Here is a 72,089-nt window from a genome sequence, read left to right as displayed (position 1 = left end):
CAGGAAGTTCTTGAGCATCACCTTCCTGCCAGTATTCCAAGGCCCTTGCAGTCGCTGCCCAGTAATAGTGCTGGAAGCAGGGTAATCCTAACCCCCCCATCTCTCTTGGATTATGTAAATGAGTTTTTGATATTCTATGGGCTTTAAAGCCCCAGACAAAAGGCAAAATTATTGAGTCCAGTGATTTAAAAAAGGCCTTTGTTAAAAAAAATAGACAGACCCTGAAAAAGATGTAAAAATTTAGGCAAGGACACCATCTTAATAGCATTTATGTGGCCCACTCTCAATGATGGGCCGCATAAATGTTCTCCATTTATCAACATCTTTCCTAAGATTATCCACTTTTTCTAAAAAGTTCAATTTGAAAATTTGTTTGGGGTTTTTAGGCAGAATATTTCAGTTTGTCAGTCATCTTAAATAAATGTTTATCTAAGAATTCAGAAGTAAGTCTTGCACCTAATGACATAAATTCACTCCTCTACCAGTTAATAGTATAACCTGAAATCTCACCAAATGACTGAATAAGGTCTAGGAGAATTGGCACTGACTGCTCAGGTCAACATCATCAGCATACAATGAAATGTGATGGTCAATGTTTCCCAATTGAATTAGTTTGATTAGGGAGTGTTCTCTAATACTAATGGCAAGGGGCTCCATAGCGACCACAAAAAGCAGAGGACTAAGGGGGCAACCCTGACGGGTTCCCCGATGCAGTAGAAAGGGCTCTGACTTGTCCTGGTTTGTGAGGACAGAGGCAGATGGTTGAGCATACATTGTTTTGATCCATGACACAAATTTACTACCAAACCCAAATTCCTCAAGTACAGTCAGAATGTAAGGCCATTCCAATTGGTCAAATGCCTTTTCAGCATCCAGGCAAAGAACAGCTCCCTTAAACTTACTGTCAAATTTATGATACATAATGTTCATTAACCGTCTGATATTAAAAAATGAAAACCTTTTAGGGACAAAGCCCGTTTGGTCCGGATGAACAATAGAAGAGATATGTTTATTTAGCCTATTTGCCAGTACTTTAGCGAATATTTTAATGTCAGAATTCAATAATGAAATAGGACGACATGATGAAAGCTCTGTCTCCTCCCTGCCTTCTTTATGTAGTAATGTTATATTAGCTTCATACATAGTAGGGGAAATTTTCCTAAATTATAATTTTTCCTGCCTTGGACTTAATTTTATGTATTGCCCTGTTGGCCTGCAAGCCCCGCAGCTGACGAGCCAGCAGTTTCTGGGGCTCATCACTCAGCTCAAAGTGCTTCTGCTTAATTTTAAACATCTGATCAAGCACCTGCCTGGACAGAGTAGTATTATATTCATATTTTAGTGCAAGAATGTTTTGTAAAATCGAAGGGTTGGAGGAGGACTTGTAGTTAGATTCTAAGCATGCTAATTCAGTCTCAATTTCTGAGAGGCGTTTCCGTCTTTAGTTTTTCAGGAACTTATCAAAAGAAATAATATGGCCCCTGATCACAACTTTAAAAGTTTCCCATAAAGTAGAATCTGTAACATCTTTTGTATCGTTAGTGTCTGACACTAAGAATTTACAGAATGTCTCCTCTGATAGTAGGGATTGGTGAAAACGCCAGAAATATTGTTGTTTCTTATAGTTAAGATCGAGAGTCAGTGAAACTGTGGTCCGAGATTAAAAGCTTATGATACTAAGAAGATATTACATTAGGTATTAATTTAGAATCAAGTAGAAAATAATCTATTCTTGAATAGGACTTATGCATATTTGAAAAAAAGGAACAGTCCCTCTCCACTGGATGCTGCAGTCTCCAAACATCAACCAGATTTGTTGAGGTCATGAGGGTATTCAAAACCACAGAGGAGGAGGAGGGTGGCTGTCTCATTCGAGCTGATCTATCCAGGTAGGTATGAAGCACGCAGTTAAAATCCCCTCCCAAAATTAAATGTGTATCAGCCAGGTCAGGAACCAAATTAAATATTTTTCTAAAGAAGCCTGGGTCATCAAAATTAGGACCATATACATTAAGAAGCGTGACATGAAAGGAATATAAACAGCCTGTTACCAATATAAATCTGCCATTTGGGTTAGTCACAGTAGAAATGTGTCTAAATGGAACTATTCTATGAATCAGAATTGCCACCCCTCGAGCTTTACCAGAAAAGGTGGATTGAAAAATTTGGTTCGTCCAACTGCATCTCAGTAACCCCTCCCTGCCTGGTCTTATGTGCGTTTCTTGAAGGTATATAATGTCCGCCGATAAGCTCTTTAGATGAGAAAATACTTGAGCCCTTTTTAAGACATGCCCCAAACCCCTGACATTCCAACTGGTCAAAGTTATGCCACCGCCTTGCAATGATGTGTTATGATACACAGAGACTTTTTAACAGAATGGGTTCAGTGCACTCATGTGTTAGCCTGACAGAGTATTGAAAAACGTAAAATATTTTTTAAAATAAAAGATACCAACAAAAAATTACCCCCCATCCCACTTTCCCAAACAAAGCGAGAATAAAAGCCCCACATAACCAGATAGAGGAAGCCGGGCCATACAAATACAGAACCAACTCCCCAAAAAGGCTCCCTCACCCACTCAAATTTTGCAGCAAAAATTTTTGTTTGTGCTACTTTGGCTTTGAAGATATTAAAACAAAAGTTTCTAGAGGTCATCAGAGGTCAATGATCACCTGTTAATGTTGAAACTGGGAATTTCATTTAAATTATAAGTTGCTAACCTATGAACATGAATAATTTAATTTTAACCTGGAAGAAATTCAATTCAAACTAGCTCTTATTTAGAATGAACAGGTAGGTACAACCATAGACATAATATAAGAATAGATGCCTCATGATTGAGGGCGGCCATCTTGGAGCAGTCCACCACTCCACTCAGCGTTATATGTGTAGCAGGCAAAATAATAGATCAGCGCATGTAATCGATCATTACACTCTTTTTTGTTGCTGGAGACCTTATTCAAACATCTATCAAAGCTACATTTATAAACAATTCTATTTTTTACGGGTTTTTTTTTTTATTTTCATTGGTACATAGTTCAGCATATTTAAATATGCGATTCCACTTAATTTTTACTACCTTCCGCATCATTAATCGACTGTAGTTCAAAATCTACTATACCTAGACACTTCAAACCTGGACTAAATTATTCTGCTCTAATAGCAGAATATGTAAAACCATGTTTGGGATTTGTTAAAACTTTGTCTGATTTGTGAAAACGTATTAAAATTTGATTTTCACCAATTTTGGCACCTCTTTCATTACTAAAACTTTTCTAATAAAAAAAATACAACTCATAGACACTTCAAACCTGGATTAGATTATTCTCCTCTTCAAGATGGATATTGAAAACCATGTTTGGGATTTGTGAAACGTTTTTCTGATTTGTGAAAAATCAAGAAAGTTAGATTTTCAAAACATTTTTGGCATCTGGATCACACTAGAAATGATACTGAAAACTACAATCCTGGAGTGGATTATTTGAATTTACCTGGCTTTAGATTTTGACCAGAATGAAACAAAAATTGAAAACAGGCTATTCACTGTTGTTATGAAATGTCCTTGCTTAAAAAATAACAAATGTCAAACTTCAAACTTGGAAAAGTCAATTAAACACATAAAATTACATCAAAAGTTGAGATTATTTAACCAGTTTTTTGCATGCAACGTTACATTTTTGTTCAGAATTGATCCACAGTGAACATAATTTTCATCTGTCCTTCACTTACAGCAAACCCTTATAGTAAACATGCAAGCATGGAGCAAAAATGAGTGCAAGCAGTTACTTTAACCTGGAGGCACCTTCTCACAGATGCTGGCTCAGATAAAGCAGCGAAGTACCACAAACAACTGGGGGATAAAGCATATGCAAAACAAAAAGAGTACTTATGCACTACTATTTTCGTAGCTGGATATAGATTTTAAAAAAGGCAATACCACAATAAAGAAAACATTCAGTTGTTTTAAGTAATCACCCACTTCATGCTCCCCTTACAGAAGGTACTGGAGATGAAACGAATGCAATAACAAATCTATATGAAGATTGAATTACAGGAGAGGAAATTAACTGCTAAAAGTTAATTTAACAGCAAAATGATAAGTTTTAAAGAAGTGCTCATGATCCAAAACAAGTGTTGAAAATCTAACTTTCTTGATTTTTCACAAATCAGAAAAAGGTTTCACAAATCCCAAACATGGTTTTAAATATTCTGCTATTAGAGCAGAATAATCTTGTCCAGGTTTGAAGTGTCTAGGTATAGTAGATTTTAAACTACAGCCGATTAATGATGCGGAAGGTAGTGAAAAATTAAGTGGAATCGCCCTTTAGCTATTGGAAGCTAGAAATCGGAACCAACTTCAGCTTCGTGCACTGTAGCTAATATTAGCTGGTATCTCGCTGGTGGACATAAATACAGTAAAGTAATATTATAGTCACAAAATATATACAATAATATGTCCATCTTACTCGTGAAATGTTGTCTGTGGAGCCTCACATCAATAGTCCATCGATCAGAACAACAATATCCCTCAGTACTGAGGCATCTTCTGTTGTTTTGGTTGAGCAAAGTAGGAAGACGACCTCTCCAAGATGGCCGCCGTATTTCCTGCACCGGAGCAGCCGGTGCAGGATGCGGGTCTCAGGATGCGGGGTCTCAGGAATGCGGGTCTCAGGATGCGGGGTCTCAGGAATGCGGGTCTCAGGATGCGGGGTCCTGAGACCCCGCATCCTCATATGAGGACATTACATTTTTGCTGTTCTGCCCCATGATACTTAATTTGTAAGAATTTTGACCAATTGTCCTCATCTGGGGGCCCTGCCACCTAGTGGTCTCATAATGAAATTACACTCATTTGAAAAAAAACAGCATGGCGGGAATGACAACGAACGTCTTCTATGGCAGCTCCCGACAGAAACATGGACAAGGTAAAAATCCTAATCGAATTTTATGATTGAAACTAGTTTTTTATGCACAACAATGTCTTTAGCTTCACATAGCATGCTTATTTGATATATTTGAGTAATATTAGCAAGCTACAACGTCTGTAAACATGACGTACTTATTTGAGGACATCAGGTCTAGCTTCAGTGCAAAAACGTAAATTTTTTCCAAGAGCATTTGTGTTTAGTTCTAGTCAAAATGTCTAATTTCTAGTCAAAATAAGTCTTATTACACTTAAAATAAGACTCATCCTCCAAAAAGTAACGTGTTTTTAGACAATCACCACTTGTTTCAAGCGAACTTTCACAAAAAAAATAAGTAGAATAATTTGCCAGTGGAGCAAGTTTTTATTTCCTATTTCAAGGAAATAGATTGTGCATTTTTATCATTACAGGGAGAATGTCCTTTTTGACAACTGAACGATTGCTAAAAGCAATCGAAAATGACTCTGAGATTGAAGATTTGTCAGGTGGTGAAGAGGATGAAATCGCTCCATGTGAAGCAACTCTGGAGCAACCTGATAATTCTGATTCTGATTATCAACCTGATTCTGCTGACATAAGTGAAGATACTGACAGCGATGCGAGTGAGCCACAACATAAACAGCATCTTGAGAGTGATGGTGAGACATAACCTAATTCCCATGGTTTTGCTCTGTAGCACTTTATTTCGTTCAAAATGTTGAGTATTTTGCAAATAAAATGTATTGTATTTTTATTATAAGAACCTGACCAGGATGTGCAAGGTAGCAGGCCAGGATGCAGAAGGATTGGGTTTGGGAGCCCTGGTCCTCAAACGCCTGACAAAAACAGTACATCCTGGTACAAAGGTGTACTGCGATAGGTTCTTCACCACCACATCAGCTGCGGAATCCATGCTGGAGAAGCAGGTATATATTTTATATAGTTTCCCAAGTACTGTTCAGTTTGTTATTATTATTTTTTGCTTTTTCGGTTTCACAGCAGCAAATGATAACATTCATCAATCTGTGTCTATTTGTTGGTCAATTGTTGTGTCAGTCTGGTTCAGGGTGCAGGCTTACCCTGTTTTCTGTCAAGATGGCTGCCATAAAAGAAAATTGTCGTTGCTACATCACTTTGAGATGATCTAATTGGTTTTGTTTTTAGGTGTACCTAACTGGTACAGTCATGAAGAACAGGATCCCAAAAGCAATGCAGAAGCTTCCAAGTGACAAGATCATGAAGCAGCAAGGCAGAGGTACCTCCGCATCAGTTGTCAGGGGAGATGGGAAACTGAATGTTGTGAAATAATTTGACAACAAGCCGGTCCTGATGCTCTCTGCTGTCCACGCTAAGGAGCCAGAGGATACCTGCCAGCGGTGGTCCAAGAAGGACAAATGCTACTTAACCATCAGACGACCAAATATTGTACAGGAGTACAATGCAAAGATGGGTGGGGTCGACTTATCAGACAGAATGATGAGCTACTACAGGATGAGCGTGCGAACTAAGAAGTGGACAATTCGCATGCTTATGCACTTTATGGATCTTGCTCTGGCCAACAGCTGGCTGCTGTATCGCAGAGATCATCAAGAACATGGTACCCCAAGAAAGGCTATCTTGACGTTCCTCGCGTTCCGCATGGACGTGGCTCAGGTATTCCTCAACAAGTGTGATGTCACACATGCAGAGGAAGAGAGTGCATGCTGTCCACAACCTGGCCAAAGAGCCCTGGTCACGCCAATCCCCCACATCTCAGCGCGCACAACTTCTGCTGCTCATCTGCCGGAAGTTGCTGATCTCAAGAACCCGATGCGTTGCAGACAACAAGGCTGCGCTGGGAAATCCCGTGTACGCTGTCTGACATGCAATGTGTTCCTTTGCCTGCAAAGTCGGCGCAACTGCTATGAAGCCTTTCACGGAGGCCAGTAGGACTACTTGAATACTTGAATGTTTGTTTGAGTTTACTATGACATGTTCATAATGAAGTTCATAAACTTTGCACTTTTCCATGAAAAAGCTGCACTTTTATTTTCACTTTTGTGTTTGTTGGCAATATAAAATAAACTTTTGTACTTTATTAACCAATGGTGTCTTCATTGTGAAAGTCTGGACAGAAAGCAGCGTAACTGTACATACTGTGAAACACAGATGTAAATAATAACATTGATTGAATGGTCTTATCGTCACACAGATAGACCCAATGTCCTCATCTGAGGACATTAGGTTTTGAGATAACCACTTATTGTAGAAAGCTAAAATTTCATTTTTATGCTAATTGGGTCCTTATGATCCCAAATGGCAAGGAAAAAATGTATATGCAAAAACAGACCCACTGTCCTCATATGAGGGCATTGGTTTTGACATAGTTCAAGAGCACATAGAAAGCTAAAATTTAATTTCAACTAAAATTAGGTCATACTAATCCCAAATTGTAAGGAGACATAAAAAATGCACATCAAACAAAAGCCCGGGTCTCAGGAGGTTATGTCTGTGGGTACAACACCTCCCAAAGCTATCTCGGTGACCTGTATTTTAGCTTCTGATCACTAGAGGGTGCTATTAGACAAACTGTACAATTGAAAAACAAAAAAATAAGAATAAAACCAAACATGTGCTTTGCATCTACTCACCCATTTTGAGCTCAATGTTATGATAAAGAGCAATCATCAACACTTCTTTTTAATACTTCATAACAGTGCATCAAGGTAGGTTTGTCCACTTGGATCTGCAGTATGCAAGGCTCATAAAAGAAATTTATTTTTAAACATTTTCCAAAACTGTCGCTATTTTAGTACAGTATAATACATCTAATCTGTGCAAAAAATAACAACAATAATCTGGCTTCTCCTCCAACTTCTGCTATTGTAGTCTGCAGAAATGCACCCCTCAACAACCAACCGTTCAGAGCCAGGAGATTGTCTCAAGGCAGAAAATGGCAGAAAAACAATGTACTGTTCTAGGAAAACAGTTTATCTGCAGTCATCACTGGCTATGCTGACCTTTACCTTTTCATTAATATCTTTAAAGCCAAAGCAGCACAAATAAAAATTTTTGCTGCACAAACCAGCACAAATGTAGCCGAGTTGATTGACATCAATTTTGTCTGATTTGAAGAAGGTGGGTGGGGGGTTGACCTTGGATGACCTCTAGAAACATTTCTTTATATCTTTAAAATAATGGCGGCACAAACGGAAATTTTTGCTGCACAAACGTAGCACAAACGTTTGACACCAATTTTGTCTGATTTGAAGAAGGTGGGGGGGCCAACTTCACTCAGGTCCCCCGATCTTGTTTTGGCGGCAGAGCAAGTGTAATTTCAACCTCTCGTTAATATTCTAGCGGTCTCAAATCGTTTTGAATAAGTCATTTTTGGAATTTTTTCAACCCCGATTTTGATTTTTGAACAAGGTAAGTAAATTAATGCTCAACTAGCAAATTGGCCTTTATAGGCTCATGTAATTTTTTTTACACGTTTGCTGCATAATCAGCAGACAGTACATCAACAATGTGAATATAGTTCTTCAGACCACCTCCGAAATCACAGCACAGTTGAACAGGTTATACACATTACGTTAGGGCAGGGGTGTCAAACTCCAGTCCTGAAGGGCCGCTGTCCTGCAGTTTTTAGATGTGCCACAGGTACAAAACACCTGAATCAAATGGCTTAATTACCTTCTCAGTTCTCCAGAGCCTTGCTAATTACTTAATTATTCTATTCAGGCGTGGTGCAGCAGAGGCACTTCTAAAAGTTGCAGGACACCGGCCCTCGAGGACTGGAGTTTGACACCCCTGCGTTAGGGTCAGGCTGCATGTCCTTTATTAGCAGGATTCAATTATTGTGGAGAGAAGCTACGTTCGTGAAAAAACATTGCTATCTTAAAACATTTCTTGAAATGAGACACATTTTTTCTTGTTCTAAGTCTTTATTGAAGTTCAAAACAAAATGTACACATTGTACAACAGCTGAGAATCTGAAGAATTAAAAGAAGTAGCCCACACTTAGGTTTGATTTGGAACATGATAGGGTGACGGTGACGTCATCGGCCAAAATTATTACTTTTAATATCTCAGAAACCAAAACTGCACAAACAAAAATTTTAACGGCACAAACCTGCACAAACGGAGCACTAACCATTCAGACTATTTGCTGAATTTTTTGACTTGGGTGGGGTGTCAGCTTCACACAGCTCAAGAGGTTTACTATCAGTCCAGGTCGTAACGTAACATTTAGGAACTATTCCAGGCTTATAATTATTAACATCAGCAGCAGAAATGAGAATAGCTAGTCTAAAGCTACATGAGTGTGCAGTAGCTTATATTTTGACCATAATAAAAAGCTGTTTTAGCAAACTCCCAGTCATAACGTCTTTATAAAACATATAAAAAAAACTTACCTAGACGGAAATAACTTTCTGCACTTGGTGAATCAACAGAATTTGCTTGACAGCTGTTCGGTTACAATTCTCCTGGCGTTCGGAAGGTTGTTTGAAAACTCTGAGCTCAGCAAGTTCACTCAGAGTGGGTCTGTAAAAGACTGATTCAATTCATTGTCGGCAGAACGTTAGAGAAGCCAATCAACCAATGGGTTTAAAAGATAAAAAGATGAATATAATTCAACCAATGGCCTCTTTGGAGCCAACCTCACTGCGTATGACGTTGTGGGAGGTTTACGTCTTACGCAGTGGCTCGGCGCCATCTGTGAAGGTAAAAGCATAAACATGGATACGGCAGGCCGTTTTAATATAAATTCTGTTTTGTCCAACTATAACTAATTATATTCCAGATATCTAAAAGTGCACCTTGACTATACAAAACTACATTTTTATTTAAAACGTCTCGAAATACTTATGATTAGTCACAATTACATTTTAATATCTAAATTAAGAGTTGCATTTAAGCTTTTATGTGCTGCCAGTAAGCTGTCCAAACAGAAGGGTATATGCCACGAGAGGTGGTGACGTATTTCCGTTTGAATTTATGCCACATAGATTGGTTCCGGGTCCTGCTTGCTCCTATTGTTCTTGGCCAAAGCTGCAAGATCTGTACCATGAAAGTATCTGTGAGCTACTGGTACAACAATCAATTTTTGTGGTGAGCCGTTGTGTCCAGTAATTAGCCGGTACCATCCAGTGCTTAGTTTTTTCATTTTCCTGCTGATATCAAGGCGACAGCGGACTGTAGCCACAACTTAGCCACTACAGCTAACACCCGGTTTGTAGCTGGATGCTAATTCAAAGCTTGAGGATGTTGAAGATCCAGAGTCAGTAATGGGAAGACGGAGGTTAAAAGGAATCTGTACGTTCTTCGTTTACTGGAATAATTTGTTGGAGGAAAATAATGCTGGAGGAAATCCACTGCTACGGGAACAGGCTGAGAACAGAGGCAGCGATTCGCACAAGGTAAGTCAATACGTGTGTGTTGATGTTTGGGTTTGTGTTATATGGAGTATGAAATTATTTTTAGGCAACTCCTTAGCTTTTTTTTATGTGAAAATTATATAAAATACATTTAACATGCAGTCGAAGCGATGAGTCCCTCCGATACCGAGCACGGTAATTTAAGAACAACCGAGGGCAGCAACGCTTCAGCCCGATCCAAACCACACAAGTCAGTGTTGAGGAAAAATGACTATTTTTAGTGTTTAACACAGTTTCAACCTTTTAGAACAAATTCTTAATTTTGAACAGGTTTTAATAGAGATCTGCAGGAGAGCCTCGGCTCAGACCTCTGGAGTCTTATCATTAAAGACAGGAGGTCATAAATTAACATATGCAGGAAGGTGGAGGACAGTATCACTTGAATTACTCTGAGAAAGGAAACTTTGGTCGGTTCACGTAACCAGGATGAGAAGTCTTCTAAAACTAACATCTGACATGGTGAAAAAACTGAATATAACATAAAATGTTTTAAATCACTAACATTTAATTTGTAAGACATTTTTCTTAGTTATTAATAACATGTTCTGACTAAAAATTTTATTATCTTGTTTTAGAATTAATTTAGTTAATGATGAATGTATTTGAAATTTTATTGTTTCTGACTATATTAGAATCACATGAAAATGTTTTGTTTAGTATTAGAAAATACTTAGGTTTATGGTGAATGAATGTCTTAATTCTTATTTGTTTCTAATTCATAATTAGAAACAGGAATTGTACTTCATTATTTTCTGTTTATTATCTATTGCTTTTGGTTTGATATCAGGACTAAACTTTGGAGATGCTGAGTTCAGAAGAACAAATTGGGTTTTTGGAGAACTTTTCATTGAATTAAAATACAGTATTAAAGGTTTGTTCCTGGCAGAGCAGAAGAGAAACCAGAATTTCACAGCTACCTGTGAGGTTCCTGCATTTGTTTCTTTTTGCCCAGATGGCTGTAGAGCCGGATAGTGTTAAGAAAATAAATTTAAAATAAGTTAGTTTTAAAATTTATCATGACTTTTTCTAAATTTAAAAGGGCCAGAGATGCCTTCCAGTTGGTCAAGTAGAGATACGCCTTATTTGAATACATTAAAGAGGAAAACACACCTACAGGTATAAAAGTTTGTGCACAAGGGAAATAATTTAGAAAAAGCTGATTTATTTTACTTCTGCACCAGCTCTTTCTCCAAGGACGTCCTTGATATTTCTCTGTCTTCTTGTCTCAGGTAACAATGTTTGTATCCGTTTCTCCAGTTTCCTGTTCTATCTTATACTTTCTTCTGATTGGATTAAATTCTGTAATTCTGTGACGTCAACACGAATTGTTGTGTTTCTGTCCCCACACGTGGCCACGCAAGAGAACCCGGGATCAGAGGAAGAATCAGAGCCAGAGTTTTTTTCCTAAATTTAATCTTACAAATAATTCTTCCTTAACACTACATACCTGAATTAAGAATTGCATATAACTCCCTCTGTCATGCCATTCATATGGCAGCACTTATATGTGTGTATTGGATGTAACCTTTCTGGGTCATTTCTCACTCTCTAAACTGCTGCAGATGTTAATACAACATAATCCTCATCCCTCTCTCTCCTTTAGCTCCTTACTAGAATGAATTCTGGTACTGGTTCTTTGGGTTGTCCAAACCAGTGGTCCCCAACCCCCGGTCCGTGGACCAATTGGCATCAGGCCGCACAAGAAATAATTAAATATTTCCGTTTTATGTATTATTTGAGTCTGCAGGTTCTTTTATTTTGAAAATCTTTTAACCGGATTCTCTCGGATACATGCGCGCCAACATTGAGCCTGCAAGCAGGAAAATGAGTCAGAAACAGATCAGATGTCTTGGGAAAGTTTATTTGCAAAGGAGAAAAGGCCCAGAGAAGAAACAGGAGAATGGATTCATCCCAGACCGGTAGGTGAGTCCCACATTACAAGCCGCTCTGCGTAACATGCGGCGACCGGCTGCTAATGAGGCAATGAAGCTTCAAGTTGCTTCACCACGTAGAGACCAAGCAGGCTGTGGATATAAGCAACACCTCGGGTGTCATCGTCTCCCATCACTCCCAGATGGAACCGTCTCGTTGCAGAGAAACAAGCTCAGGGCTCCGTTAGTCATTATCGTGAGTTAAAGTTTTCACAAAAGTAAAATGTTCGTTTTTGTGGCGCATCTGTATCTTATTTTCAAGGGATATCTAAACGTTACCATAGCGACCAGAGTCAGAGCGTTTGGGCTGTGGTCGAGAGGAGATGAGTAGAGCTTGTGAGTCTTAAGTCTGGTTTAGACGGAAAGATTTAAGAATTGTCGGCCGATTCTCCAAACCTCTGTGACCACAGAGCTGATAAAAGTCCAACAGGTTCGATCGGTTCTGAATGTGACAGGTAGCCAATCAGAAAGCGCGGTGACGTCAGAACAGAGGGGAATCCCAAACAGCTGACATATCGCGCAACTGAGAGTCCGGTGGATATCGGAGATAAGCCTTATCTGACTGTCCCCTCCCCAACCCCCCGAGCCGCAGCAAAATTTTCCAAGTCTTGACCGGTCCACTGTAATAAAAAGGTTGGGGACCACTGGTCCAAACCATTCTTTAACGTCATCCATGTTGTTCAACGGTAAATATAGAAATCAACAAAATAACTAAAATCTTCCCTTACAACTGAATTGTGTGAAAACCACAGCCTGGATTGAAAGTAACCACAAGTTGTCTGACATCAACATTTCTATAAAAATTTAGTCTGTTAATATTCTATTTGGTCCTTCCCTTAAACTTTAACTCAATTTCACAAAAAACTACCTTTAGCACTAAAAGGGACATCTTTTATCATCTTACAAATGTATAAAATTAATCCATTGACAAATTTAAGTATTTTCTTTAATACAAACATATTTGAAAAACTATTTACAAAATTTGAAAAACTATTTACAAAATTTGAAAAACTATTTACAAAATTAAAACTTTAAAAATGTAAACAAGATTTTAAACAAAAGAGTTGAACTTAAAAAAAACATAAATTTTCACAGGTCCAGCTCATATTGTTGTCTTCATCGACTTCTGGCTCTTCATTTCACCCTCTGTTTGGCTGGTAGCATCAACTTTCTCTGAAAGATTTTAGCATAAAAAAACAGTGTCAAAACACATAAAGCATTTCAAACTGAATATAGTACAAAAAATAAATTCATAGTGTCGTGAAACCTGGTTGGAACTGATTGAGATCTTTCCAGGACACAGAAAACAGATCATAGAAGCCCAGAGGCAACAAGTAATCTTGAATCATGATTTAATGTTGATTGAAACTTATATACTCTTTATTGTAATAAAACTTACATAATCTGTATTGTAATAGAAACCCGGAAGAAACAAGTAATTCAGTATCATGATTTGATGTGATGGAAACTTGTGTAATCCTCATTTTAATAATGTAATACTAATCAATGTAATGAAGTATGTGATCTTGATTTAAAGAGTAAAGGTGAGAAATCATAAATGAAGGATCTTATTCAAGTTAGATGAAATGTCTCAATGCTGTGTCACAATAAGAGCGGTTGCGTGAGAGCAAGAAACAGGGAGTGGGAATGTGAAATAAGCAAAAACACCAGATGTTAAAAGAGGAAGTTAGCCAAAGTGGTTGACGTAATGGTGCAATGGGAGATTGTGCAAGCACAGCCAAGATGCAGAAGTAGATAGTTGTGTAAGTCACAGAGGCGCACACGGCTGAAGTACCGAGGGTATAAAAAGTAGAGGCAGGAGAAGAACGGGGTTCTTTGTTCCAGCAGCGATCGAGGCAAGACCACAAGAAGATGCAGGATCAAGATTGGGGCTATACTTTGAAACCATGGGAAGGTGAAGACTTTGCGCTGCTCTAGAAAGGAACAAGTTCCGATAATCCACAACCCCGGTTCTGATTCGACGTCTGCCTAACTCTCAACCCAAGAAACATCTCAACGATGCTGCAGTGGACATGGGGGATAGACAAAGATCACCTATGGATAAAGAACTGAGCTCATGAAGAACATTCACCAGTTCAACTTTGGATTTATTCTGAAAGAGGATTCTGCTATGGCAAGATGGGTCCCTGACCATGGAATTTAAAGTTTTCTGCTGCCAAGATCAACTCAGCATCTGAGAAAGAATGGAACTGCATCCCAAAGCCTCTCTTGAGGTTTAGTGACACAGTATAGAGACTAGAGGGAAGTGTGTTTATAAAATTAATAGTTTGATCTTTTGGTTTTTGATTGAAGTAGCTGTATGTCATTTTCCCCTGCTAAAGCTTGCTAAAATATTAAAGTCTACTTGATGTTGTGGACAGTTAAATTAATTAAGTTATAGGGATAACAATTCTTCTGGTTAACATAAAATCAATGTTCATGATCCTAGTGGAATGGGGGGTTTCAGGCGTTTCTTTAGTTATGATAAATAATGACCTTGGGACTCGTGCCGAGTCTCTAAAATGATCTAGACCACATGTGTCAAACTCAAGGCCCGCGGGCCACATGTGGCCCGCCATGTCATTTTATGTGGCCCCCCCCAGCGTTTTATAGGCCCAGGATTAACTTAAAATAGGTTTTGAGCACAAATTGACTTCAAACTACATCTCCCATAATGCACTCCGATTGTTACCAGCCAACATTACGGTTTCTCGCCACTAGAGAGCCGCAGAGTCACCTCAAGCTGCTTATTGATTTTCCTAGCGAATAAAACTGATACATCGACAAGCAAACATCAAAACGTACAAGAAAAGAAAAATCGATTTACAAGTAAGGCTGTGAATGAAGATGTGTGAGTTGGTGTCAGGGCAGCAGGTCGCGCTAGACTTTTTTTGTTATCCGTTATCTTGACCGACAACATAAAAAAAAATCGGTCATGTACTATTTTTATCCGTGACATTACAATCATATTAATATCGGCTATTTAGTCGCATTTTATGCGGTTTAGCTAATATTCACCGTGAATCCAGATCCCATCACAAATTAAGCAGATAAATGAATCTACATTTTTCTCCGTAGTGACAAAAACCACTGACTGAGGCCCCAATAACTTATAATAAATTAAATTAAGCGACTTCACTTAAAAAGCATCACTTCACCCGCTGGGGTCTGAACCACTTCCTCCTGATTCCCATCTGCAGAAAAATCTGCGCTAATTCATCAGTCAGTTGGATCTGTCTGATCCAAACAGATCAACTGGACTCTGTGAGTGTTTTACCCTGTGCGCGGTCCGGGCGTGCGCTTTTACCAGAATTTATTTATTTATTTATTTTCCTTGGTTTCACTTCTCCGAAACGGACAGATGTTACGTCTGCAGCTCCTCCAGAACGCCGCCCTCCTGGGTAACGTGCACCAATAATGCTCCATTTGTTAAATCTTCTGGATGAGTAACTTCCAGCGGTTTTTAATTCTTTGCAGCGGTGTAGCCGCTTCCGCAATGTTAAAGTCTAATTAACTCTGCGTCGTCATTTATTTCCTCAAGATAAACTGCCGGCTCCTCAAATGGATTAACACAACGTTGCATTCTCGTTAGTTTTCTCTGGTCTGTATGGAGACTTGAATTTAACGCGCCATTTTAACCAAAGGTTTTGACTGAGCTTCCTAACCAGACGCTCCAAAGCATTATTTAACAATATGAGGTGTTGTTTAATCTATTTTTAACATTGTATTTTCATACATTTATGCTAGTGGTGCCCAAGTCTAGTTTTCCAGAGCTACCATCTGCAACTGGCCCATTGATGGTGGCCAATATGCTGAAGTGGCCCTCGGTGAAATTGAGTTTGACACCCCTGATCTAGACTGTAACAAGTGCACGTTATTAATAGAGAAAGAGCTACCGTTAACTGGGGTGGTTTCTGGAGTCGGGCTACCACGGGCTATTTGGTTGTCTGATCCATTAACTGTAAAAGGTCATAATCTCAGGATCTGAAGGTAGTTAGAGTCTAGACGCATCTTTCTCGCTTCCAGCTTAAACAGAATACCCTCTATAAACTCATCTGTGGTGATACTCAGGAGGTAGAGGCTTCATGGACTCGTTAGACAAAGAGCTGGTCAGTAGTCAGTCAGTAGGAGTCTGAGAGGAGGTAGGGGTGTGGCTGACTATTGCGTAATAACAATAGGACAACCCACACCATGAACAATAAAATAACTAAGAAATACTGATACATTGTCTATAAAATGCATTGACTTCCTTTAGTTCATTCATTCTCTCTTACACTTTTGGAATAAGGACGGTCTATATAAAGCAACCAATTAGCAGCAGTCACAGTACACCCTAGAAAAGTCTGTTGCAGTGCATCACAGACAGGACACACAATCATAAACACACCAAAAGAGAATTTTAGGAAGCAAAATTAACCTGAATGCAAGAAAAACCTGGAGCACCTGGAGGACTTCATATTTTTCATCTCAAAACTTGTAGTGTTTGGACTCAAACCTCGCTCCTCAACCTCCTGCTCACGCTTACTTAGGAAAGATTTTCTGCTTGCTTTTGGAACAAAAAAGCACAATCACCTGATAACCTTCCAGTGAATCAAAAACGGTGTACTGGGTGCATGTTTCCTAATAGCACAGGTTAAGCTGTGAATGGGTGAATGTGGCGACTTTGAATTTTAGCAACCTATTGAGTGGTGCAGGTGTAAAAGAGGTTTCACAAATCACAAACATGGTTTTATTTATTCCGTTTGAAGCGGAGAATAATCCAATCCAAGTTTCAAGTCTCTAGGTGTAGTAGTTTTTAAACTAGAGTCGATTAAAGATGCCGACTGTAGTGAAAAATTAAGTGGAATCACCTTTTAGCTATTGGAAGCTAGAATTGGAAAGCAACTTCAGCTTTGTCAAAAAAGAAATAGAAAGGAATAACTAATAGATCCTTATTACACAGGAATTAATATTTATAAAGTCAACATTTCACATGTTAAGGAATCAATATATATCATTATTTTGTGCAACTCAAGCTTCATTTTGATACGTCAGTTTTTTGGGTTTCTTCTAGGGCTGCACAGTGGTGCAGTTGGTAGAGCTGTTGCCTTGCAGCAAGAATGTTCTGAGTTTGATTTCTGGCCCCGGTCTTTCCTCCCACAGTCCAAAAACATGACTGTCAGGTTAATTGGTCTGTCTAAATTGCCCCTAGCTGTGAGTGTGTGTGTGCATGGTTGTGTCTCTGTGTTGCCCTGCGACAGACTGGTGACCTGTCCAGGGTGACCCCGCCTCTCGCCCGGAACGTTGGCTGGAGAGGCACCAGCACCTCCTGACCCCACTGAGGGACAAAAGAAATAAAAACTACAATCAAAATGATATATTATAAATATACCTACCTTTGGTGTAAAAAGCGGAACAACCTTCCAAAATCTCAATCTTTGAATTTGCAGTCATCAACTTTTTGGAAACATCATCAAGTTGTGCTTGGAGAAAATTGTCTCTCTTCTCCGTTGCTCTCAGCTGCCTTGCCTTCTTTTCCAGTGTTTCCAGACTCAGCTGGAAAGCCTCATGTATATGATGGAAGCAGTCAGATCGCTACAATGATACTGTAAGAAAAAGAAAATCACTCAAACATATTTTACAATTAACGCTAATACTTAAGTGAACAGCACCATAAATAAATCCTATTAAACAACTGATATGGAAAATATTCCACCTCTCTAAATGCTTCGTATCACACATAGTTTCTGAACAAGTTTAAAGCAGAGAAAACATCAGAAGATAACTTAAAACTTGACACGAAAAATTTAAAAATATTCTCATGAGACAGTCACATTTTAAATACATGACAACTAACTCCGCAGTTGTAATGTGTATAAAAAAGGAAATAATTTTACTTAAAGCTGCTATATGTCCCTTTGTTGATGTGGAAATTAAACACTTATCATGCATGTGACCAAAACAAAACAGATGATTGTAAATTTCACAACAGTCATAATTACATCTAACATTATTTTCATCATGTGAAAATTACAAGTGATTGTGAAATACTTTCAGTTATCAAATATAATCTACAATAACTTTCTAACAATCAGTAAACTGCATTTAATAAGCTATTGAACAAGAGTTTATTTTTCTTACTTAAATAAAAATTCTCCATTAACATAATTTGGAACAATTCCTCTTTGCTAATGCTAAACCATTGGCAGACTACTATTATAATACAGTGCAATAAAATCTACAAAATTTGGACCAGCTGAAATTCTAGAACAGAAATCCAAAAACAAGGGGAAAATGTCAGACTGTGCTATGAAGAAACATTGTAATCAATTTAAATTAATCAGGAATACAAAAACAAAGATACCATAATGTGGTAAACAGTATATATTTCATGAATCACACCAGCAAAGTTACAATTATGTTACGTGAACAGCTGCCCTCAATAAAATACAAACTATTATTGAATAGTAAAAAAGGGTACTATTTTCAATTTCCATCACTAAAACAATTACAATATGAAAACTTCACTAAAACAACCTGTGCAACTTCAACAACATGAACCAAACATTAATTACATAAAATTATATGAAATTAAAATAAAATATACTATTTAGAAATATTACTAATCCATCTACAACATTTTAATAATTTTAATATAGCTTCAGCCCCAACTGCAGATGATTTTAACAGGGTATCAATTTATTTTGAGATGGGGATCGGGTAGAGAGAAAAAATGTATCAACGTAGTTGAACATACAGAACAACATCAGTAGCCTACAGGCTACTTGTAAAGCTTAAGGTGCTGTATTAATATTAGCTAGACTTAATTTAGCTAACATTACCTGCATCCACCATTACTTAACTGAGTCGGTTAGTTTCAGAGGAAACCGCAAAGTCCTTGGCATTATGCTGGTTTGTAATTCTAGCAGCTCCTGCATCTGCATTGCAACAGAAAATCTGTGTAGCGGCATCGGTATAAACCCAGCGCAAAGGCTCATGTCGCTTTGCTGCGAGGGCCTCCAACGCCGCTTGCGACTTTAATTAGGCGCTGCGAAGGCCTATTGTTTTTCAAATGTTGATTATTATTAGGCCCGAGCAGCTAAGCGCTGTGAAGGCCTATTGTAATCCTGTTGTAAATTATTATTCGTATGCTTCTGTAAAGTAAATTGCTTTTTGGAGGCTTTATCATATTCAAAAACTCACCAAACGTGGCGGGCGCAAAGAGCCCAGTGAAAATTTACATATTTTAAGGTCTTCGCAAAAATCGCATAAGAAACGGCTCAAGGGCGCCACCTAGCAACTTTTAAAAGACCCTTTCCTATTCACTTGCTTTATCGTAGAGACTTGAAATTTGGTACACTTGTAGAGCTGCCAAAGATGCTCAGAATTTACATTTAATGTCATAGTGCAAGTATGACAGGAAGTCGACCATTTTGCAGTTTGGCCCCATTTTGGCCGTTTACACACGTCGCATTTGATCGAACTCCTCCTAGGGATTTCTATCGATCGGCTTGAAACTCGGTCAGATGGTTCATAAGGCATGGCCGATTCAAAGTTATCAAAACGGTGAGTTTTCGTGCATGCTGAAAGGGTCATACCAGGGGTCAAAGTTCACCTATTCGCCATGAAACACGAAACTGGTATAACTCTTACACAAAAGCTCACAGAGGCACCAGAATTTCAGTGATTGATCATCATCGGGTCCCCTAGAATAATCAATGGTCAAATGATGACATCACTTAGGCCATGCCCCCTGAGAACAGGAAGTGCAGTGTTTTACTCTGAACGGTCACTATCTGACCTCTTTGACCTAATCAACATGAAACTCTGCCCACAGACAGGAAACATGTTGGTGTGTTACGGATTCCAACCCCGTTTGTTTTCGATTGAGTAGGTGGGCGTGGCAAAGTGACCTGTAACGCCGTCGCAATATGTTTGGCTCTAGATTCCACAATTTCGAGCCGAGCTGCACCAAACTCAATAGGATCAATTCTTGTGGGCCCCTCGACAGGAATCCATAACAGTCGTTGATGGGCGTGGCCTAATTACTATACATCGCCCCCTAGAATTTTTTTAATGATCAAACCCAAGCCATGCTTTAACCTAGAAATATGAAACTTGGTACACATGTGTATCTTGTCAGGACCTACAAAAAAGTCTCTTGGAGCCATGGTCAAAACCCAACAGGAAGTCTGCCATTTTGGATAAAAGCCGCGATTTCCTGTTTGTCAAAGACGTCGCATCTGATCGAACTTCTCCTACAGCGTTTGACATACAGACTTCAAACTCAGTCAGCAGAGAGCTCAGACATTAAAGGTCAAAAGTTATCACAGGAATTTTTGTAGATCAAAGCATGTGGGCGTGGCTAAGTGCCAAACTGACTATTCGCCATAAAACATCAAAGTGACATAACTTACACATATAAGGTCACAGCTGCATCAGACTTCCTATGTCTCACTACTGACCAACCCTCATCACATTCTCATGGTCATATGATGACATCACCTTAGCCCCGCCCAGTTCCGACAGCAAGTCACCTGTTTTTTCTACTGTATGTCTTACTTTTACTGTGTGATTCATATGGAATTAATCCTCTGCCACCTGACATAATGTGACCTGATGATGAACTCTGATAATGAACTCTGACCTGTGGGGGCGTGGCCAACTGGCTGTCCCTCGCCATATGCATACGATTGTCTCTGAATCACACACGCGCATTCCGATTGGCACCAAACTGAATACGTATGACCTTTGTTCACCGCCAAAGAACCCAATAGGATTGAATTGTAATTTGACTCCACTGCGCCCCCTAGGTCATTCAATCAGTTATATCTACTCTCTACATCGACCGATCTGCACCAAATTTGTGGTGTGTCGCCAGGGAACCATGCCGAACACATCTGTGTGTACGCCCAGGCAGACGAGCGCTTAAACTGTGCGAGAGCATACGCAGCGGCATGCGGGTGGCGGTGCTGGATCACCCTATAGGCTGGAGCGGCGCTTGGCTGCAAGGGCCGCTTGAGGCTCCGCGGAGCTTTAATTAGGCCCGAGCAGCTAAGCGCTGCGAAGGGCTATTGTTTTTCAAATGTTTTATTATTTTTTATTTTTTATTTTATTTATTTATTTATTTTCTCCTGACAAATGAATTGGCTTTTTGGGGGCTTTAACATATTCAAAAACTCACCAAAATTGTTGGGCCCATAGAGACTGTGAAACATTTACATATTTTAAGGTCAACACAAAAATCGCAAAAAATCGGCTCAACAGCGCCCCCTAGAACATTTCAAAAGACCCTTTCCTATTCAGTTACTTTATCATAGAGATTTGAAATTTGGCACACTTGTAGAACTCTCCAAGCCACTCAGAATTTATAATTATTCTCATAGTGCAAGTCAAACAGGAATTCGGCCATTTTGGATTGAATTTGCGAATTTGACCACATTTTGGCTGTTTATAGCCTTCGCATTTGATTGAACTCCTCCTAGGGCAAAGTTATCAAAATGGTGAGTTTTCGTGCATGTTGAAGGGGTGATACCTGGGGTCAAAGTTCACTGATTCGCCATGAAACACAAAACTGTTATAACTCCTACAAGGAAACTCACAGAGCCACCAACCTTTCAGTGTGTGTTCAACTTTGGATGCCCTATAAGACCCAATCGTAAAGTTTTGACATCACTTAAGCCACGCCCCCTTAGAACAGGAAGTGTCATGTTTGACTGTGAACGGTCGCTATCTGACCCCTTTAACCTAATCAACATGAAACTGTGTCCACAGACAGAAGACATGTTGGTGTGTTATAGCTTCCAACTCCATGTGGTTTGGATAGAGCTTGTGGGCACGGCGGTGTGGCGAATTAACCTGTAACGCCGTGTCTATACGTTTGGCTCTCAAATCCACAATTCTGAGTCCAGCTTCACTAAATTCACTGGGATGCATCCTTATCCAGCTCCGGATAGGAATCCAGTGCAATATTTGGTGGGCGTGGCCTAATGGCTCAACAGTGCCCCCTAGGAGATTTTAAATAATCAGTCCCAAGCCACGCTTTAACCTAGAATTATGGAACTTGGTACACATGTGTGTCTTCACCAGACCTACAAAAAAGTCTCTTGGAGCCATGGTCCAAACCCAACAAGAAGTCGGTCATCGACTGGTGAACCTCTAAAGAGCCCAGTAGCATTACATTAAAACTTGACTCCACTGCACCCAATAGGTTAATCAAACAGCTGTATCTTCTCTCTACATTGGCCAATCTGCATGAGAAGTTGCGGGCTGCACCAGGGAGCGCTGCTGGAAACACAATGCAGCTAATGTCAACACAAGTGACGAGATAAAGTATCAATCAAGCTGTTCAGATGCACATACATTCTCCCAAAACTTAAACTGTCATAATCTATGGTTGGTGGTGGTGAGGATGAAAACTGAGACCCAGGTGATGATGATGATGTTTATTATAATTTAATAAAGAGAAGAGGGGGCATTCCGGGGCGCCGAAGTTGCCGTACTCGCCACAGAAAACCAACCGCTACAACTTTCACATAGAAAGGTCAATTGGCACCAAACTTGGTATGAGGGATCCTGGTTGGATGCCTGACGATCGTATGTCGTCATAGTCTGACCTCACCTAAGCCCCGCCCCCTCAGAACAGGAAATGACTCTTTTTTATTTGGAAAGATACAACTCTGGTTCTCTTGATCTAATCAAGATAATCTGGTGTCAGATGAGTGATAACAAGTTGCTCTCACTTGCTGTAAAGCGGCAAGAGTTTCCAGTGGAGGGCGTGGCCATGGCGGCGTGGCCAAGTCACAGGTCACGCCGCCACCATATGTTTGCCTCTAGATTCCACGTTTCATCCCAGCTGCACCAAACTCACGGAGATCCATCCTTTTCCACCCCCCGACAGGAATCCAGTGGAAAATATGGTGGGTGTGGCCTAATTCCTCCGCAACGCCCCCTAGAATATTTTAAATAATCAGCCCCCAGCCATGCTTTATCCCACAAATATGAAAGTTAGTACACATGTGTAACCTGTCAGGACCTACAAAAAAGTCTCTTGGAGCCATGGTCCAAACCCAACAGGAAGTCTGCCATTTTGGATCAAAATCACCGTTTTGTCTTTTTCATTGATGTCGTATCTGGGTGAACTCGTCCTAGAGCTTTCCAGATCCAGGCTTCAAACTCAGTCAGCACAGTCTTGAGGCATTTAGGGTCAAAAGTTATCAAAGGAATTTTCCTATGGCCAAGCCTCAAATCTGGTCATTCACCATAAAACATCAAGGCTGGGGAACTACGCCAGAGCGTCAGCAGTGGCGACAGAGTGGTGGTGCAGGAACCCCCGCGGTGGCAAATAGGCCGGAGTGGCGCTGAGTTGCGAGGGCCTCCAACACCGCTTGCGGCTTTAATTTTGCTTGTATTTTCTTCTAATTCATGTAAAGCACTTTGTATTACCTTAATGCTGAAACTAAATATTTAGTTGTCTAGCTAAATTTGTAAGCTATATCTAGCTTTTTGAAAGCTAGATATCTAGTCTATTAACTATGTGTTCACCTTGTGAAATAAATATTTAGTTTGGAACTCTGACATTTATAAATATGTGCATAACATGATGAAATTATGATTTTGAAAAATTAACACACATTTATTTCTCTGACAGACTAAATTGACCTAAATATTTCTGTAAATTTTTTACTGTGTAACTTTAAAAACAGCACTATTTTGTTGACATTTAGCAGAAGGGACTAAATATCCCATGATGCTTCAGAAATAGAGACAGAAGGAGAAGACTTTCATTAGAGAAGAGGTCTATTTTTCTGAGCCCCGACATTGTTGTAAATTATAACTATTATGTATGATTCATTTATCCTATTTTATTCACTAGAGTTCAGCTGACTAATACGTCTGACTCCTTCTTGTCTTTGGATTAGTTGAATATACAGTTTGGAGAAAACATCTTAACCTATCAGCATAACACAGCTTTAACACAATGTTTCTAAACCAGCCCTTAGTATGTACGTGTGTATGTGTGTGTGTGTGCGTGTGTGTGTGTGTGTGTAGGGGTGTGTGTGTGTGTGTGTGGGGGGGGGGTGTGTGTGTACACCTAGTAATTACTTACTTCTTCACTGCTCCTTACTCTGGCTTATTTTTTCAAAGAGTTTATTATTTTCTGATAATAAGCCTATTCTTTATTTTATAGCCTTCCGGAAAGTTCAATTTTAAACAAACTAAATGTGTACATTGGGTAAATTATGTCTTTTGACCTAAATTGAAGGTGATGCTTGGTCCATTTAAGATTATCATGAAGGAGATCTGTCCACTTTTGTCTTGGCTCAGTGTGTGTAATCTGAGGTGTGAAACTGAGCTGAAGCTGTGTATTATTGATGCGTCTCAACCTTAGCAGGTAGCATGGTCGACACGAGAAAGGAGATTTCAATCCGATGAAAAGAACCTGCGTATGTGTGTTTGAATCATGTATGTAATGACTCCACAGGGAATGCGGATGCTGTAAGCAGGAACTTATGTTCCCGTGGTGCCGTCCTTCCAGTCCTGAAAACTGTGCTGATCAAAATTTGATGAGCAGATCTTAGTAACCTGAGATGGACAGAAAACATGGTGGATCACTGTATGCTGGGGTTCCACTACTCCTGAATGGAAGTAGAGGGGTTGTGTGGTCCTGTAACACTGATCATGTAGAATGACAAGAGCAGCAGGTTTAGTCAAACAGATTGTGATGAAACCTTCAAACCGCCACATAATTCATTTCAGTAATTTTCCATAACAACAAACTTGGACTTCCTCTGTACCGGAAATATGATGTGTATCACGTTTTGGTAAATTAAAACACATTTTCAGACAACTTCCACTAAGTGCAACAGTTAGACAACTTACCAAACAGCCGACTGAACACTGTACCTCTGCTTTGTTGCAGATACCAGAGAGAGAAAGAAAAAGAGAGGGAGAGAGAGGGGGGAGGTGGTGGTAGGAGGGGTGACTCTGCTTTCCCATGTTGCAGCACACAGTGCAATGGGACAGCAGCAGAACCACAGGATCAGCTACCAGAATTTAGGAATGATCATCCAACAGGTTAGACACACGTTTAGTTTCTAAAACATTCCTGTTTAAATTTTAAATTCTTATCATATGCTGGGTTTTCTACTTTTGCACAGACTTGCTAAACTGTGAACAAGTTTCTGTTTTCAGCATTGATGTGTAGACCTCTGATTTCATTTTTAAAAACAAAATTCAAGTTAAATCTTTAAAGTTTTGAACAGATACTGAGCCAGGAGGCTTAGGTGGGCCCCATATGGGATAAATGAGATCAAACAACATGGGTCCCAGAAGGTTTTGCCCGTGGTTTCCATGGTGGTCCTACATGGATTCGCCCAGAGGGATCTTCTATCTGGGCGAATGTTGGCAAATTGTTTGCCCTCACCTATCCCATATGGGGCCCACCTAGGTTTGCTGGCTGGGTAACATCAAACTTTTTTAGCCAAAAGTAACAGGTGGGTATAAATAAGGGATGATTTTTATGTACCATTGAAACCAGATATTCACATGCATTGAGTAAAAAGACAGTTTTTCTTACTGTTAGACATTAAATCAGACCAAAAGTTTCTTGTTTTGGCTTAGTTAGAAATTAAAACCTGAAACTAAACATGCACAAAGATGAGAAATGAAAAAAGGTATATCTTCTTTTTCCAGGCCTTAAAGTAAAAAAAAATCCTGAGCCTGAAACTTAGTTATGATAGAAATTTACTATAACGTTGCTATTGCCACAGTTTAATAAAAGGTGTCTTTGAATAGTGAACAATTGCTTCTAACAATACAATTAACAAGCTAAACACTCAAAGTTAAATAAGACTTCAGTACATTTCAACTCAAAACAAAATGTAAAATGTCTGAGCCCTAAAGGTTTGACTTACAGGCAAAAATCCCTCAACATACAATAAGAGTCCTTACAGTCAATGTTTTAGCAATTAATTTAGAACATGCAACATTACCAACTAAATCCGTTTCTCAACCTTTTTTGGCCCAGCGCCCCCCCAGCCTCTATCCAGGTCCCTCACCGCCCCCACCAAAGAATTTGTAGGCTACTTTGCACTGACTATTATTTTATTATTATTACTATCACTATTGTAGATGTTTTGATTTTCATGCTTGTTTCTGTATTTATCATCAAGATAATTTCCCTGAGAACAAAAAAGTCATAAGAATAGAAATTATTTTCACAGGTGTCTATGAAATATGCAATGAACATTCAAGTTAAAATTGGTAGGCCTAACAGCAGCCAATCAGAGTGGAGAAATATTTTTATTTTGTGCCATTTTCTAGTTGTAAATATTCCACAAAATGACCAGATAAAAGATGTTCAACATGCCAGTTTAAACTTTGAACTATTTGCAAACGACTGAGCTGCAGCATTAAAACATGGATAGAACTGTAACTACATTAATCATAACTCTTCTTTTCTTCAGTGTTTGTCAGTTTCTGGTGGTGCAGCTCTGTGCTGCCTTCAGGAGAATGGGACATCAGAGTATCATCATATGTTTCACATCATGTGTTGATAATTCACATCTAGTTTGTCGCTTCGTTTTATGTCCTGCTTCTCCTGTTTCAGAGTTTTACGCAATGTGAACGTCTTTTTTTTTAACCCCTAAGGTGCAGGGCGTATCGATGGGGAAAAGGCAGACTGACATAAACCTTTTAAAACAACAGAAACAATTTCTGCATTTTGATTATTGAAATTTAAAAGTGCTGTGTTGTTCTATCACCCCGTTTCATACCGGACCACTTACAGCACCGTGTTAACGCTATAAAATGAACGCTCTCTATCGTGGTATCACCATGGAGGGATTTCTTTATTTAAATGGGTTCATTTTTCAGAGGGATACAAAGTGAGGGTATTGTGATTTTAGTAATTACATGTTTATAAGAGCGATTTTCTGTTGTCCTTCCATGGAAGCGGGCAGCATCCAGATGGACAATAAAACACTTTTTAATATAAGTTGCTGCTTTGACATGATCACAGAACTGCCAAAACATATGTACAAAAATCCTCAATAAAACATAAAATATTAGAAAATCAGACACCATACAAAGTGAATCACAGCAGCCGTCATCAGCCGGTGTAACGCTGACCTGATGCGGTGAAGCTACTAGCAGGAGCGGAGTTACGCCAAGAGCTACAAACACTGAATAGAAGGAGAGCTGCCATCGATACAGCTGCAGCCAGGCATGATTTAATGTTACGCAATACAGTTTTAGAAAGTTGCTCAAAGTCTAAACTGGTATTGTGATCGTAAGATGTAAAATTTACCTTCGACCAAACGCCCCCCAAAGGCATCCCAGCGCCCCCCTTTTGTAAAAATGTCCGCAAACCTTCCGTCTTGTCCTCTTTCCTCTAGCCATGCCCAGCGCCACTTGTTTTTAATACCTTTCTCAAGTAAACGTGTTTCTCTACATGGTGAGACAAACTCCATCTTTTTTCATATCGCATTTGATTTAACCGCCGAACCGAACGTATGCGCTTCTTTTCTACAAACCGTTTTACAGTCATTGTTCAAGAACACGGGAGCTAGAATTCTGATTGGCAGACATCTCTGTCTATTACCTACAGTTTAGTTGAGGCGGGCGGTTTGGTCCAATGCTCGCTTTGCTTGAAAGTCTGGCCCCCAGACGGAGCTCTTTACGCCTAAGTTTCAAACGTCTGACTAAATAAATCTTCCTTATTTTAATTGTAAGTAGTTCTTTAAATGTCCTGTGAGATGATATACTCACCCATGTATCCATAACAACCGGAACTTTCAATGTCCAGCAAGTTATTTTCGCAATTTACCGTCTATTAAACGAGTCCCCCCAGATTAATTACACTCTCTGCAGCTGCAGCTGTGAAGTTGCCGTATTATAACCCGATATTTGCTGGAAAGTGCAACGTCTCCCCTTTCAGAAACCGTTGGAATTTTTCAGATAGCGCTATGTGTGGCGGAATTACGGTACTGCAAATTTAGATGTGTTGCCGCCGACACGTTCCAGTCTAGAAGGGTTAAGCGCGGAGACTAGTTTGGTTGAGGCGGACGTTTGGTCAAAAGCCGGAGATGTAGCTCTTTAGGCCCTGTTTTTCTATCTTCTTTCATTAAATCAAATCGTTTAGCTATGGGCATAGATTAGAGTAAAAGTCAAAGAAATGCAAAGCCATGCACGTTTATTCGGTTGCAGTGGAATGTCGTATCATCATTTTACGTTTCGGATCTAGACAGTAGGATCTAGACTTCTGCATGAAACTCTATGTGGGAAACAAACAAATGTGCTTCTGTTGCGATTCTGCAGATGATTCAACTTGCAGAGACGACCCGGTGCTGCTCTGGCTCAGTGTTGAGGTCAAGAGTGAAGGTGACAGGGATTTGAGAAGATTAGTCAGCTTAGGCAGCTTTTCAAAAAGTGAATGCAATGAAACACAATGGAGAGGCAAAGCAGCATCCACATCAGCTTTAACCATCCCCCAAAGAGGCTGAATATTCACACTGCAACTGAAGATGAAACACAAAGTGGTGGAACAGAAAACTGAGGTTGCCTCTGTTTTATAGAGCATAAAAGTTATTAATTGCATTAGTTACAAAAGGTGAAAAAACACAGAAGATATTAATAAAATAATGAATTATTTGAAAAATGATCTAAATTAATGTAAAAATAGTCAGTTGATGTGGCTGGGGTGTCTGGTTATGACGCCTGCCTGGTGAGGCGTTCAGGTCACGTTTCACTGGGATGAAACACAGAAGCAATTACTGCATCAAATTCTCCTCTGTTAGATTACACACATTACAAAATAGTTTGCATTAAAGTAGTTGGACCTGCTTCCCTGTGCTGCTTGCTTTTATGCTAAAGTACCATCTGAAAAATGCTGCACATAACAACACAGAGTGTCAACACAACCAAATGTCTAGAACAACATTTGGTTCTAGACAGAGGCAAGGCTGCCAGGCCCTGACTGGCACCACCAGGCTTTTTGACCACCTTGTCTTGCCCAAGAACACAATGAGAGATTGAGCGGGGACTGAACTGGCAAACTCCAACCACAGTCACCACCATCACCAACAGTTAATATTTATATGCATTTATAATCTATTACCAAACCCTGTAGAATGTTTTATGAGCTTCAGTAATGATCTATTACTGCCTGTTGTGTTCTTCTACTTAGATGGCTCTATAAGGCAGCAGGAGATGGCTTCCGCAGAGAGTGGCCTCCGTAAGTCAAGTCAAACCTCTAGTCCTGACATGATTGTAAAAGAATTATGTTTAAAGAATAACAATAATGAATTTTATTGACTTCACTTACTAAACTAAGCATTCCTCTGTATGTGAATATTCCCAGGAGGTCTGTCAGTTTATCTTAGCATCTCCGCTTTTCTTTTCCTCTCAGGTATTCAGGGGGATGAAAACCTGCAGTCCATGCTGGTGGGGACAGTTATGAGAAAAATTAAGTCTCGTACGTGGAAAAAACAACGATATTTCAAGCTCCAGGATGACTGCATGACCATCTGGTACAAATCCAAGAAAGCTGGCAAAGCTCACTCCACCTGTAAGAGTTGACAGTTTAACAATATTGCAGATGGTTGCAAAAAAGGAAATAGTTAACTTGCTTTAGTCTGGCCATAGCTCTTGATTTTGGATAAAGAAAAAGCCAATTTGTGCTTTTATGTTATGTTCAGATTTTTGTGTGTATATTACGTCTGTGGTCTATCCACGTGATACTTACACAATGCTTTATGTGCAGTTTCCATGATGGATGTGGAGGTAGTGCGAGAGGGCCATCAAAGTGAAGTACTTCTCAGCATCGCAGACGAGTTCCCTGCTAACCAATGCTTCACGGTGGTGTTCCATGGTCGCAGAGGGAACTTGGACCTGGTGGCCGAGTCAGCCGAGGAGGCCCAGTCCTGGATCAAAGGCATGAGGAAGCTGATTGAAAACCTGGAAAATATGGGAGAGAGGGAAAAACTAGACCAGTATCCTTTCTTATTTGGGGTTTACTTATAAAGAGTTTCTGCATTTTGCCTCAATGTAAGGTATATTGCCAAAAGTACAGGGTCAACAAATCATTCAGTTCATGAGTTCCAATCACTTCTGTGGTCACAGATGTATAAAATCCAGCACCCCGGCTTGAAGACTTCTTTCAAAAATATTTGAAAGAATGGATTGCTCTCAAGAGTTAAGTGAATTCAAGCATGGCAAGTTGTGCAGTAAATTCAGTTTACTTCAGTTTAGTTTAAATGTTGCTTCTAACAATGCCAGGGCCAACTAGTAGTGTCATAGTAAAAAGGAAGCAACGTCAACATACAGCAATTTCAAAGTTGGAAGGATCAGTTATGTGAAATCCCAGAGAAGGAACAAGGCATTCTGATAAACGAATCTGTGTTTGTCAGGAAATTGGTAGAATGATTTTGGTGGAAGGGTATTTGGTTGATTTCTAGGGGTTGGCATCAGTGCCTTGTTTCCAGTAACAAGAAATCTAAATATGCTAAAGCATATTGAGGGATGTTGGACAGTACTAGGCTCTTGACTATGTGGGAACTGTTTTAGGGATGGTTTCTTCCTGTTCCAAATCCAAGTGTGCACCGATGAAGCAAACTCCAAAAGGAATTGATGTTGGTGTTGTTATGGAGGAACCTGACCTCAACCAAACAGAACACATTTGGAATCAATTAAGGACGATTGTGAGATCTTGAAAAGTCTTCACAAACCTCACAAATGTTCCCATGGAGGAATAGTTTTCCTTGTAAATTTCCAAGAGCGATGTTTGGTATACAATTTCCCCAACTAACTGGACAAGAACACAGTGACTGTTGCTTCTTTAAGCACTATTCCCAGATGGATAGGTGACTGGTTCAAAAAGGCTGATAAGAACAACGATGGGAGGATGAACTTCAAGGAAGTGCGAGATCTCCTGAGGATGATGAATGTGGATATGAATGAACACCATGCTCACCGTCTGTTCACAGTGAGCCTTTTGATAAAGACCCGCTGTGTGGGTCTGCATTCACTGTGTTTTTGACAGTCATTGCAGACCCACACCCTGATCATTCTTTTCTTTTCAACAGATGGCAGATAAATCACAGACTGGTGCCCTTGAAGGGGATGAGTTTGTCTTGTTCTACAAGATGATAACCCAGAGAGAAGATATTTTGAAAATTTTCCAGGAGTACTCATCTGATGGTCAGAAGTTATCCCAGAGTGACATAGAGGACTTCCTGAGAGAGGAGCAGCTGGAGGATGTTGATATCCAACCCCATGCTCAAGAGCTAATTAAATACTATGAGCCTTCAGATACAGGTACTCAGGAATACACGTTGCCTTTGCCTTACAAACACAGAGCTTATCAGTTCTTGTTTCATTCCAGCGAAACAACTGAAGGCTATGACATTTGATGGCTTCTTGATGTACCTCGGTTCTGCTGAAGGCTCTATCTTCAGTCCAAAGTGCAGGGGCATTTTCCAAGACATGAGTCAGCCGCTGTGCCATTACTTCATCTCCTCCTCCCACAACACATATCTGATGGAGGACCAGCTCAGAGGACAAAGCAGTGTGGAAGGATACATCAGGTAGCTCTCAAAAGTCTGATTGTACAAAATGTAGTGTTGGAAGATGGAAAGGTTGAAGAAATATTTTATTTGTATCACATGAAGTGCAACAAGATGCTGTGATATTAAAATGTGATGAGATTTATCATAAAATTAGAGCCACACTGACCTTTCACTTAACCTTAATTGTCCACCTTTTTATGAAAGCTTTGACATCTAAATGCTCCAAGTTGATTAATTCTGTTTCATTACTCTGATATTGGGATTAACAAAAGAGATAAGCTCCACAGTAGAGCATTTTTTCTGATTTTCATGACTAAGTGGATAAAAGATAGATTTGTCTTCATTGTTTAGGGCTCTTAATCGCGGCTGCAGGTGTGTGGAAGTAGACTGTTGGGATGGTGCCAATGGAGAGCCCATTGTCTATCATGGACATACATTCACCTCTAAGATCCTCTTCAAGGATGTGGTCAATGCAGTGGGAAAATATGCTTTCAAGGTAATGCTATCTGTCATGTATTGTCTTTGATGCAAATATTTGGCTGACTGAAATTATGTTGTGCAAAAATATGCTTTCCTGTAGCTAAGTTAAGGATTTAATGCTACTTCAAATTCATAGCTCCAATTTAACCCCTTCCCACCAGCATGTATCGCATCTGGTGGGAAGGCAATGGTGTTCCAGCATTGCCTTCCAATAAGTCTATAATGCAGCAAATGTAAAAAGGTTTACAGTTTTTGGCCGTGTGATGGTGTGGGCTGGAACCACTCGTACTAGAAAAATAAGGTTTGTCAAAATATCTGGGCAACTTCATTCCAGATAGATATTGAAATTAGATTTTGTAAGCACTCTTCCCAAGTAAAAAAAAAAGTATACTTTGGTAAAAAATGTTAACATACTTTAGCATACTTTGATTGATGTACTTAAACTGTACTATTTTGGAACAACTATTTTTGTGCTTAGTATACTTTAGTAGTATTTAAATAGTAGTATACTTTAGTATACTATAAATACTTTTTTGGAACAACTTCAAGTGTACTTAAAGTATACTTTTTAAATATATCAGAGCTTTATTATTATATTTTGATATAATTATATTTTGAGTGTAATAATTCGGTCTCAGAATTATATTAAAAATATATATTTAATATACTTCAAATATACTATTAATATATTAGTAATGTATTTAAATTATACTTAATTCTTATTTTTTATTTCCTGCTTTTGATAATAAACTACAATTTTAATTACTCGTGAAAGTCTTTATTCCTACGTACCTATTTTGTACATGACATGCATAACTACACTGCAGTATTTACATTGTTTTAGGCTACAATCACATGGAAAGATTAATTACACAAGATGTTCAAGGTAATTCAAATATTTTGTTTTATTACCAACATTTTAAAATTGTCCAATTTTACTCAGAACTTTATGAACTTTACATAAATTATCAGTTTACACATCAAAAGTGAACACAATGAACATGACAATTTAAGTGTGACAATAAAACATGACAGTGAGGATCAACGACAGAACATTCCTGTTCACTGCACCTTACAGGAACCTACAAAAGAGAACAAGAGAGCAATTAAACAGAGAAAGCATTTTATTTAAAGAGAACAGAAAAATGGCAAATAAAAAAATAATACTTACAATTTTAAGACGTTGTGGACTCGCCATGTATGTGACATCATCAGAACTGATGATGATTGGGACCAGATGCCTGGGGTGGAAAAACATTTCTGGGTTTCTTCTTTGCCTGTTTATGTTAGAAGTAGAAAAAATAGTCAGCAATGTCATAGAGTCAGTTGATGTTGGCATTAACTATGAAGCTGTTTTGAGTGTGGACTTAAGGAGACAAACTACCTTAAAATCTTTCCATCCATGATCTGAACACACTGATCCTTGCAGGGTGGTGAGGGGGGCTGGTGGTGCCCATCTCCAGCAGCCATCAGATGAGAGGCAGGGTTCACCATGGACAGGTCACCAGTCCATCACAGGGCCCTGAAAGACAACAACAAATAAAAAAATGAAAGATAAATATTAGATTAACAAAGAGAATAAATTCTGTCCAGTTATCTTTAAATCAAATCATGTTTATTAAGCACTTAGTTTTGGTAACACAGCAGTTTTTGTTGTTGAAAATGTAGCTGGCTCCTCATTGAAACAACAAACTTACATCATGAAGACGATGTGAAGGTTCATCCTCAGAGCTGGTTGGTGACCTGGTGGAGTCAAAGCTTCTTCTGAGACAGAAAGTCTTTAGGTTTCCTAACACCTGATTTCTCTGGCTTCCTCTTTCATCTCCATTTGCTTAGACTGCAAACATATGTTGAAGATAAAATCATTGATGAACGAGTTAGAACAACAACCTCACAATATCAAAGTCTCTCTGTCTTATGGAGCTTAATTAAAACCAGGTTAGTTTATGAATTAAAGTATAAGTCGCAACAAACAGCCTCCATGCAGTTATAACATGAAGCTGAATGATTGCTATAGTAATCATAAGTCACAATAAAATTGATAAAATAATTTATGAAACCAATGTAAGTTATATATCTTTACTGCACTGTTTATAATTAAATTAATATAATTAATAAGTAAACTTACCACTAGCTAGCAACACTTAGCAGAGTTCGTCCCTCCGGACTCCGTTTGTGACACACATTTCATTTCCATTCGTTGTTGTCCCGTTGTGTTGTCGTCTAACTCTGACTAGGACGTCACCAGCTTGAATTTACCAAAATTAGTAACTATTGTCAAGGCCCTCTCTACTTTTTAGGCAATATTATGCGAGTAAAAATAGCTAATTTAAACAGCATCTGTTATCTTCCCTGCGTTCAAGTTTTTCTTCTCTTTGTGGCGTTTTTTAAATAAATGAAAATGTGCAATACCGCCACCATCTGGTCTGGAGTATGAACTGGAGCTAATGCCGTTGATTATAAGGTTTTACATCACACATCTGAAAATTGATTTATTCTTTCTTAAAAATTACATCATGATTATCATTTTTTTATTGTATGCAATTTTAATTAATAGTAAAAGATTATTAAGGCACTTAAAAATTAATACTTTTTACGTACTTAAAAAGTATGCCTACATATTACATTAAACACACTTTAAAGGTGCCTAAAAGACATACTTCTGCATATGTATCAATTAGTTTTATTTTGTAATCAGGTTGCCGCGTGTTGCAGACTTCTGCCCAGGGATCCAGGTCTCTTGAAAATGAGATCTGGATCTCAACGGGGTTCACCTGGTTAAATAAATAAAGTTTAAAAAAGGCATACTTTATTAGCCTAAAATTTACACTGAGATGAAATTAAAACATACTGAAATTAATAATCTAAAGTAGTGTTAAGTGAATTTTTAAAAATTCTATTTTGAGCATATATTTTAAAATATACACAAAATATATTTTAAATATACTTGAGAAAGTGTATATTTACACTTGGGCAAATATATATTTTGTTCACTTACAGTATACTTTTATTTAATATATTAAAAGTGTATTTTGGTGCAATATGTATTATGTTTGGTGCATTATGTGTATTATGTTTAAGTGTGTTTAAAGTTCTAATTTCGAAATTGGTACAAGTATACTTTTAGTATACTTCATATATACTTATAGGTAGTACACTTAATATTTAGTATACTTAAAGTGTACTTTCACAAATTTAAGTATGTTTGAAATATAGTCTGTGACCAAAAATTAACACGATTTGTCATCGTGTTAATTTTCACCCCCACTAAATTGGGTTTATCACAAAGTACCTCCAGAATTTAGGAGAAAAGACGATGGAAGGGCCATTCAACACTTACGAATTCAGCTAGGGTGTGCCATAGTGACAAACTCAACCACATTGACTGACTTCCAACAAATGCTGGTTGAGGAAAAGATGGTTGGTGGATCCGATGGATGGTTCCAACAAAATGGTTGGTCATCACACAGCAGTGGGTGACCAACGTGGTGACCAGAATGAGTATGAGGTTCCAGGTTGTGGGGTTGTGTATGGCGTTCCAACACACTACTGAGGCTGCTGTTTGTTGGGTGAGTATTATGTTCAAGGCGTTAAAGTAATCAAATTTCTTTTAAGTCATATGCAGCATTATTTTCATAAACTGAAGACTGACCATTCATTGACTTTGTTCTGCTATGAAAAGGCAGCATATGGTCGGAAAACCTTAAACTACTAACTTGTTAAATTGATAATATGTCAATCTGTAATCATCCAAACTAATAAACAATACTAACTGACTTAAAAGCAGAATATGCTGTTTTCTCCTTTTGACGGAGAAGAGAGGGTAAAGCTGTGCAGTGATACACAACAGATGAAGCGTTTAACTGGCCAGAAAAAAAAGCTAGCAGAATCATGTTCCTGTCAAACAGTATTTCAATGCAGCAGAACATGCTGGCTAAGGGACCGATTGTGTTTCAATGTTCAGGCCTTACAGTGAACAAGACAATGTTGTGCATAGTTCATGGGTGGAGTTCACAGATTTGACAACATGAAATTGAACAATGCTGTTTTTCAAGCAATGAGAGTACTTAGCTCACCCTGACATTATTAAACCGAGTGTGAATGAAAGTTTGTCTTTGCATTTTTTCGAGGTAAATATTTCACTGAAAAAGAGTAGAATCATTTCTTTTGAGAGCTTAGTTTCTGTGTATCTTAGTGTGCTGAGTGAATAAGTGTGCATGGATATCCTGTTTTGGTCACATGGTTCTTCCTTTATGCCACCTTGTCTTCACATTTACTGACTGGTCAAACTCAAACCTTTAAAATGATAACGCTACAATGAGTGTTCAAACTGAATTTAGAGCTAGTTTCTGTTAAGAAGCAGCTAGCTGCTAGTTAGTTTAACAGCTAACTCCTGAATAGTATTTTATACCTATAGAGTTAGCTGTTAAGGAGCAGCTTGGAAATTTAGCTTGGGGAAGGTCTACAATTTATAATTTATGGTTCTGCTCTCCTTCTTTTACACTTTATGCTTCCCCATCTTTTCCCTTCTCCAGATATCAGAATATCCAGTTATCCTGTCAATCGAGAACCACTGCAGTGTTGACCAGCAGAGAGTCATGGCCCAACACCTCAAGCACATTCTTGGTGACAAGTTGCTTAGAGGAATGTTGGATGGCAGGGCCCCAGAAGGGCTTCCATCTCCTGAGGTGAGCTATCTGTCTCTGTTGTTTAGAAAGATTTTAGGCAGAGTAGATGTTCCATGGCTGGGCATTTAAACGTGTAGCTGCAAAATGGTGCATGGGTATTGTGTTGGTGTAGTCTAGTTCAAACAGAAATAGTGTAATCTATTCTACTTTCTTTGTAATCAGAATTTTAACTTGCCTATCTGAGTGCATAGGATATATGCAACAGGTTTTTGCTAAAGCGGGTTGGCTCATTTGTTTTGTTTGTTTCCTTAGTTTATTGTTCATTGCAAGTCAGTAAGAAATCAAATACAATACAATATAATGTAATTTATTTAAACTTCATGAGAAAAGAGAATTAAATACAGAAATAAACAAATATTTAAGTTTTATTAAAATTTAGAGATAATTTGTTCATATCTCTCCATGACTTTGGCTTAAATTGTTCATTATTTATATTATACATTAAAATCCCTACAACTAGAATATGGTGGTGTCATCCTAAACATCCTAAACTATTAAGTATTCCTAATGATTTAGATAGATCAAATACATCATTGATATATATCAAACAAATATGGACCCAATGACGTGCAAGGAAATACCTGCTGTCTCCTTATTAAATACATTTGAATCCAACTAAAAGTCAGAGACAGGTTTGTACTTTGTGAAAATGTTTGTTTCCAATCTGGAGGTATTACTTTTGCAATGTTCATATACATTGCATGTATACATTAAGGTTTATGAGATATTATGTATACATTATGTATTTTACTAATGTTGTGTCTATATCACAACAATCAGTAGATGATTTGTTTTTATAGTTATTAACAATATCTATTAATTCTATCTCAGTTACTAAAGAGAAAAACATTGTCTTTGAATTTATTTCTGTGGACAAACTGTTCAGTTTTTTGCTCATATACTGAAGGATTTAATCTGCCAAACATATACAAAGTTTTGTTGAAACTATTTACAACTTCATTTATTGTTCTAATTATCATTGTTCTTGTAACTGAAGGAGTCTGGATATGAAGTATTTTATCTTACATTTAATAACAGTATTTAGTATTCCCCAGACCCTTTAGAGTTAATCTTATTATTATTCAATAAAGTGGTATAGCATAATTTCCTATGAGTTATTATATCAGGTGATTTGATATATTTTATACTTATAGTCAGATGCATCAGTCCTTGATATAAGAAATTTTCAATGTAAAGTATTTTGTCCTTACAAACATTCTAATTCCTTTGTTAACCATGGACATTTTATATCTGTGTTGTTTTTTCACTATTTTCAGTAATTTGATGAATTGAAGGGTTTTTCTTTTTTATTGTATGCCAATTTAAAAATATCAAAAAATATATCAAATCCACAATCCACAAATGTGCCACACTATAAACAGCATTCCTGTTCTGTTAAGTCATGATATAGTAACTTAATAATACATGTTTACATATGGATTTTTGAGATGTTTTATGGTAATTACAGTTGTCATCATATTATGCAATGACACAAAGATAGTCAGTTATGTCACAAATCATAGGCCACTGATATTTATAGACTCCATAATTCACTGAAATCAGTTCTTGGGAATAATGTTTCAGGATAGTTTTATCCCAGAAGTGGTATCAGGTTTTTTTGTCAAAGGTTTACCAGCAGCTTATAAACATCCTTCTGTAATCACATATCAGAGAGATTGTTACAGCAAACAGTAATTCTTAGCTTTACCATGAAATTGGCGAGTTTTCCAGGTGATCTTGTCTATATTTTATATTTTATATTTTTTCAGCAACAAGGCAATTCAAAGTGTTTTACATTAATTAAAATGTAAAACACTTTACATTTTAATGTAAAAGGAAATACAGACAGCATTTGTAAAATGTTATACAAATAGCCTTTTCCTCTAAATACAAGAATTATTGCAGATACTGCTTACAAATAACACCAGATTCCATGTCTCTGTAATGTACCTTTTTCAGGAACTTAAAGGGAAAATTCTTCTGAAAGCAAAAAAAGTTGGTGGTTTAGAGGAAACACTCAATGGGACTGTTGAAGACTCACTGACAGGAGAGGTCAGTGATGAAGACGAAGTAGCAGAAATAGATGAAGATATTCTACATCGTGAGAGTATCCGGCGCAGAGTAAAGGTGGGTTTGCTCACATGTTCAGCTTCTGTGTCTCAGACCCAAACTGTCTTTTACACAATCTGACAATCCTGGCTCATCTACTCTCAGAACCATCCGTTATATTAGATTTTAAGCCGGTGTTGAGCTTTTAATCAGGAAGTGGCATGTGATGAATGAATTAAACGTTTAATAAATTAAGGTAATCCCCAATATATTCACCCTGTTTTGATAAAGGACATCAAAATAATTGATTGCTGTCTGGCCCATTATATTTTCTGGACTATTTTAACGTTTTCTATAATTTTAGTATTTATGCAGGACATTGACTGTATTCACATACAAGTATGACAGTGAAGACTAAAACCCATGGAGTTCCTTGTAAACCCATTTGTAGCAATTGGAATTTCTCTCATCTTGTCTTCAAATTTAAATCCTTGTAACAATAATAAACCTCAGTGGATTTTATTGAAGTTTAAAGTGATTATAACTAAATCACACTTTTTCAGAGCAATTTACACAAATGAAAATGTGAAAAGTCTGGCATTCATTTATATATTATATTATATTATATTATATTATATTATATTATATTATATTATATTATATTATATATTCATTTTTATAAATAAAAATGAACGCCAGACTTTTTACATTTTTCACACAGTAGCATCATGCTAAAGTTCCTCTGAAGGAACACAAAAGCTTGTCAGTACTGACAGAACTAAAACCAGGAGAATCTTTGAAAACATAAAGTTTTACATTAAACCAAGTTCTATTGTTGCGTTTAATTATAAATATTATTTCCACATTGGACCTGGGAAAAAAAACAACAACCTGCTGAGCATCCATGTGAAGAAGGTGAGTGGACTATTGACTAGTCATCATCTCTGTTGCTACAAATAAGTGGGGGTAGAGTTTGTGGGGGGTGAGAGGCAGGACAGACACCCATTCATATACACAGACTCATAACTAGAGACAATATAAAGCAACCAGTTAACCCAAAAGTCAAGTTTGTAAACTGTGGCAGGAAATCTCAGACCTAAAGTCTCAGACCTCATGCTGGGATTCCTTCTTGCAAGGAAGCAGCATGAACCACTATGCCACTTGGTAATCCCTTTTACCCTTTCATAAAAAATAAAAAAGGTTTGAAAAACAGGGAACAGAGACAGGCTGTTACATGATGTGATCAACTTGCACACTGATGACCCACAGATGCAGAACAAGCTTTGCTCTGGCCTATGACATGTGACAATATATTCAGCATAACCAAAGAAAGAACCACTGACAAGCCAACCAAACTATGATAACAACAAAAATAATAGGCACCATAATCTTTCAGACTTAAATGCCTTAAACATCTCGATCAGTGTTTCCCAACCCTGGTCCTCAAGGTCCTACATATTTTAGAGGTTTCCCTGCTTTAATGTGCCTGATTCAGCTGATTGCAGTTCAACAAACGCCTGTTAATCAGTTATCGATTGAAATCAGCCGGGCAGTGAGCCCTGAGGACCAGGGCTGGGAAACACTGATCGAGATGCCATCTAGCACTGAGACGGTGTTTGGTCAAGTAAAGGTTTTCTCCTGCTGAAAGGGAGACACAATACTTTGACTACTGGTTTGAAAGAGAAGGTTTACCTTCTCTAAAAGTTTGTAAGTTGGAATAACAGTGCTAAAAGAAACATAGTATAATATTCAGTTCTTCAATCTCTTATTTTAGCTTTAGGTTCTCTACTGCAAAGAACTATACCTCTTTGAGTCCCAAACTCACTCACTCAACTTGTTTTGTTAAGCTTTGTGTTAATGCATCTATTTCAGTGGACACAAACCCACTGAGCACTCAGTCCCGTTTGGTAAAAAGCATCAGAACAAAACATGAACTGCTACTGTTAGCACATTGTTAGCACATTCATCAGAGGTGAGGCTTTGGACAGTGACATAAGCTCCGCATGGTTTAGGTATCTGTGTCTCTGTTTTATAGACAGGTGAAGGTGATGGTGCCGGCGGAGGGCAGGGATGCCCTCACAGATTGGCTTTCATGTGAAAGGAGCCAGGAAGGCAGGCAGGCATACAGAGGCGCTCCGATAGTCTCACTGTGTAGAACCTTTGATCTGAGCAGCCATGACAGGAACCGTGCCGACACGCCTCCTTCACATTGCAGTGGGGTATCACTTCCACTCAACATGGGATTTGTTTCCAGCACAAGGGTTCACGCTATCATGTGGTTGACTGAAATAACAGTCAGGTGATGTTAATGCACAGCTAGTTCATGGGTAGAATAGAGAGACCTCATGCTGTGAGAGCGATTAAACTTCAAAGTTGGGACATCAGACATGTGGCTTTGTGACATAAATATTCACATTAGATTGAACAAACTGGACCTTTGTAGAGCGATGTTTCTCAGAATCCAGAACTAAGCCTGACAGAATTTGCAGAACTCACTTGAAGAAGGTTGTGGACTAGAGATGCCTGACAAATATTACCAAACCAAGAAGAGAGAAGTTTACACACTCCTGCCAAAGAAGGCTGAAACATAAAAACTACATCAAAAGGTGTTTCAACCAAGTATTTGTTTAATGACGGGAACATGTATGAGTTATTGACATTTTCCCTCCAGATTTGCTTCTTATTGAGTTGAATAGTACAAGATGAGCGGCAATGGCTGCTTGTACGTTTCAGTTAAAGCAACTATAGAATTTCAGTTTCTTCGTTTATTAGCTTGGTTTTTAGCTGACACGTTTCTGTCCACCATGTGCTCTTGTGCATTTGGCAATGAATTAAAGACATATTTACAACAAAAAGCCTTATGAAAGGTGAACTTTACTTTTCTCTTTCAGCAGATATCACAGCATTTCTTAAGTCTTGCACAGCACTCCACTAAAGATCAAAACACTGTATGGAACAGACCTAACTACTTTACATCCATTTACTGTTACAGTTGTATTTCTATCATTTGTTTCTGTCCATAGAAGTCAAAGCAGCGTTTGTCTAAAGAGCTGTCCGACTGTGTGGTCTACTGCAAGAGTGTCCACTTCAGGAGCTTCAAACATGCCCGCATCCACTCCAAGTTCTATGAAGTGGCCTCTTTCACAGAGTCCAAAGCTCGCAAGCACCTACGAGAGGCTGGTTAGTTCCATCCATCCATCTTAAATATCATACATTTTTCATATTTAGCATTGATGTGCAGACATCAATGCAAACAGTATCTTTGTTTTTGTGTTGTTATGAATTGCACTGGATCATTTCCTTTCCAGGAGCAGAGTTTGTGCACCATAATGCCCGGCAACTGACCAGGGTCTATCCCACTGGCTTCCGAACTGACTCTTCCAATTTCAATCCCCAGGAAATGTGGAATGCTGGGTGCCAAATAGGTGACTACAGCCGAAAGGTTACTGGTCCTGATCAGACAAATCACACAATGTGCTCTGCCTCCTATGTATTTTCTTATGGCTGAACTGGGTGCAATTTTGTATGCTGATATCTTCTGCAGGACTTTTATTCCTTTAGGGTTCTGCACCAAGGTCTTGTGAAGCACAAGACCCGGCCTATAAAGGGATCTTAAAGGGATCCACAATTAATTGAACACGTTGGCCTACAAATAGCTGTTGTGATACATGAAAAAACTCATAGTTATTATTTTTTAAAATTTGTATCTTTTGTTATGTTTTTCACCCATGAAGGTCACCATTTTTTCACCTGTGCAATGCATGATGGGTTGATGACGTAGTTGGGTCCATTCTGTAATGGGATCTACAGAGCAAAAGCAAGAAGGCTAATTTTTCCAGAGTTGCTGTTTATCATGTTGCTTATGACCAGTGTACATTTAGACAGTATCACAATGTGTTGCTCTTGGCTGTAATTTGAAAAAATAAAATAAAATAAAATAGTCAGGTGAGTTTGGATAATTTTCCACTTAAAAAAAACAAGCGTAGGAGAGAGAACACAACTTCTGAAGGACCTACATTATGTCCTCAACATCTTTCTTCAGAAGATTTTGAATCGTTTGTTCGAGTTTCTGGCTACCAAAGGAAAGTTGCTGGGCAAAACAGGAGAGACAGGCAGAACTGGGAACTATTTTAAATGATGATGTAGTTATTGCTACTGCCGCTGGTACCAAATGTAAAACCACCGACACGACCCTAAAGCTGACTGGACGGAGAGATACTTACCCGATCACAGTCCGAGTTCATTGTTTCATTTATGAAGCTGAAGGTGACGGCAGCAGCACAAACACCAGCTCCTTCTGCCAACTCTTTCCTCTTCCTCTGTTTGGTCTTCTCATCTTCATCACCTCCTGTGATTTCTACATTCCCATGGATTTCAACGCTCCGGTTCAAATTGAAAACGCTTAATGACATTAGTCATTGCTGTTTTGACTGGATGGAGTTAGTGCAAACGGACCAAGCATACATCATTTACCCAGAATGCATTGCAGTGTAAACTACATGGCAACATCGGTGTGACAATATTTTATTAAAATGAATAAAAACTAAACAACCTACAGTATTACTGTATTGTTTTCACATCTAAAATAAATATTTCTGAAATAAATCTATTGTTACAACTAATACATCATTCTAATTATGAAGCACACATTTTTTAACATTGTAGTACAGATATTATGTCTGGTGTTAAATACAAACTGCATCTTGATAATTATCAGGATTGCCCACAAAAATATGTTTCAAATATGTACTTTGAAACATATTTTTTATTAATTAAAGAACTTTGTCATTCCAAAGAGATATCTTGTAAATACAACAAAACTCACTGATTTTGGGGACAACAAATCAGAATTTCTCAAAAATGTTGGTCATGACGGCCCAGTTCCACCTGGTGGTCGGTTTGGATCAGCTTTATGTAATGTACTGAGAATTATGAGTAACATCATACAATGTCGTCACTTTTCCACCCAGTTGCACTGAATTTCCAGACAGCTGGAGAGGGGATGGATTTAAATGATGGTCTGTTCAGTCAGAATGGCCGCTGTGGCTACGTTCTGAAGCCAGCCTTCATGAGAGACAAAAATGACAGGTTTGATCCTGACCTGCCTCAGAAACGAGATGACTACCAACCCATCGTCCTCACCATTCAGGTACAACCCACCTTAGAGAAACGAGGATTTTTGTTCTCAGGAGTTGGTTTCATAGGCTGGACAGAATCCTGCATTTACTGCATGTGTTTTACTGCCCTTTTCATAAAGGTGATAAGTGGCCAGCAGTTGCCGAAAGTCAACATCAAAGAGGATTCTATAGTGGATCCTCTAGTCAGAGTGGAGATCCATGGAGTTCTGATGGACCAGGCCAAGCAGGAAACCAGACACATTGAAAACAACGGTATGACATGCTGAGCTCTGCTCTTCATATTCCAGTGTGTAGCATTTACATGACCCTACTGCTAGAAATTCAGAGCTATGTATTCGTTAGAAGAGTACCACATTGTATTTTCTTTACGTATGTATATTTAATAAAAATATGTTATTAAAATAAAAATCAAAAAAGAAAAAAACAACCAGAGCCAGTTGAAGAGCAAACTTTTCTGATTGGAGCTTCTCCTGCATTCAAACTAATTGGAAAATAAGTAAAAAAAAACAAACCAAAAAAAAAGTAACAATTTTCATTAGATTCTAAACGCAAAACCCTGTAAAGTTCTTCAAAAGCTGTGGACTTTTTCACACTTTGTGTTTTACCTTTAATATGTGATAGAACATCGCAAAGCAGTTCATAATTATAACTGGGATGAAAGTGGCTGATATCTAGAGAACATCTGTTAACATCAGTTTTCAATTCTTGCCACAGATTCTCCTTTGAAGTTAGGTCTGGACTTTGATTAAGCCATTCTTTGTACCTCTGAGACCTTCAAAAAACAGGAGGATTTACACTCAGAATGCATCACACACATGGACTCTGTTTACTATCGTTGATGACTGGGGGTAATTGGTTGGATTTTACTCCAAGGTATCATTGTAAAGGGAACTAATTACACATTGTATTGGTAAAATAATAGTAGAAAATCTTGTATCAAGTTCTTTCCAATTTGTGTTGGTTGGATACATAATCATTGAAGTTTGTGCTTTAATCCAACAAAAAGTCTAAACAGAAAAGATGGGAATACTTTTATTAGGTCCTGTTTGTGTGATAAGACTTGTTTTTCCTCACAAGCTGAGTGATATGTGTTGCAGAAGATACCAGTTGATTTGTTTTTCAGGATTCAATCCCCTGTGGAATGATACTCTGCGCTTCACCATCCACACACCCGAACTGGCTCTGGTCCGCTTTGTGGTGGAAGACTACGACAAGACATCCAAAAACGACTTCGTGGGGCAATTTACACTCCCACTCAGCTGCATGCAAAAAGGTCCATCTTTTTTAATCACCTTGTTCAATCCTTCCTCTTAAATTGAAGAACAAAAGGAGGATGAGTTACCATCAAACGTGTTGTATGAAAAATTATAGTGTTATTTTTCCACCATTTTTGCCAATATTTGGTCATGAAAAGGATTTCCAACAGAGAATAATAAAGGAGACAAAGTACTATCCACCTGAAGGGTTATTAGACGCAGTTATTATTCCTAAAGATGGATGTTTAAAACAATTTAAGTGTTTCTGTCAAACAGCTGTTTCCACTCCTACTGCCTAATGTTTGTGGTTTGGGTCTGTGTTCTTTAGGTTATCGTCACATTCACCTTTTGTCCAGAGACGGAACCAGGATTTCTCCCTCATCCTTGTTCGTTCATGTCAGGATCACAGATCTGGAATGACCTGAACAGATGTTCTGCAAAGAACAGCCTTCCACATTGTATTTAAATAATGGGAGTCCATTTATATTGTCTCATAAAGCATTAGATTAAATGTTAGTATTGCAATATTATTATTTGAAGTGAATGGAAATTTTATGCCAAATGTGAAGAGATTCTAAAGAGCTGATGCAAGGATGGCTGCTCTCCGTCTTTGTGTGTGTGTGTGTGTGTGTGTGCGTGTGTGTGTGTGTGCGTGTGTGTGTGTGTGTGTTGGGTTATTAGTGACTGCATGCATGTGCATTTCTGCTGTTATTGTGCTGTAGTGGAGAATGTGCCACCAGATATGAGTCAGGAAATTTACTCCCTTGCTTTATGTAGCCATCTGCATTCCTCCTGTCTTCAGTTCAGTCATGTCGCCCATGATGGAAAATCATGATGGAGTTCTTGCACAGTTTCAGTGGACAGCCTTTTTCCACCTTATCTTTGAAGCACGTTGGTCTGAGTTGAAGCTGAAGTGACGAACTCCTCACAGTTCAGTATGTGTACATAATAAATAATTGTGTGAATTTATTTTTGTATTTATACCATGATATTTATAGCAAACTGTAAACCGTTTTTGTTTTTGTATTGGACATATTTTCAATGAGCACAATCAGGAAGAAATAAAAGACTTTCATTGAATAGTTCATTTTCTTTAAAAGGTGGACTACAAATTTGATCATCCCTGATGTCACTGTTATCTTGGTTAATCCAACAGGGCTTGAAATCTCTCTAACAGTTCTGGGTGACAGTAAGACTCTGAGTCTGAGTGAGTTTCAGCTGTTGATCTATGTAAAAAAAGAATTAAATATCCTTTCAAATCCTAATGCAGAAATCACTATTCTCCATGAATTAGCTACAGTGTAGCTAATTCAAACGTCTGAATCAGCTTTTCATTATGTTAGAGATATGATGCTGGCAAAGAGCTAAAACTTGCAAGAAACATTAAAAGTACCTGTTCACAAGTTGGACTGTGCTATAGGTTCTACTTACACAGTCCATGAGACAAACTGTTGTAACTATAAACTATGAAGAACCTCAAATTTTGTGTTCCAGTTTACATTTTAAATTCAGCTTGTTGTTTGTAGCAGAAATTTAAACTTCTGATCCAAGAAGACGATTTAATATTCTTTTGGTATCTCATCAGAAAACACAAATGGAAAACGTTCCAGATGCTTGTGAACTAAAACATTTTTCAAAAATTATTATTATTATTATTATTATTATTATTATTATTATTATTATTATTATTATTATTATTATTATTATTATTAGCAGTAGTAGTAGTAGTGATGTTACACATTCTGCCCTGTGACAACATTTTATGCTGGAAATGCGGAACGTTTTTAATTTGTTTCCTAACGACGGAGCAAACCGTGGCACAATTGGCATCAAGTTGAACTTAACACAACACTTCCGTTAAATACCGTCAAAATAAAAGATTTGTGCTTTCTGTTACGGTTTAAGTAACTTTCTCGTTTCCAACTCATGTTGCTAAACAGCTATTAATCAAAAATATTATTCACTCTGAAACCGTCAGTAATGAATTTAGCTAATGTTCGTCTGAAGGATGTACATACGCGACATTTAAAATGTAAAAACACGAACTTCCGACAGTTCAGACAGTCAGACCCCACGTGGTCTTCAACGCACCGTAGAAACGACAGGTCCAAGTAGTCTGGTGGGCATAAAAGAAAAAGCTGGACGTGCTGGAGATGTTAACATGGTTGGAAAGGTGAAACATGTCCGTCAGAAGCTCCATCAGGAGGCCGTGAAGCTCCACGGTCCCCACAGCCTCACTCAGCCCAGCGGGACGGAGCTGTCCCAAAGTCCGCTAGAGCTCCACAACACACCGGCGGCGCCACCGGTGGACAAAGAACCGACCAAAGGCGAAGGACAGGTCATACATCATCTGTCAGAATGTCCGATTTTAAAAATAATCTCATGGAAAAGACCAAATATATTATATTGTGATAAATCAACTTAGTGAAACATCAAATGATATTCTGCTGAAACTGTATAACCGGGTTTGGAAACAGGGAAAATCTTAGCCTGCATCCCGGGGAATTAACGGTCTATTGCATAAACTTCTAATATGTGCAAAAACAATGGAGTTTGTTATATAGAAAGTAAACAATGTCTAGATGCGAAAGTAGTTTCAGAAAACAAAGGAAAATTGTGGATCCGTCTGTGTGTGGACCATAAAATTAGTAAAGCACAGATAAACAGAAAGTGTGGCTGTACTTTTGATAGAACCGACAATATAATGTGGAAGTGAGGACTGATGATAAAACTGTCCATGTTGGTTGTTAAAGATCGGATGTACAGGTGGTTTAAAGATTTTATAAGAGGAAAAGAAAAAATAGGATAAAGCTATTCAAGAAAATATATGATTGAAAATGGAGTCCCCCAAGGATTCATAATAAGCCCTTTTCTCTACAATGATGATAATGTGTTTTGATTTCATTCCATTTTTCCAGGCTATTTCTCAGAGCTTCTTTCCTTCTGGGATATTTGCTGCCACAAAGATCTCTGCAGAGTCCCTGGTCCAAACACTCAGCTTTGAGGAATGCCCACAAGTCCAGCCCACCAACACAGGTAAGATTGACGCTCCGCTGCACCTTACGGATGTACACTACTGCCAAATGTACTTTCTCATCCATCCAAATTATGGGAATCAGGTGTTTTAATCGCTTCCAAGGCCACAGCTGTAAAAATGAGGCACCTATACATGTAGACTGTTTTTACAAACACTTGTGAAATAATTCACTGAGCTCTCTCAGGAGTTCAGTGAATTCCAGCATGAAACTGTGATGGGATGCCACCTGTGCAACAAATCCAGTCATAACATTTGTTTGTTCCTAAATATTCCACAGTCGACTGTCAGCTGTATTATAAGTAAAAGGAAGTGCTTGGGAACAACAACGACTCGGCCACAAAGTGGCAGGTCATGTAAACTGACGGAGTAGGGTCAGCGGATGCACATAGCGGTCAGTGGATGCTGAAGCACATAGTGCAAAGAGGTCACCAACTTTCTGCAGAGTCCGTCACTACAGACCTCCAAACTTTGCACGGCCTTCAGATTAGCTCAGGAACAGTGTGCAGAGAACGTCATGGAATAGGTTTCCATGGTGACCAGCTGCATCCAAGCCATATATCACCAAGTGCAATGCAAAGCATCAGATGCAGTGGTGTGTGGCAGGCCACCACTGGACTCTAGAGCAGTGGAGGCATGTTCTCTTGAGTGACAAATCGAGCTTCTCCATCTGGCAATCTGATGGACCAGTCTGGGTTTGGTGGTTGCCAGGACAACGGTATTTGTCTGACTGTAAAGTTTGGTGGAGGAGGGATCATGGTGTCGGTTTGTTTTCCAGGAGTTGAGCTTGGCCCCTTAGTTCCAATGAAAGGAACTCTGAACGCTTCAGCTTACCAAGACATTTTGGACAAATTCATGCTCCCAAGTTTGTGGGAACAGTTTGGAGTTGGCCTCTTCCTCTTCCAACATGACTGTGCATCAGAGCATAAAGACATGACGGCAGAGTCTGGTGTGGATGAACTTAACTGGCCTGAACAGAGTCCTGACCTCAACAGCTTCGGGATGAATTAGAATGGAGACTGAGAGCCAGGCCTTCTCAGTATGTGACATCAAAAATGTGCTTCTGGAAGAATGGTCAAAAATCCCCATAAACACGGCTAAACCTTGTGGACAGCCTTCCCAGAAGAGTTGAAGCTGCTCTAGCTGCAGAGGAGGACCAACGTCATATTGAATCCTATGGGTTCAATATGACAATATGTCACTTAAAGTCATATTTCAGTGGCAGGTGACCGACTCATTTTGGCATTATTATCTATATGGTATATAGTGTATTGTCTCCTTGCAACCACAAATCACAACGGATTTTACGTGATAGACCAACATAAATTGGTGCCTAACTGTAGTCCTATGGATTTTAAACATAATTATAACATTGTCAACATTGTTTTTTCTAAGAAAAGTCTGAAATCTGTGACTTGAATTTGTATTCAGCAAACCTAAACAAATCTAGTAGCCCTTGGGTCACCCTCAATAAACCCAGAACTGTTGATGATCTTCAGAACTCACCCAGTTAGTAAAGAGTTAAAGAACATGATCAAACATCAACATCTGGTTAGCTGAGTCCAAGTTGAAGAAGTCTAAATACTGATACTGTCTCACAGTTTGCTTGGCAGTCTGTGTTCTGGTTTTGGGATATAATAATGTAGAGATTAGATCAAAGTTTTGTCAGAAAAACTATCCAAAACATTTGGATATTTTTTCTAACTATCCAAATGTGTTTAATAAGCTCACTGTCAAAAAAGATGAGTGTGGGTCAGGGTTAGGGTTAGGGTTAGGGTTAGGCCTGGTGCAGCAGAAAACAGTTGAGATTTTCTCCCCAGGAAGGAATCGCAACAAACAGGCACAGTTATTGTTTTAGACAGGATAATGCTCTAATAGATGTTTTTCCAACTATATTATCCATGAAAAAAGTCAACACATTTTAAAATCCAGGTTTATTTAAATATTTAATTCATGTGAATGCTCTGACTGGAAGAAACCAGCAGGGGTCGCCAGCAGACTGGTCACTGAACCTCTGGACTATCTGAGGGCTTTTTCTGATCTTAACTCCACACATTTTAACATCGCAGTCAGCAGAAATGGTTCATTTGAAGGTGAAATGGTTCATAAATTCTTCTGTTTTGCTCTGTCTGTAGTTTTTAAGCCACACTTTGATTCTACTCTTTGTGTTTAGGCCACTGTTAGGTTCTGTTTCTGGACTTTAGGATTCAAGGTTATTGAAACCTAAAAAGCAAAAATTCTGAATCCTTTGTCTTTAGGATTCAGTTCTCTTTATTGTCCTTGTGGCTTGTTTTTTCTATTACAAAAGCAATAGAAGTTTTATCACAAAATTTCTATTGCACTTTCTTAAAATACCTCTCAAGATGAAGTATGTGTGTTAAATCTGCTTACAGTCCAGAGCTACAGACGGTAAACATGAAGGTGTTCACTGGTTAAAACTTCAGCTTTAAGAGTCTAGAAAAGACGAGCGATGGTTAAACATAATGATGCCAAACAAGTGAAGCAGTTTGTGTGAAATAAAGTGAGTTCATTTCAGCCGGTCACTTTTACATCTCACAACCAGTGAACCTTCAATACACTTCAGATGATATTTCTGTTTATGTTTGGTAAAATAACAATTCTGAAATATGGTTTGTCACACATTTCCTGTCTGGTGACTGTTAATAAAGACCTCTAGAGCCAATAAATATCTTTATTCCCAGTTTTTGGTTTCATTCATGTGTAAACAGATGATCTGTGCAGAGTATTCCAGTCCAGACTTGACCCCATATGGTCAGGTTTACATCTCATCTGATTCTAGGTGGTCCTCTTTGTGTTTCCTCAAAATGTCTAACTAAACAAAAGGCCCAGACGTGAAGCACGTAAGCAGATTAAAGACCTTCCCATTGAAACAATTCAAGGTGTGTGGGTTGGAGGGTCGCCTTGTGTCCATTCAGCCAGAATCACAGCGGCTATCCATTTCATCTAACAGCAGAAAGCTGACCCTCCTCCTGGGAGCAGAGTGGTGGTAAATCCTCCCTCCGCGCTCTTATCTATCCCAGTTTCTGTAGTCGGCATCAGATGCTTATCTTTGCCTGTTCTGACTGCAAACACTGTGTTGTTTGGTGGCAGATAAAAACCCAGCATTTTAGAGATCTTAACTACTGTAATGATTTTAACCTCGACTTGCTAAGCTTTTCCTACCACTTCTTTTTGATTTTATCCACCTCATTTATTACTTAACAGAACACTGTTTCTTGGTGTAACAGTTTCTGGTACAAAAAAAAAAGCAACATATGGAATGCTGTATTTACATTATAATCCATATAGAGAAGGATCACTGGCAGTTTTTGAGTCAATTGTCTTTTTTCTAAATTGAGTGAAAGTTGCTGAATGTTTGTAATCCTGTTTACATTTAATTGAAATTGGAAGAAAAAGTATGATTAAAACAGTAGATGAAAAGTTTTAATTCATCACTACAGCATTATGCTCGCAGGTCAAATATGTACCTGCAGTTTGTGGCCCAAACAAGATGATCTGCTGGCCTCCAAGTGGCCCCTGTGCCACACGTTGAACCTTCTTTATCTTGATAATTGAGTGCATATCGGCTCCATTCTCTGCCCCTATGCACCTCTCCTGTTCAACCAGGTTTTATATGTGTTACCATGTAACTGTGATTCTGTTACCTCAGGACCAGTGGAGAAAAAACTCAAGTCAAAGAAAGAGAAGATGAAGGAAAGAAGAGAAAGATGGCTCAGCAGTAAGTTCATCAGCGATGAAGAACATGTTTCCACCACCTGCTGCTGTTCACTGAAAGCACATGTTTTAATGTCTGTCTTCATTCATAAAACTTTAGTTCTCCACATTCAGCTGAAAGCAGATATTTACATAAACTTTTTAAGATTGAAATCAAGCAAAATGTTCTTGTTTTAGCTACAATTCAATGTTTTATTTGCTAAATGCCAGAATAATGACTTTTTTTAAGTTCAAAGTTTTCCACATTATTTGCCCTTTAAATGATCTGCAAACTGTAATGAAATTTTTTATGTTGCTGTTTGAGTAATGGTTTCTTCCTCTTGGAGAGACTTTTCAGCCACTGTGGGTCCAAATCGGATGCAGTTGATGGCATTTGAAAATGGTCTATTCTGATATTCAAAAACTCCAGAAAAATGAATGAATCAAAACTTTGCAGTATGACCACAGATCCAATCTGCATGTGTCAGAACAACCAGGGGTCGCTGAGCCGTCGGTGGTTATCCGTAAAGTGTCTTCTTAGCTTAGAAATTAGCAATGGTAGCGCGAGCAGAACATTCCGAAGTGTTTTCCTCCTTAGAATCCATCTGTAAATGTGACGCATTCTGACTGCATGAGTGGGTTTTGGATTCAGGACCGTTTTTGTGTCTCAGTGTAATTATTGCTGCTCTAACTTTGCGGCCATCATCTCCAGTAATTGACATGAAGCCTGTAACCAAAGCCTTCTGCTGAGCCAATCGATTCCTCAGTAACACAACACGCAGCTTCTTCACGCGTATAATTAGGTGCTAATGGCTGCTGCCTCAGACCCGCTGAAATCCGAGCCCGGCTCCACAGAGGACGCTTTTCCAGAATTAGGGAAGAAATTAGAAGGACAGCTTGTTCCAGGTTTCCTCGGTCTACAAAGAATGAAGATATGAAAGGACAAAAGAAAAGCATGACTGCCTCACCTAACAGTTGTATTATGATTATCCTGAAATATGTTTTCATTTTCTAGTAATCCGAAAAAATTACACTCTTTTGATTGGTTATATAGTTGGGAAAAATGCTATTTAGTTCTGATTTTTCAAGTTTCATCTCTTACCAAGAATGATGAGGTCTGTAAGCCTCATTGTAGGTAAACTGTGAGAAACGACCTGAAAAAGTTCAAATCATAGTATGATTTTTGAATAATTATCATTTTCTGGCATGAAGTAAGTATTTGATATAGTAGAAAAATAGAACTTAATATTTAGTACAATAACTAGGGCTGGGCAGTGACTAAATTTTATCAGCTAATAGAGTTTGTTGTTTAAGAATTAGATTTTTGGAAAACCAGGAGATTTTGCAAAGATTTCCGTAGTTCAGTCAGCGTGTAATCTTTACATCTTTACTAAACACAAGCTGTAAAGATGTTACAGCTTGTGTTTAGTTAGGTTCTGAATTCAGATCAGTTCTCACATGGAATGACTGAAATAAAACAAGTTTTTGAAAATCTTTTCTGTCATTTGTTTCTAAGGAGGGAAAACATGATTAAAATCAAAAATTTGATTTGGTTTGAAAACAAACCAAAAAAATCTGAGATTTAATCTTGAAGCCGTTTCACTCAGCCCTGACAGGAACCTTAGTCTGCAGCTGTTCCTGTAGTTCTTGACCTGTTTTGCACAAACGGTAGCAGGGATTTTACTCTGTCTGTCCATACAGATTTTAGGGTCCAGGGCTGTGGAGACACTTCATGTTAGCTCAGCTTCCTTCAAAGATGTTCTGGTGTGGAGACTGGCTGGGCCACTCCAGAACCTTGACGTTCTTCTTGTGGAGCTTTTCCTTCAGGGAGTAAAATGCTACTGGACTTTCTCTTAGTTGTGTGTTTTTCAGTTCTTCAAAGAAGAAACCCTCCAGAATCCACCGTTTCACATTTTAAAAAGTAGAACGCATTATGAATTTATGTTTGAATCATTTTAATGATAATGGTGAAAAGATGACCCAGTATGAAACGGGCATAAAGCTGCTGTTTGGATCCGTTTCTTTCAGGATCTACTAATTCGTGATGTTTTAGATAAACATTCTGTTTCTGTTCTCACAGAGATCAGCTTCATCAGGCAGGCCAAGGAGAAGCAGGCAGCGGAGGCCCGGCGCCGGGCCACCCCTGTGGTGGGAGACCTGAGGCCGCTGGTGGACGCCCTGCCGGAGCTCTGCCAGCTCATTAGCCCCCCTGCTGCCGTGGGATCCCGTCGTAAGACAAGGAAGAACAAAACGTAAGAGTTGGTGTGGTCAGTTCTTGATGACGGGTCCAAGAAAGAGCAGGAAGGTTCATCAGAAGAAAAATGGAGTGTATGCCCAAACTTCTGTCCAGACGCTGCTACACCAAAGAGAAGGTCGTGAGATGTGTCATTAGCATGTTTCTGTTCTTCTGTTTCAGGCCCATGAAGAGGCCTGAGCCCACAGACTTCAGCCAGATGAAACAGTCCCAGAAGCGTAAACTGCTGTAAGCATCGCTTTAACGTTCGATGGTGGCAGTCTTTCTCAAACTGTGGTGGTTGCAAAGTTTTGCTGTAACATCATCTTAAAGTGTGTGCAGTTATCTTACCTAAGGATTGTGTTTAAAAATAATAATGAATAAGTGGCTTATATTCACTCAGAAGAAAAGCTGAGTAAACTAGTGGAAAGAAAACAAACCCGGACTACCTGCATGATTGGAAGAATTTATGTATGCAGGAATATTTTTGAGTTTCTTTTTGCAGGTGAGTGGCAGAACTTTTGTTTCTAGAACAGATCAGGGTCAGACTGTGTCCAGGTCTGACCCTGACCTGGAGCTGCTCTGTTTCCGCTGTGCCGAGTGCGATATGACAGTGACGAGGCAGTGAGCAGCGCTGCGCCCCACGCTGACTAACTACATCTTAACATCTCAAATAAAACTATTATTCAAATTGAGCTTTCTTAGGGCTAAAAGAAAATATTTGTTTCTGCCATAGCAACTTACATCTATATTTTTTATGATGCTTCTAATTTACGAATGACTCTAAACTTTTAGTAATGCACACAGCACCTGTAGTACATAACTTCTTTTTTGATTTTCATGAGTTTTTCATCATTGGGAAACTTAGAATCTGCTTTTTCAGAATTTGTAAATAACTCAAAACACCTGGAGTAGAATCACTCATGTTTCTGTTGTGGCCAGACACATTTACAAACTAGCATCACCCTTTTCATTAGAATGAAGAAATAAGTGATTTAAGAGACTAATATTTTAATTTCAGGTTGTATAGATCAAGATGTGTTATTGTACAGGCAATTTCAACTTAGGTGGTTCATGAGTGTTTGTTAAACAGGTAGAGTTTAACAAACACTTCAGCCTGAAAACGTTTGTTAAACACTGGATCAGGGACAAGATCCAGGTTACCGAGGGTCAACCTGTTCTCTGCTTCCACAGGGAAACTGAGAGCAGCCGCTTCAGTGACGCAGTCAGGATACTCTCTGGCAAACAGAACCCACTGCTGGACATTGGAGAGCAGCTAAAGAAGAGGATGAGGCATGAGGAAGAGCAGGGCCCCAGTTAGTAGCAGGTGGAGGCACAAACTCGGCCATCTGATGACTGCAGCCTTCTGCTTTCCATTGTGACTTTGAGTATTTTTCAAAAATGAGCTTCCAGTAAGCGTCCACTTCTGCTTGTCCCTCTCAAACATCTTTAGAGGGTCTTCTTGTTCTTTTGTTGTTCACCAATAACGGTTCTCCATGTCCTGGAGCCATCATCGTCCACAAAGATGGTCAGCATCTCAATTTGTTCCCCTGGAAATGTCATGTTGAACTTCTTCCCGGCTGGAAGTTCTAAGACCCTGAGCGGGTTCTGGGTGGGAAGCTGTGGTTAGATCAAAGGTAAGACAAACCTAATCAATAGGAGCTTCAGGGCTCATGTGGACCATTAGTGCTCATTAATAATGGATGCTACGGCAACAGCATAGGCTCAAATACAGTCATTAGAGCTTTGCTCTAATGCCAAACATTGAATTTCTGTACTTTCAGCTTTTATAGTCTGACTATGTTGTTATGTTGTCAGTTTGGTATGACTGGAAGCTTCAACAACAGATTTTATTGGGGTTTATGTTGAGTGGTGACATTATCTTAAGCCAGTGTTTCTCAGCCCTGCATGTTTTAGGTGTTTCTTTTCTTCAGCCCAACTGATTTCAGGCATTTGCTGAACTGCAATCACCTGAATCAGGAATACTAAAGCAGGTAGGTATCTAAAACATGCAGGGCTGGGAAACACCGTCTTTAAGCACCTTCTCCCTGCTGTCTGTTTTCACATAAAATCCACGAAAGTTTGGAAAACACTCATATTCATGGCAATAAACTGATGAACAGGGTTGTTTGTTGTTGTTTTTTTAAACTAATTTGTGTAAGATGTGATGCAGCTCTGCTGAATAAAGCTGAAGAGATGATCAACACCTTACTCACAGAGTGATGATGATGATGGTGGTGGTGGGAGGGGCTTTAAGAGTAATCAAGTAAATAAAGGAGCAGCTCATTGATGAGGGTTTGACTAGAGTCATTTCCACTGAAGCTGAAGTATGTTTGGGTTGTGCGCCTGAAAAATGAGAGTTTATGCAACGCAGTTTTAGTCGGCCATCTGTTCCTTGTTCTGTAAATCAAACTCCATGTCATTTATTCAGTCTCACTTTGCTTTGCTGGCCTCTCCCACTTTTTCCCAGTGAAAACCTGCTACCTTTCTACACTGGATTCCTGTTTTTGTTCTGCTCTAGCTTTGAGTGTGTGTATTTGTGCGTTTGTTTGTAATACCTTGTGGGGATTATTATCCTGACTTTCTTGTGGGGACCGAAACAAGGGGAAACACTATTTTTGGGTCGGGGGTCAGATTTAGGACTAACTCAGTGTTTCTCAACCTTTTTTGGCCCAGCGCCCCCCCAGCCTCTATCCAGGTCCCTCACCGCCCCCACCAAAGAATTTGTAGGCTACTTTGCACTGACTATTATTTTATCATTAATATTACTATCACTATTGTAGATGTTTTGATTTTTATGCTTGTTTCTGTATTTATCATCAAAAATAATTTCCCAGAGAACAAAAAAGTCATGGGAATAGAAATTATTTTCACAGGCGTCTATGAAAAATGTAATGAATATTCAAGTTAAAATTGGTAGGTCTAACAGCAGCCAATCAGAGTGGAGAAATATTCTTATTTTGTGCCATTTTCTAGTTGTAAATATTCCACAAAATGACCAGATAAAAGATGTTCAACATGCCAGTTTAAACTTTGAACTATTTGCAAACGACTGAGCTGCAGCATTAAAACATGGATAGAACTGTAACTACATTAATCATAACTCTTCTTCTCTTCAGTGTTTGTCAGTTTCTGGTGGTGCAGCTCTGTGCTGCCTTCAGGAGAATGGGACATCAGAGAATCATCCATAAAACTTCACCCACATGGCATTTATTGTTCAAACCAGAGCTTTCAGTGGAAAAACTAAAGTTCCAGATCCTTTTAATGCCATAGAAATATGAGACAGAAACATGGATTATATCTTTATATAGACCTGTCTATTGATTATAGATTAATACTTTTATGGACAGAAATGACAAAGAACAAATCTGGTTCTTAATCAAATCCTAATGAGTCAAACTGAAAGTGTCATGGAGTCATCAGCCTCATGACATTAACACTGACATGAAAAATAATATTGAAGAAATAAATATATCAAATCTGATTAAAAACATAAATAAGTGATCAGTTCTTTACTGTTATGGTCTGTAAGATATATTTATTCTCAGTACTAGATGTGGTCTCAACAAACCCATGACACTTCAACAATATTATTTTACCTTTTATCTGGAAATAGTGTCTGTTTATTCTTGCCATACAGTCTCTGTATTAATTATTGCTCGAAAGGTCTTGCCATACCAGCTTATTCCTCTGTATTTACTTTAGTTTCTTAGTTTATTCTTGCATTTTGTTCTTCATTCATTTCCATTTAGTTTCATTTGATTAGTTTTATCCTCTTCCTCTCAAAACGAGAATTAGTGATGCATGAATGTTACAGGTAGCGGTGAGAGCATCGTATCTAGCAAGACAGTGATGGAAAAGACAGTGAAGCTCAGCAGTAGTTAGAAAGAACATGAGTCCATTTCCCACAACATGTCTGTGTGAAGTGAACTTCTCCAGCCTGGCTACTATAAAAACTAAAAACAGAGAGAAACAGAGTTGTTGAGGAAGAGCTTTGTCTTTCTTCAGTTTCTGCCAGGAAATCAGTTGTTTTCATCCAAACATGCTCAGGTTTCACACCAGGTGGGTAAAATATACAGATATTGACATTTTGTACATGAAACTCTTCATATTGTAACAGTGAATATGAAGTGAAATGTTTCCCAAATATTATTGCTTCTTTCAGAATAAGAATTATTTTCTGTATTCCGGCTATAAGATGCTTGTGGATTAGTTTGTAAAACAGTTTGACGTTTTCTACAACTTCTTTCAATTTAACACCACAGTGTTGTGGCTGTTCAGGTGTATTTTTGAAGTGGACATGTTAAGTGCAATTTGAAATAAATGTAAAATGTGATAAAAATACATTTTTGAGTTTATGTGACATTTATGTGATTCTTATTCAAGACACTTTGATAAGAGTGACTATATATGTAATATAGGCGGCTACAAAGTATCTTTGTTTCCATTTTTGGTTGGTGGTGCCTCGAGATTTTTTCAATTAAAACGATGTACCTTGGCTCAAAAAAGGTTGAAAAACACTGACCTAGATTAAACATATTTCAATAGTATGCAAAAAAGAACCATATAAACATATTTCATAAAATGTATAAATATATGCAAATGCAAGTATATGTCAGTTATGACATCACTCTCTGTGATGTCATAATACCATTCTCTTGTTATGACATCATAAAACAGTCTTAAGTACTTGAACTTTTCCCCAAGAGATCTTTCAGTCAAGCACTAAAGAAAGACTTACAACTTGCAAAACGTGTATAATGGAGGATCCACAATTTATTGAGGAACTCGAAGAATTTTATATAAAGACGCAACGAAGAAGATTACATAGTTTAAATGCAGAAGAGCTGCTGGAAGAAATGGCAGAATTAATGCAGAAAATTAAACAATTTTATGACTTGGACGAGTCGGAAGAAGAAGAGATGGAAGAGGCTATATTGCAACATCTAAGACCAGAAGTGAGGCAGCAGCAGCAGCAGCAGCCATCCTGGAGTATGTGGACTTTCCTGTCCGACTGTGGAGAGTCTTTCACGAGCGGCTTGGGTTTTGGCTTGGGGTTTGGCACAGCTGCAGGAATAGCACTGGCTGTGTACAAACTCTTTTCGTAAACATGAATATGGATGGTGCTTGTGGGAGGGGGTTCCCGATGATCTTCAGTTGCAGATTCTGGCTCTTGGGACGTGGAATGTCTCTGGGAGGTTCCTGCCTCAAGTGGAGGAGTTTAAGTATCTGGAGATCTCGTTCACAAATGAGGGAAAAGGTGAGCAGGAGATCGACAGGCGGATTGGGGCAGCGTCTGCTGTGAAGCAGGTGCTGTTCCAGTCTGTAGTGGTGAAGAAAGAGCTGAGTCACACAGCGAAGCTCTCGATTTACCAGTCGATCTTAGTTCCCACCTCATCTGCGGTCATGAGCTGTGGGTCATGACCGAAAGAACGAGGTCCCAGATACAAGCGGCCGAAATGAGTTTTCTCCGCAGGGTGTCCAGGTTCTCCCTTAGAGATAGGGTGAGAAGCTCGGTCATCCGGGAGGGACTCAGAGTAGAGCCGCTGCTCCTCCACGTCGAGAGGAGCCAGTTGAGGCTCGGGCATCTGGTCAGGATGCCTTCTGGACGCCTCCCTGGTGAGGTGTTCCGGGCACGTCCCACCGGGAGGAGGCCTCGGGGAAGACCCAGGACACGCTGGAGGGATTACGTCTCTCGGCTGGCCTGGGAACGCCTTGGGATTCCTCCTGAGGAGCTGGAAGAAGTGGCTGAGGAGAGGGAAGTCTGGGCCTCCCTTCTGAAGCTGCTGCTCCATGACCCAGAAACAGCAGAGGAAAATGAATGGATGGACAAAGGTTTTTGTTATCCTTTGAGGATGAGGAGGTTCTACAAACAACTCTACGGATAATTTTTCACTTTCGCTTGTTTTGCCTGACCTGTGGAGGGTAAAATAGAGTTGTTTACTCTGTTTAATTCCCTGAAATTGATTTACTTACCTGGGCATTACATTGTTTCTTCGGTGGAAACTGAAACGCTGGGTAAGCCTTGCTGTCTTCCTGCAAAAAAGGAGGAGAAAGGTTACTGATCTGACGAAATTAATACAAACATGATAAAAGAAAAGACTAAATTGATTCCTCAAAGTGAGGTCCTTACCTGGGGTCTTGGGACTTTCTGTTTGGTCTTTTGGACCTTCTTTCCTGCAATGAAGAGAAAAAAAGACATTACTCACCTGGAATGTATTTCTTCTTTTTGTAATGGACAACCAGGTTGTTTACTTGTGATTTGGGGTTTTTGTTTGGTTACCTGCAGCATCTCCTGAATTGCAGTTCATTTGCAGGTACTGGTTATAAAAAGTTTTATATACTTTTATTGTAATGTGGGCTGCACAGTGGTGCAGTTGGTAGCACTGTTGCCTTGCATCAAGAAGGGTTCAATTCTCAGCCCTGGAAGACTCCATGTCTTTCTGCATGGAGTTTGCATGTTCTCCCTGTACATGCATGGGTTCTCTCCGGGTACTCCGGCTTCCTCCCGTAGTCCAAAAGCATGACTGTCAGGGTTAATTGGTTTCTCTAAATTCTCCCTAGATGTGTGTGCATAGTTTTTTGTCCTGTGTCTCAGTGTTGCTCTGCGACAGACTGGTAACCTGGCTTCTTGCCTGGAACATTAAGTCTCATCAACTTGTTGTTTGTACTCATTGATTTAAATGAACAAAATAAAAACGGGAACTATTTGAAAGTGGTGAGGATTTCGTCTGGTAAAAAGTTTAACATTTTAACATGTCCAGACACTACGCCATTTCTACTGAAGCAAACCGAAAAGTTTTGAACAGTACAACTATGTCAAGTAATGACAGTCTTGTATATAGTTAGTATATTGCTGCTGTTGTATGCAGTAAAAACAAATGCATTTTACTGACAATATCTTGGATGAGTTTAGGAATATTGTTTACCGTGGAAAAGTCTTGACCAAATACATTATTCATATATAACTTTTAATTTCAAGACATTTTTTAATTTAGTTTATGTACAATTAAATGCATTTAAGCTTATATGCTAGACCAGTGTTTCTCAACCTTTTTCAGCCCAGCGCCCCCCCCGCCTTTATCCAGGTCCCTCACCGCCCCCCACCAAAGAGTTTCTAGGCTACTTTGCACTGACTATTATTTTATCATTAATATTACTATCACTATTGTAGATGTTTTGATTTTTATGCTTGTTTCTGTATTTATCATCAAAAATAATTTCCCAGAGAACAAAAAAGTCATGGGAATAGAAATTATTTTCACAGGTGTCTATGAAAAATGTAATGAATATTCAAGTTAAAATTGGTAGGCCTAGCAGCAGCCAATCAGAGTGGAGAAATATTCTTATTTTGTGCCATTTTCTAGTTGTAAATATTCCACAAAATGACCAGATAAAAGATGTTCAACATGCCAGTTTAAACTTTGAACTATTTGCAAACGACTGAGCTGCAGCATTAAAACATGGATAGAACTGTAACTACATTAATCATAACTCTTCTTCTCTTCAGTGTTTGTCAGTTTCTGGTGGTGCAGCTCTGTGCTGCCTTCAGGAGAATGGGACATCAGAGAATCATCCATAAAACTTCACCCTCATGGCATTTATTGTTCAAACCAGAGCTTTCAGTGGAAAAACTAAAGTTCCTTTTAATGCCATAGAAATATGAGACAGAAACATGGATTATATCTTTATATAGACCTGTCTATTGATTATAGATTAATAGTTTTACTGGACAGAAATGACAAAGAACAAATCTGGTTCTTAATCAAATCCTAATGAGTCAAATTGAAAGTGTCATGGAGTCATCAGCCTCATGACATTAACACTGACATGAAAAATAATATTGAAGAAATAAATATATCTAATCTAATTAAAAACATAAGTGATAAGTTCTTTACTGTTATGATCTGTAAAATATACACTGCTCAAAAAAATAAAGGGAACACTTAAACAACACAATATAACTCCAAGTAAATCAAACTGTCCACTTAGGAAGCAACACTGATTGACCCTCGTCGGGTCAATCAGTGTTGCTTCCTAAGTGGACAGTTTGATATACTTGGAGTTATATTGTGTTGTTTAAGTGTTTGTTCCCTTTATTTTTTTGAGCAGTATATTTATTCTCAGTACTTTATCTCAACAAACGCATGACATTTCAAAAATATTTTACCTTTTATCTGGAAATGGTGTTTGTTTATTCTTGCCATACAGTCTCTGTATTAATTATTGCTCGAAAGGTCTTGCCATACCAGTTTATTCCTTAGTATTTACTTTAGTTTCTTAGTTTATTCTTGCATTTTGTTCTTCATTTAGTTTCATTTGATTAGTTTTATCCTCTTGGTTTATTGCTATGTTCACTTTAGTTTCTTTCCTGTTGATAGATTTATTTTATCATTTATTGACCATCAGTAATCTTCACTCATCAGCTGCTGCGCCGCCTAATCGTCATGTGTTTCACATCATGTGTTGATTTTTTCACTGTTCAGCGTCGGATTCTCTGTTTTTATGCCATAATTCACATCTAGTTCGTCGCTCCGTTTTATGTTCCGCTTCTCCTGTTTCAGAGTTTTGCGCAATGTGAACGTCTTGTTTTAACCCCTAAGGTGCAGGGCGGTCGGGAAACGTATCGATGGGGAAAAGGCAGACTGACATAAACCTTTCAAAACAACGGAAACAATTTCTGCATTCTGATAATTGAAATTTAAAAGTGCTGTGTTGTTCTATCACCCAGTTTCATACCGGACCACTTACAGCACCGTGTTAACGCTATAAAATGAACGCTCTCTATCGTGGTATCACCATGGAGGGATTTCTTTATTTCTTGATTTAAATGGGTTCATTTTTCAGAGGGATACTCAGTGAGGGTATCGTGATTTTAACTACCAGTAGCAGGAGAACGGAGCTGCACCACGAAGCTAACAGAAGCTACAAACACTGAATAGAAGAAGAGCTGCCATCGATACAGTTGCAGCCAGGCATGATTTAATGTTACACAATACAGTTTTACCAAGTTGCTCAAAGTCTAAACTGGTATTGTTGTGCATTTAAGGTGTAAAGTTTACCTTCGACCAAACGCCCCCAAAGGCATCCCAGTGCCCCCCTTTTGTAAAAATGTCCGCCAGCGCCCCCTGCCGTCCTCTGAACGCCCCCTGGGGGGCGGTACCGCCCACGTTGAGAACCGCTAGACTAAGGTGTGAATTGAGTGTGGGATAGGGTTAGGAATGTAATGGTTAGGATAAGGGTAAGATTTAGGCTCTAGAAATGAATGGAAGTCAATGGAAAGTTCCCACAAAGATAGCCACGCAAACATGTGTGTATTGGTGTGTTTTGTTCATCTTTTTGTTAAATATTCTTGCCTCTGCTGCTCCTACATTTGGGTCTTACTCCACCACAACATGACATTTCCATTACAAACGTGCACAAAACTTTCTCAATTTTCCGCTAATGGAAAAAACCCCCACACAATTTTGCAATTGCTGTGTTTCTACTAAATATGAGACGCAATGAAATCATGTGTGAATAAGTTTGTTCATGTGATTAGTAATTAGAAAACATGTCATCCTTCTACCATTCCTGCCATCTTCCTCCTTTCTGCCTGTAGTATCATCTGGTTGTTCATACTCAACCTCCAGTTGATCACATTTTATTACAGCCAAAGAACCACTGCGTCCTTGAGCAAATATATATATATATATATATATATATATATATATATATTTTTTTATCAAAAAACCTTTTGAAATTGGTATGTTTCCATTAAGCAAATCTATTTTCGTAATTCCTATTTCTGCAGTTATATGGTCAGTGGAAATGCAGCTTAGCAGTGAAGCGACAAGCTCCTTATAGCTGGGAGAGGAGCTGTATCTATGTGGCGTTTTGAGAAAATGATAGTGAACAGTTTTACAGAACAGCTGTGGATTCAACACTTTCAAATGACTCAACTTTTGATCAGCTGTTAGACCTCCGGTGCAGCCAGCTGCTGTCTGATCAGACACACTGCTGCTTTACCCTCCCGCCCCTTTTCTCCTCATCCTGTCTCCTCCTCTCCAGTCCTCTCAGATAAGACAGGCAAGGAAAGAGGAAAGGGAATGAACCGACCAGTGCTGGGATCCTCAGAGCATCTGGAACCTCCTGCACACAGTAAGTACCAAAGCATGGCTCGCCTCTACTGGTTCTGGTTCTGGTTCTGAAGACTACTTGTCCAGATTGTGCAGTCGGACTCACAAATGTGAACATTAAGCCTGAACAATGTTCTGGATTTGAACTGACAGCTCAGTGTGTGTTCAGATGAATCTAAAAACTTTATTCTGCGTTGCTCCACCACAGAGCAGCTTTTACTGACCCATCCAGTTACAAACCTGTTGGACTTAACCAAGAAGAGCTGGGATCCTTTTTACTGCATTCATGAAGAGAAATTAAACACTTCAATGAATTTATTGCAAGCCATTTCCATAAAAGATTTTTTATGTAACTAGCTTAGTTGAGCGATTTGTTTAGATGAATCTAAACTGACACGCATTATTTCCTGGCTTAAAAAAGACAAACTGGAAATAATTCAGCAGATCTATTAAAAAGCTGAACGCAGCAGAGGGACGATTAAACTCACCACCTTGTTAGACTCCTACTGTTACAGCTTTACAGCATAATGAGAACAATGGATCGTGACATTTGTATAAAAACAACTGAAAGATTGATAAAGTGGCTTATGTGACAGATTTAGTAGGTGCTGTTTTAAATAAAATTCAAATTACATGTAGATGGAGAAGAACTGACTTGACAAGAAGAAAACACAATCTTCATATGATGTACTTTTAGGCAGATTCTTGGTATTTTATAGCTAAATTTGTGTATTAAAATGACTTTAAAAAGAAAAAAACAAAGTGAACCGCAGCATCATCGTAACAACCACACAGGAGGTGTAATTACAAAGGATTTTCCAACTAATATATGATTAAAAGTGACAACTATTAAAAGAAAATATGTTGACGGTGATCTGATAAAAGAAGGTACTGATTTGTTCATTTCTAATAAATCCTTTTGAACAGATGTTTCCCCCGATGGAACCAAAGCGGCTCCAATCTGCACATGAGAACCATTTACAGCTTCACCTTTAACATGAATGACTCAGGGTTATATAATGTTCAATAATTTACATATATAAATCATTTTGGGGGGGGGAATTTGTGTCAGTGCATTAGATGTAAATCTTAAAAATATACATTGAAAAGTCACTTCATATACAGTTAGGCTCAAAATTATTCATATTCCCATCAGAAATAAAATTTTCATTGAATTTAGGTTAGTTGGTGGGGACAATCCACATTAATTAACATTTTTGTAAATGTGCCAGAATTAGCCTAAAGGCTTTTAAAGGTTCGCTAAAAACAAACAAGTTATGCAAACAAAGTTAAAATTAATTACATAAATTTAGTCAATAAATGCAAACTGTAAATACACAAAACCAAAACTACAGCACAGTTATTATAAAAAGCATTAGAGATAATTAAAACTAAATTAATCTACTTTTTTAACCAAAGTGTCTCTGAGGCCTTTGTCTCTTCAAGATAATGAAACATAAATATATATTTATCTGTTTTCATTAAAATATGTCATGTTTAAAGTGATTGTCAACCTTCTAAATGATTAGAATACTTTTTATTTGTATTAAAACATTTAATCTCTTCAATAATTTTCATAATTTATCTTTGCTAATGAGCTGGAAATCTTGAAGGCTGAACAGCCTCTTTACCATCACCCTAATCTGAAAATATAAAAGAAATGTCCCAAAGCAACACAATTACATCCAAGTATATGTTTTGAAAATAATAAAAATAATGGAAAAGTTGGTTTTGTAATTTTGTGTCAGCAAAAGAAAAAAGAAAGAAGGTACAGTAATATAAATGAAGACATTACAGAAATACAAATATTTACACAAATACAGTATCAAGAACTGATGTCATTAACAGATTTAGTTTATTCATTATATTTATTTCATTTATATGTTAAGATTTTATATGGAACGGAGATGCAGCAATTTAAAACACTTCAGTTCAGACAGTAGCCAAAGTAGCAGTTAGTTCAGCCTAATAAAAAGAGTCATGATTTTATTAAAGACTAGCATCATGGTCAAACTTATCCAGAAAGGACCCTGGATTTATTTCAGTTTTATGGCCATAGAATTGTTCAAAAGTTCTCAATGAGCAGTTATGCATCTTTTCTCCAAAAGCCTCACGTTTCAGCATCTGGATATTATGCAGTGTGAATGTGTGTCTATGAGCGTGTAATAATCATTTAAAACACTGAAGCAAAAATGCCAAATTCAGTCTGGCAAGAAGGTGAAAAGTGAAAGCAAACATTGTGTAAAAGGATTTGTTTAGACAAAATAACGGTTTGGTTTTCTGATAACCAGTGCGATGAAGATCCAACTCCAGTTTCACTTTTACACATATTTTCCATCAAGTTATATGTATTTGATTGCTGAATGTATTTTTCCTACAAAAATCATAAACCTTCAAGAGGTTGTTAAGGAGACTGTTTGAGTTGAAGCAAGTTTCAAGTAACACACATTAAAACGTCTGGATAGACAGCAATAGGTCACATGACCTGCATATGTGTTCATAGGGGATGTATGTTTGTGTAATTGAGGTGAATCTAAGGATGTAAAATTCAGCTTCTATTTAAAGCGGAACTCACAAATACACACAAGGGGGATACTTCACAGGCATCAGGTGAAATATGTTACACCAGTTCAATTGACAACAAAAATAAATAGTCAACCACTCAGAATGAAATTTTGTTTGACTTTTAGCCACAATGATTTATTACAAAAAACCACAAACTAAGAAAATAATCTTTATCTTGATAAATAAATCAGTAATCAAAAATTACTCAAAATAAGTTTAGGATAGATTTAATTCACTCAGTTCATGTCAGTAAAGAAACCCAAATAGATAAATGTTCAAAACTCTCGATCCTTATTACTGCGAATATTGTCCATAAAAGAGTTCCATATCCTGGGAGTCTTTCTCCATTTTAATCCAAAGTCCCAATCCAAACGAAAAATCCAACACGTCAAAAAAAAAACCCTCTCCAAAAAATTAGAAAAAGGAGTGGTACCACCAAAAATCCCCCAAAAAGAAACGTAAAGTCCAGATCTCACCGGGAATGTCTCTCTTTTCCTCCCCGGTGACGTCATCTCGATCCGTCGGCATCCTCTAGCCAATCGGCGTCCTCCTGCACCTGGCGGCGTTTCCTGGGTGAAAGCGCTCGATCCGCGGCGCTGGGGTGAACTTTGATTACTGTTTTATCTCTTTTCTAAGATTTGTAACTTTTTCTAAACATTCAGTCAATTCAAGTCTCGCGCTGCCTGACGGGGAGCGTCTTCCTCTCTGATTGCGCCGCTGTGCGCACGCGCCCCTTTTTATACATTAATGTCAGCCACACCTAAAAAACCAACATGACCTGCCCAAAAATCAGCTTTAGAAGTGGAAATACAGAATATTTTTTCAACGAAATAACAACTGTTATACAAACCATATGATACATTTACCTTTCAATGTATTTATCCAGGAAAAAAACAAACATAGTGGTTATGTTACAAAGAGATCATTAGAAATGTTAAGAATATGTTTTTTGCTATTAGTTGTTTGTTTTTCCTCATTCTGCCCAGTAATGATGAAAACACGGACATTCTTCCAAGAACACCGTTTTCACATTCTTTACATTCATTTTTACACGTTTTGCATTCTTCAATCTTCAGGTCGGAAGTTTTACAGACGTTGGTACGACTGAGTTGACAGAACTGAATGTAGAACTAGATCAGTTTTCAGGGAAGAGAGAGAAAATGAAAAGAAAAATCAGATGTGGTTCTGTTGCTACGGGGATAACAGGAAGTACTTTGTGTTAGCAGGTTTGTCTGCGTTGCTATTTAAAGGATCATTTCAACAGAATATTTTAACTTTAGTCACTTCAAGTCATTGTAGTTCTGATCAACTCGACTAAATCTTACATCTCCGTTGACTAAATTGAACTGGCTACATTTAGTCACAGTGGGATTTTTGTTGGTTTCATTAAAGAAGATTTATTCTCACATAAAAATGTTTCTTCTGGATCAGATGGAGATCAAGTTATATTTTATAAAACACTGGTACACAGATTAACTTTTAGTTTCTGATGTTATTTGATGTGTTTTTCAATGTTGTTGACAAATGAAAATCCCAGATCCAAACTAAAAATGAAAAATATAAGCAAATCAGATCAAAGAAGCAATTTGCCTGAATAACATTCATATTTATGGAATGTGAGCTTTTTTTTGCAAGTATTACGTTGCTGTGAAATACTGCAAATGAACAGGTTGTACTTGTTAAATGATCATTTCGAAAGTTTTAAACAGAACAAATAAGGAAGTTTGTTGAAATGTTTGTTGGAATATGTGTAGCTTTTTTCTTTATTTTTTGAAATGTAAAAATATAAGTGACTTCCACGTGTCGGAGCATCAAACACTATGAATTATGGTGGAGGTGGAACATATTTCAGGATTAGTTACAGTTGATCCCTGCTTAGCATTTCAAAGTTTTTTTGCGCGCTACAAGAGATGGGCTTTTGTTGCAGGAAATTTCCCGTTTCTCATAGAGTTCCTTTAAAATATTTGACAAAAATAAAAATACAGCCTGGAAGCTGAAATATCTGCAATTTGCAACCTGTTAAAAAACTGATTTATGTTAACTTGCTGTTTCTCAATAAGTGCGTTATATGATGTTAGCTAAGGACTTATTTATAGGCTATTTATTTTTATTATTTATTTTTTCCAACAATCTAGATAAAATATCCTGGCAGTTTATACTTTTTTTTTATAAGATTCAGGTTTAAATTGATATTTATAAAAACTCTTTGAACTACTGTGTGCTGGTTGTTGATAAAAAGCACCTTGGTTTAAAATCTTTCCAAACTGAATGCTGCACATCTCATAAAGTGGCATTATTAAAATAAGTAGACAACTTTTGATTTCATTATTGAATTAAAAAGAAATGCTAAGTCAGGTTGCTCCTTTAGTAACCGTTGAAAAGCGCTGACTCGACTCCTCTGTATCCTACAGCTTCTGCAGCTGTTCCATCAATATTGCTTTTTCCGTCTCTGAGACGCTGACTGGAATATTTCTGCAGTCCTTCATTTAGTCAGCCTTTCCTCTTGAGTTTTTCCTGTTTCTTCGTGTTTTATTACCCTAATCAGTTTCCATACTTCCAGAAGCAGAATTTATGTCTCTCTGCTGCTTTATGAAACCAAAGAGCAACTCATGAACAGCAGTCAGGACAGGTTATCATCATTTCTCTCTGGGATTTCTTCCTCATGGCCTTCTGATGTCCTCACTGAGTTCAGGCTCTTAGTTCTGCTCGTTTCTTAAAAAAGGCCCAGATTGACTGAAGATGTTTTTCTTTGCCTGTTCAGGCCACTTGGCACAGTTTGCCTTCATCCTTTCATTATTGGGAGCTCAAATTTAATACCAACTGATGTATAAAAGAAAATTCCATTTGTGTTAAAAACAAATAAAACTAGATCTGCAAGCCGTTATAATGGGTTCCTCACCCGACCCAGCAGGTCCCCCCATCCACCGCCCCACCACACAGACATCACTTGACATGGGCTTTAATGTGTTTCAACCCAGATTCGAACCTGCAGCCTTCCAATTCAGTGCAGTGTTATTATGTTGTAATTGGGCAAAAAAATAAAATCTGCTGCAATAACTTTTGTTTCTTTCTTTTTCAGGTTATATTGTGCCACGTTTTATTGGGCTCAGAGTCGATGTTAGGGGGCGGGAGTGGTTTTGGCTAATGCATTCTTCATGGCTCTTTGCTGGAAGAAAAAAACAACAAAAAAATAAATAGGTGAAAAAAAGTATACTTTAGTATACTTCAAACATACTTAAATTTGTGAAAGCATACTTTAACCCTACTTACTATTAAGTGTACTACCTATAAGTATATCTGAAGTATACTAAAAATACACTTGTACCAATTTCGAAATTAGTACTTTAAACACACTTAAACATAATTGTACCAAAATACACTTTTAATATATTAAATAAAAGTATACTTTAAGTGAACAAAATATGAATGAATATGTATGAATTTTTAAGTGCCTTAATAATATTTTAGTCAAGTCAAGTCAAGTTTATTTATATAGCACTTTAAAACAGTTCCACTGACCAAAGTGCTGTACAGCCACAAAATTAAAACAAGTGAAATGTTCTCTCTTCCGCGATCCAGTTAAAAGCCGTGCAGCAGCATTCTGGACCAGCTGAAGACGAGACAGAGAGGACTGGCTTACACCAACGTATAAGGAATTGCAATAATCCAACCGAGTTGTGATAAAGGCATGGATCACTACTTGAAAGTGCTCAGCTGATAAAATGTTCTTAATCTTTGCAAGTCGCCTCAAATGAAAGAAGCTCGATTTTACTACGGCACTGATTTGCCTGTTCAATTTAAAATTTTCATCCATTACGAATCCCAGGTTTGTGACAGAAGGCTTTACATATTGTGATAGCGGACCCACGTCCACTGGAGGAGACCTACCAGTGGTACCAGGGCCAAAAACAATCACTTCCGTCTTTCTTTCATTAAAATTCAAGAAGTTCAGAGCCATCCAAGTTTTAATTTCATCAATGCACTTCATTAAAATCCACACAGAAATGACTCGATTTAGGGGCACATAGATCTGTGTGTCATCCGCATAGCAATGAAAAGCAATATTGTGTTTCCTAAATATTGACCCAAGAGGAAGTAAATATAAAGAAAACAAAAGAGGTCCAAGTATTGAGCCCTGCGGCACCCCACACAATAAAGGAGCAGGGGATGATCTAAAATCATCTAGGTTAACACAGAAAGACCTATCAGCCAGGTAAGACCGAAGCCACGCTAGGACAGTGCCTTTGAGACCTACATAATGCTCTAAACGAGAAATTAAAACATCATGGTCCACCGTGTCAAAGGCCGCAGTCAAATCTAAGAGAACTAAAATCACAGGGTCCCCAGCATCTGTAGCCAGAAGAATATCATTAAAAACGCAACAATGCAGATTCAGTACTGTGAAAAGTTTTAAAACCAGACTGAAAGGCCTCAAGAATATTGTTTTCATCGAGGTAGGCTTTTAATTGGTTATAAACAACTTTCTCTAAGATTTTAGACATGAAAGGAAGCTTAGAAATAGGCCTGAAGTTGGATAACAAAGAAGGGTCTAGGCCAGGTTTTTTGATCAGTGGTTGAATTAATGCCTGTTTAAATAGTCTTGGAACCACACCAGTAGACAGGCTACTATTTATAAGAGCCAGAACAAAAGAGCCTAAGACAGGAAGAACCTCTTTAAAAAGCCGCGGTGGGAAAATGTCAGTTTCAGAACCTGAGGACTTAAGATGACCAATAGTCTCATATAATGAAGACAGAGTAACAGGCTCAAACTGGTACAAAGAGCAATTGACAGAGACTGAAGGGTCAGAGGCTGAGCACGTTATTTGTGCCCTAACACTGTCCACTTTGTTCACGAAAAAAGTGCGAAATTTCTCACATATCTCCAGTGATGGCTCAAAGCCCGTGTACTGAGGGGCATTCAAAACACTATCAACAATACTAAATAATAAGTGAGGCTTATGACGATTAAGCAAAATTATATTTGACAAGTGCTCCCGTTTGGCATATTTCACTA

At 38.4% G+C, this 72,089-nt stretch overlaps 3 protein-coding genes and 1 long non-coding RNA gene across 12 annotated transcripts; 2 read left to right on the top strand and 2 right to left on the bottom strand.

The window, feature by feature from the left end:
• Positions 1-14,005: 14,005 nt before the first annotated feature.
• plcd4a (phospholipase C, delta 4a) lies at positions 14,006-46,491 on the top strand. 7 transcript variants are annotated; one of them, XM_008430465.3, is made up of 17 exons: positions 14,006-17,840; positions 25,155-25,309; positions 29,421-29,468; positions 29,643-29,801; positions 29,997-30,225; positions 31,088-31,217; positions 31,318-31,549; positions 31,617-31,818; positions 32,152-32,296; positions 36,816-36,968; positions 38,928-39,095; positions 42,041-42,197; positions 42,326-42,442; positions 43,988-44,166; positions 44,275-44,407; positions 45,279-45,428; positions 45,740-46,491. In XM_008430465.3, exons 1-17 carry the CDS (start codon positions 17,605-17,607, stop codon positions 45,829-45,831), a joined length of 2,685 nt encoding a protein of 894 aa, XP_008428687.1. In that variant the 5' UTR covers positions 14,006-17,604; the 3' UTR covers positions 45,832-46,491. The 7 variants fall into 7 exon arrangements, with proteins under 7 accessions (XP_008428687.1, XP_081470554.1, XP_008428696.1 ...); XM_081614428.1 differs by having other exon boundaries at positions 14,007-14,487; XM_008430474.3 differs by having other exon boundaries at positions 14,007-25,056.
• Positions 33,198-34,489, bottom strand: LOC145554523 (uncharacterized). 3 transcript variants are annotated; one of them, XR_014090489.1, is made up of 5 exons: positions 34,409-34,489; positions 33,978-34,117; positions 33,665-33,802; positions 33,452-33,557; positions 33,198-33,362 (listed from the first exon to the last, which is right to left on the bottom strand). It is a non-coding gene; the product is annotated as an uncharacterized LOC145554523 (long non-coding RNA). The 3 variants fall into 3 exon arrangements; XR_014090488.1 differs by lacking the exon at positions 34,409-34,489 and having other exon boundaries at positions 33,978-34,331; XR_014090490.1 differs by lacking the exon at positions 34,409-34,489 and having other exon boundaries at positions 33,476-33,557; positions 33,978-34,331.
• Positions 46,492-47,340: 849 nt separating the features above from the next.
• Positions 47,341-56,517, top strand: slx9 (SLX9 ribosome biogenesis factor). Its single transcript, XM_008430454.3, has 6 exons — positions 47,341-47,749; positions 48,330-48,447; positions 52,116-52,184; positions 54,240-54,411; positions 54,576-54,641; positions 55,587-56,517. The coding sequence occupies exons 1-6, from the start codon at positions 47,573-47,575 to the stop codon at positions 55,711-55,713; spliced, it is 729 nt and encodes a 242-aa protein (XP_008428676.1). The 5' UTR covers positions 47,341-47,572; the 3' UTR covers positions 55,714-56,517.
• A 2,631-nt stretch (positions 56,518-59,148) lies between these two features.
• On the bottom strand, positions 59,149-61,949 carry LOC145554512 (uncharacterized). Its single transcript, XM_081614401.1, has 3 exons — positions 60,526-61,949; positions 60,369-60,428; positions 59,149-60,178 (listed from the first exon to the last, which is right to left on the bottom strand). The coding sequence occupies exons 1-3, from the start codon at positions 60,592-60,594 to the stop codon at positions 59,762-59,764; spliced, it is 546 nt and encodes a 181-aa protein (XP_081470527.1). The 5' UTR covers positions 60,595-61,949; the 3' UTR covers positions 59,149-59,761.
• Positions 61,950-72,089: the final 10,140 nt, after the last annotated feature.

The sequence above is a fragment of the Poecilia reticulata genome, chromosome 2, assembly GCF_904066995.2.
Source record: "Poecilia reticulata chromosome 2, P_reticulata-male-v2, whole genome shotgun sequence".
Classification (NCBI taxonomy): Eukaryota; Metazoa; Chordata; class Actinopteri; order Cyprinodontiformes; family Poeciliidae; genus Poecilia; species Poecilia reticulata.
This window is presented reverse-complemented; position numbering and strand designations above follow the sequence as displayed.

Bases quoted from the DNA above. Each gene is read 5' to 3' on its own strand.
- plcd4a (XM_008430465.3), top strand. From the start codon at position 17,605: ATGATATATTATAAATATACCTACCTTTGGTGTAAAAAGCGGAACAAC. The intron at 25,310-29,420 runs GTTAGACACACG...TCTTCTACTTAG, and splicing joins TAGGAATGATCATCCAACAG to ATGGCTCTATAAGGCAGCAG. The intron at 29,802-29,996 runs GTAAGAGTTGAC...CTTTATGTGCAG, and splicing joins TGGCAAAGCTCACTCCACCT to TTTCCATGATGGATGTGGAG.
- slx9 (XM_008430454.3), top strand. From the start codon at position 47,573: ATGGTTGGAAAGGTGAAACATGTCCGTCAGAAGCTCCATCAGGAGGCC. The intron at 47,750-48,329 runs GTCATACATCAT...CCATTTTTCCAG, and splicing joins CGACCAAAGGCGAAGGACAG to GCTATTTCTCAGAGCTTCTT. The intron at 48,448-52,115 runs GTAAGATTGACG...CTGTTACCTCAG, and splicing joins AGTCCAGCCCACCAACACAG to GACCAGTGGAGAAAAAACTC.
- LOC145554512 (XM_081614401.1), bottom strand. From the start codon at position 60,594: ATGTCTTTTTTTCTCTTCATTGCAGGAAAGAAGGTCCAAAAGACCAAA. The intron at 60,429-60,525 runs GTAAGGACCTCA...CCTTTTTTGCAG, and splicing joins AGAAAGTCCCAAGACCCCAG to GAAGACAGCAAGGCTTACCC. The intron at 60,179-60,368 runs GTAAGTAAATCA...GTCATGGAGCAG, and splicing joins AGAAACAATGTAATGCCCAG to CAGCTTCAGAAGGGAGGCCC.